At 43.8% G+C, this 72089-nt stretch overlaps 2 protein-coding genes across 3 annotated transcripts in view; one reads left to right on the top strand and one right to left on the bottom strand.

Moving 5' to 3' along the window:
- Positions 1-21774: 21774 nt before the first annotated feature.
- Positions 21775-48533, bottom strand: nyap2b (neuronal tyrosine-phosphorylated phosphoinositide-3-kinase adaptor 2b). The gene is made up of 7 exons (XM_014139280.3): positions 47619-48533; positions 43819-44022; positions 34970-35292; positions 30807-31880; positions 27561-28604; positions 26568-26665; positions 21775-24336 (listed from the first exon to the last, which is right to left on the bottom strand). Exons 2-7 carry the CDS (start codon positions 43995-43997, stop codon positions 24121-24123), a joined length of 2934 nt encoding a protein of 977 aa, XP_013994755.1. The 5' UTR covers positions 43998-44022; positions 47619-48533; the 3' UTR covers positions 21775-24120.
- An 18675-nt stretch (positions 48534-67208) lies between these two features.
- Positions 67209-72089, top strand: part of zgc:110269 (putative flap endonuclease 1 homolog) — an 8908-nt gene continuing 4027 nt past the window's right edge. The window contains exons 1-7 of one of the 2 annotated variants that reach the window (XM_014139278.3): positions 67209-67226; positions 67942-68122; positions 68444-68519; positions 68840-68942; positions 70238-70292; positions 70382-70443; positions 70583-70719. In XM_014139278.3, the coding sequence (XP_013994753.1) occupies positions 68041-68122; positions 68444-68519; positions 68840-68942; positions 70238-70292; positions 70382-70443; positions 70583-70719 (515 nt within the window). In that variant the 5' untranslated portion in view covers positions 67209-67226; positions 67942-68040. Of the gene's footprint in view, positions 67227-67941; positions 68123-68443; positions 68520-68635; positions 68715-68839; positions 68943-70237; positions 70293-70381; positions 70444-70582; positions 70720-72089 lie in introns of those variants that run through there. The other variant, XM_045693839.2, reaches the window with a different exon arrangement.

The following is a 72089-nucleotide window of genomic DNA, read 5'->3' as shown; positions in this document are numbered from 1 at the left end:
TCCATACAACAAATTACCAAGCACATCTCTCATTTAATTGGGCCTATTAGATAGGCTATTATAATTTCTAGTTGTTGGTCTATATGCATCCGAAGGGGAGCGCGGTTTATAGCATACTGTAGAATTTAACAGGTGAACAGACAGGTGATCTTTTGCATTGAAGTGTGTTGGCTACCACTTTAAGTAAGGAGACCTACTGTAGTTTTCATAATTGTCCTTCAATTCACAAGAGGCTGAATGCATCTCAACAGTGAAAGCATCCAAGCGAGTGAAACAGTGCCCCTCTGTCTCTGTATGTGTAGGCCATCTATCTGATACTGTCTGGTCAAAACGTGTATGACATTGTTGCCGCCTGTAGCATTGAATGCAAAGGAAGCCAGCGAGCACTTGGCCTCCCTTGATAAAAAAATAATAAAAGAATAGCCAGTCAGTGTTGAGCTAAACTGAGTGAGCTCATCTGTGAATGGTCCTAGTGCACAAAAAAAAGTATCAAGAGAAGCCAGTTTGGATTTGACTTCAGTCCTATCACATCATTGACAGGAATACATCATTGACAGAAACAACTTGAATTGTTGCATCTTGTTGTGTTGTTGTCCTCCGATGGCTAGCTAACTAGCTAAAATTGTCCCTTTCCTAAATTAGCCATGGATGGAGATAGGGATTTGGACTTGTGGTTTTTCGTAATTCTCCATACTGGCCAATGATTATAACAGCGATTCTGATCCAACCATGAACTCATACATTGTGCCCGTGGACTGAGAGGATGGAATTTCACTATGTAGCTAGATGTAGAAGGCTAATGTTAACTAGCTAACGTTGTCCATGAAAGGAAGTTAGGCTAGCGAGCAAGCATTTTAGCCAGGTAGCCTAGGACAACAAAAAAATAAAAGCATGTACTGTATCACAGAGTCATAAGCCGTTTCATCAACATGAAGGATGTCTACATGTTTCTCTACAAGTAGGGTGAGTTTTTTCTACTTCCACGAACGTGCACACACACACAAAAATCAGAACCAAAGACAGCCACATCATATTTAGCTGACGATGATTGAACTATATTGTTTTTATTGTATTTTAGTTGTCACTGTATTAGACTAAGCATAGGTGATTTGATGATGTTGAAATGGTGCTGGAATAGTGGAGGCAGCTCCTGTTTTCTTTGTGACTTTGTGACTTCTTTGTAACTCTCTGTGGATCTAAATCAATAGTTGTTTAGTAGTCCGAAAATCTCGAAAACATTAACTTGCTTGACCATGCTGTAGGTCATGTAACTGTTTGTTAAATGCAAAATGCTTTGTTGACTTCACCGGTCAGAGGTTGCGCTCCGCTTTTGTGATGAAACAAAGGTGTGGTTGAATTTATTCTGCCACTGTCTTTTTATTGTCTGGGCCTTAGGCCTATATATCACGGTTGCAAGGCATATGAACTAACACTTTAATCATTGCATGTATCATTTAATTTAGCTTTTTAATTGCATTTATCATTTTGCCATTCTGATTTAGCATGAACATTGCATTTATAATTCTAGCAATTCAATTTAGCATTCAAGCATTGCATTTTAGATATTGGCCTTTAACCCTCCATAATTCTGTGCCATGATCCACACACACAAAAATATTGCATCTGTACGTACAGAGACAGATCTAGTGTCAGCTTAACCTTGCTAAACTAACCTGGCCTTATTGGTTGAACATGCATCTCTCTCCTTCATACCTTCGCCTGTAAACATTGGCAGGAGCCTCTTTCTGGTGTGAGGAATAGTATTCCGGGAAATATTGCTGTATTTGCTGGTAATGTGTTTTGGCTTCACTGGTGAAATGTAGTTGTTTAGAGCTAGGATAAACTTAAATCCATCACCTGGGGAATTTCTGTGTTGACCTTAACTCCACCTGTTTCATTAAGAGTGATTATGCAGTGACATTAGGTTTGTCTGTCTGTGTCCATGTTTAGTGTTACACATTGTGAAACCCCATGGTACTGTCCAAGGTTTGTAGTGATCTAGAGCAATAGGATCCCAATGGAATTGCCCTCAGCACTTGCATTAATGCTTACATTAACTGTTTGGTACACATCTACAATAATAAAATCATTAAGGCATTAAGAAACTGTTAAATGTAAGTCTGGTTGAAGAGTTCACACAGGGATTGAAACTCAACTCATTTGGAAAGTGAAAGTAGGCCAGTTTTATTGCCAGATGTGTAGTGGGAGTTATCCTGTCTTACAAAATAAATCTCTCAAATATCCAAATATTTAGGAAACACAAGTAAATGTTGCTCCATGTTTGTGCAACTGACTTCCAACACAAGCTATGGAGAGGAGACAGATAGGGATAGTTGATTAAAAAAAAAGCACATGCTGTGAAATACATTTGTCACACACAAAACACACACATACACTTTCGTGGGGGTCTATGACGGATGGCCTAGTGTAATGACCACGGCTGTGTGTGACCCATACAACTTGAATTCTGTGGTTGACACTATGGCTGAAAGTATTAAAAGGAATCAAATAAATTCCGTATCATCTTTAGAATCTTCTGTCATAAAACATGCATGCAAAGTTTCACAGTTCACACTAGTGATTGGCACCAATTGTGTTGAATTTTTCCACTTGATATCGATATCATATTGGAATACTGTATATCACAAACACTTTTTACCCCAGTTGCAATGTTTTAAAACAACAATATTGAAACTGTGCCAATGTTAATTTTTCATTACAGTCCAGACAACTGGTTGCCCATTAGGCCAGGTGTGAATGTTCTAGGGGCCTTAAACTTACCCAACCAGTTTAAATGACTGCACGGCCAGGCACGACTCCAACACCATCATTAAGTTTGCTGATGACACAACAGTGGTAGGCCTGATCACCGTCAACGATGAGAGCCTACAGGGAGGAGGTCAGAGACCTGACCGTATGGTGCAAGGACAACAACCTCTCCCTCAACTTGATCAAGACAAAGGAGATGATTGTGGACTACAGGAAAAGGAGGACCGAGCACACCCCATTATCATCGATGGGGCTGTAGTAGAGCAGGTTGAGAGCTTCAAGTTCCTTGGTGTCCACATCACCAACGAACTAACATGGTCCAAGCACACCAAGACAGTCATGAAGAGGGCACAACAAAACCTATTCCCCCTCAGGAGACTGAAAAGATTTGGCATTGGTCCTCAGATCCCCAAAAGGTTTTACAGCTGCACCATCGAGAGCATCCTGACGGGTTGCATCACTGCTTGGTATGGCAACTGCTCGGCCTCCGACCTCAAGGCACTACAGTGTGTATCGGCCAGTACATCACCGGGTCCAAGCTTCCTGCCATCCAGGACATCTATACCAGGCGGTGTCAGGAAGGCCCTAAAAATCATCAAAGACTCCAGCCACCCTAGACTGTTCTCTCTGCTACCGCACGGCATGCACTACCAGAGCGCCAAGTCTAGGTCCAAGAGGCTTCTAAACAGCTTCTACCCCCAAGCCATTAGACTCCTGAACAGCTAATGAAATGGCTACCCAGACTATTTGCATTGCCCCCCCCTTCTACGCTGCTGCTAGTCTCTGTTATTATCTATGCATAGTCACTTTAATAACTCTACCTACATGTACATATTACCTCAATTACCTCGACACTTCTGCCCCCGCACATTGACTCAATTTTATTTTAGTATTTCTTTTTTTAGGTATTTTATTAAAATGATATTGTTGGTTAAGGGTTTGTAAGTAAGCATTTCACACCTGTTGTATTCGGCGCATGTGACAAATACAATTTGATTTGAAAGCCCATTTACCGTTAATGCCCCATCAGTAGGCAAGGTTGAGAGCCAATGAGAAGGGCTATGAGAGGGTTTTGTGCATGCAGGAATAGTCATGTATGCTTTTTTATCGATATCTTATTGATATTGATGCCCACCATTAGTTCACACAGTACAGTTTCTCCGACTAACTAATCTGTTCAGTGCATCATTGGTCAATTTTCATGTCTGTCAGCATCTCATTGGTCTGTGTGTGTGATATAGTATGTGCTTTTTTGTTGCACTAGCTCCACCATGAGCTAGCGCTCAAACATAAACAGTATCCTACACTCTTAGTAAAAAAGGTTCCAAAAGGGTGCTTTGGCTGTCCCAATAGGATAACCCTTTTTGGTTCAAGGTAGAACCATTTTTGGTTCCATGTAGAACCCTTTCTACAGAGGGTTCTACATGGAACCCAAAAAGGTTCTAACTGGAACCAAAAGGTTTCTTCTACCTGCAACCAAAAAAAGCAAATGGGTTTTCCTATGGGGACAGCCCAAGAACCCTTTAAGGTTCTAGACATAGCCTTTTTTTTTTTTAAAGAGTGTGTTATTTATCATGTATTGGGTATATACGTTTGATAAGAAACTTCATGAGAATGTGATGTCCGCACAACGTTCGGAAAAAAGACTGAGCTGAAGCTGCAGACTTATTGATAGATGTACATGGTGGAATGACAAAAGGGTAACAGTAGCAGCAATTCATCACATGCTTTCAGCTCATACATATCCATGTTTTCCAGACCTGAATACTCATGTTAGCTCCCATAGCTCATGCCTAGGCTTTAGCTTACTAGGTCAATATGTTCTCGAGGACCACTACACCTATATCAGACACATTTGATGAGTAAATCACATTGCTACTACTTTAGCTGTCTTTACCTCTCCAGGGGGAACCAGGGAGGTTGAAGCAGGGGCCACAGGGCCCAGATGGTCACAGGGGCCTTGCAGGGCCTCACGGTGAGAAGGGAAGGAGGGGCGACGAGGGACCACCTGTGCTGGAGGGGCATAAAGGGGATAGGGTGAGCGTGTGTGTGTGTGTGTGTGCTCGTTTGTATGTCTTGGCCAAGCCACCATAGCTTTAGTCCTACATGGTGCAATATTACTTTTACCCCCAATCAGAAATTGTGCTATTTGTGATGGAAACTTTGGGAACACTTTATCAAACAGACAACTGTTAAAATGCTTTATTACTTGTTATAACTGTTTATGAGCTCTTATAATATCATATTATATGGCTTGTAACATATAACAAATCAGAATCAATTGATTATAAGGATCAACAAATAGTTTGGAGAGGGAGAGACTAATTTTACAGTTCACAGAACCAGTATTGTGACCAGTACTGGAATATTAGGCCATCTAGTGGTTATACGCATCAGGTACATTACGTTAGAACCAAAAGGTTATCTCTGAAGCCAGCGAAACCGAGTAAAGAACTACACAACAATTCCACATTTTCCTTTTTTATAAATTTAAACAGACTTGTACAAAAATGTACTTGTTCCTCTTAAAAAAAACTGCCCTTGTCTGTCTTTTCTTACAAGCACGAATTCGCTAATGTCACAGTTGTCGTCGGGAAAGGAGGACCAAGGCGCAGCGGGTTGCATGTTCATCATGATCATTTATTCCAAACACGTGAACACGAAAAAAAAACAATAAACAATACTCACGACACGAACAGTGTGGCAGGCTAAACAAAGCAGTGCTCACAAACAACTTCCCACAACCTACTAACAAACACACACCCCTATATAGGACTCTCAATCAGAGGCAACTAGAAACACCTGCTTCCAAATGAGAGTCCAGCACCCAACCCTAAACATAGAAAACCTAACTAGACAAAAATGCAGCAATACAACCTAGAACATACATCCAAAAACCCAGGAACACATAAATCAAACACCCCTCACACCACACACAAAAACCACCACCATACAAAAACAAACATCCCTCTGTCACGTTCTAACCAAAATACTAAACCACTACTCCCTCTGCTGGTCAGGACGTGACAGTACCCCCCCCCCCCTAAAGGTGCAGACCCCGGAATGCACCTTAAAAAAGAAAACACAAAAATCCCCAATACCCCAACAAAACCAAAAAGCAATACCCCCTAAACAATTAGGGAGGGAAGGGAGGGTGGCTGCCGTCAACGACGGCACTGTGCTACACCCTCCCTCCCCAACCCACCTATCCTGGAGGTGGCTCTGGTTCCGGCCTCCTGCCCTCCAGGTTATAGGCAGACTCATTGGGGTCCGGGTCGTAGAGAGACTCCCTCGATTCCGGGTCGCAGGCGGACCCCCTCGGTTCCGGGTCGCAGGCGGACCCCCTCGGTTCCGGGTCACAGGCAGACCCCCTCAGTTCCGGGTAGGCGGGCCACTCTGGCAGATCCGGCGCGGCGGGCCACTCTGGCAGATCCGGCGCGGCGGGCCACTCTGGCAGATCCGGCGCGGCGGGCCACTCTGGCAGCTCCGGCGCGACGGGCCACTCTGGCTGATCCGGCGCGACGGGCCACTCTGGCTGATCCGGGCAGACGGGCCACTCTGGCTGATCCGGGCAGATGGGCCACTCTGGCTGATCCGGGCAGACGGGCCACTCTGGCTGATCCGGGCAGACGGGCCACTCTGGCTGATCTGGGCAGACGGGCCACTCTGGCTGATCCGGGCAGACGGGCCACTCTGGCTGATCCGGGCTGGCGGGCGACTCTGGCGGCTCCTGACTGGCGGGCGACTCTGGCGGCTCCTGACTGGCGGGCGGCTCTGGCGACTCCTGACTGGCGGGCGGCTCTGGCGACTCCTGACTGGCGGGCGGCTCTTGCGACTCCTGACTGGCGGGCGGCTCTGGCGACTCCTGACTGGCGGGCGGCTCTGGCGACTCCTGATTGGCGGGCGGCTCTGGCGACTCCTGACTGGCGGGCGGCTCTGGCGACTCCTGACTGGCGGGCGGCTCTGGCGACTCCTGATTGGCGGGCGGCTCTGGCGACTCCTGACTGGCGGGCGGCTCTGGCGACTCCACACGTGACATTATCTTCCTGAGTTAAAGAGAGGAGGGTTTGGGTGTCCCGAATGTCGAGTGGATATACAGTTGAAGTCAGAAGTTTATATACACTTAGGTTAGAGTCATTAAAACTAGTTTTTCAACCACCTCACAAATTTCTTGTCAACAAACTATAGTTTTGGCAAGTCGGTTAGGACATCTACTTTGTGCATGACACAAATAATTTTTCTAACAATTGTTTACAGACAGATTATTTCACTTATAATTCACTGTATCACAATACCAGTGGGTCAGAAGTTTACATACACTAAGTTGACTGTGCCTTTAAACAGCTTGGAAAATTCCAGAAAATGATGTCATGGCTTTAGAAGCTTCTGATAGGCTATTGACATCCTTTGAGTCAATACCTGTGGATGTATTTCAAGGCCTACCTTCAAACCCAGTGCCTCTTTGCTTGACATCAGGGGAAAGAAAATAAAAAAAAGAAATCAGCCAAGACTGTAGAAAAAAATTGTAGACCTCCACAAGTCTTGTTCTTCATTGGGAGCAATTTCCAAATGCCTGAAGGTACCATGTGCAGTGATGAGAGTTTTATTCAAGAGTCCAGACAGGCATGAAATACTCCAGGTTTTATCTAAAAAATCACTCAAGCATGACTGTAAACACAGTATATGTAAGATACTGTACTTTTAGCTCCCCTAACTTATATCCCTATAGGACTAGCATTATACCGTTTTTGTCTGGTACAATTATATGAGAAGCACAATATTTTAATAACAAGAAAAAAGTCTTACCTTCTAAAACTACAATACAGTATTGTTCTTTCCCCCCTCAAGGTGAAATGATAGGCAGAGTAAAAGCAAAACTTAAAATATTACTTTAAAATATTATCAATGAAGAGATCATAATGATTCCTTCTAAATATTATCTTTAAAAAACTCAAAAAGGATTAAAATAATAAAAGGCAAAAAAACGAATCACACTTCTATTGTTAAATAAATATAATACAGTAGATATACACTGAGTATACCAAACATTAGGAACAACTTCCTAATATAAAGTTGCTCCCCTTCCCTTTTGCCCTCAGAACAGCCTCAATTCATCAGGTCATGGACTCTACAAGGTGTCAAAAGCGTTCCACAGGGATGCTGGCCGATGTTGACTAAAATGCTTCGCACAGTTGTATCAAGTTGTCTGGATGTCCTTTAAGTGGTGGATCATTCTTGATACACACGGGAAACTGTTGAGCGTGAAAAACCCAGCAGTGTTGCAGTTATTGACACACTCAAACCTGTGCGCCTGGCACCTACTACCATACCCCGTTCAAAGGCACTTAAATCTTTTGTCTTTCCCATTCACCCTCTGAATGGCACAGATAGACAATCCATGTCTCAATTGGACCTGTCTCCTCCCCTTCGTCTACACTGATTGAAGGGGATTTAAACAAATGTGCACACGCGCGGCTCTGCACTCTGATCTGAATGGATCTGAAAAGCGCATTCACTCTGGGTGATTGAAAGACCCAACTGCTGGTGGGCTACCCCACCAATAGAATTCTACTCAGTCAACAAAATCACACACTCAATCTTGCAAAGTTTGATTTGTTTTGGTTTGTTGCATTGAAAATGGGCTGATGTTGATGTTGATTCGATCACAGAAAAAAACTTGATCTTTTTAGTGCAAATTAATGAGGCGAACTCAGTGAAGTTCAATCTCTTGCGTCTCTGCATGGCATTTCTCCTGAGTGGCAGTCCTGTAGGAGGTGCGCGGCTTAGAGGGAGTATTGGTCTGGTCTGAATGTTGTGCTGACAATGTCCTAGGGATTGATGAGGCGCCTTCCTAGGTCAGTTCCCAGTCCGTTACCAGTCAGCTGTGGTTCTCAGTCTCAGTCTGCTGCTGTTCCCAGTCAGTTGTTGTTCCCAGTCTCAGTCCGCTGCTGTTCCCAGTCTACTGCGGTTCCCAGTCAGCTGCTGTTCCCAGTTTGTTCCCAGTTTGCTGTTGTTCCCAGTCCTCTGCTCTTCCCAGAATGCTGCTGTTCCCAGTCCACTGCTGTTCTCAGCTCTTAACTCCCAGTCCGCTGTTGTTTACAGTCCGCTGCTGTTTCCAGCTCAGCTCTTAATTCCCAGTCCGCTACTGTTTCCAGTCCGCTGCTGTTTCCAGATCAGTTCCAGTCCGCTACCGTTCTCAGTCCGCTGCTGTTTCCAGTAAGCCACTCCTGACAAAGTGGGTGAAAACAAGTCCTCTCTGTTTTGACCTGGTCTTTCTGGCTGCCGCCTCCACCTGGGCTGTTATTGCTGTATAGTATCTAGATCCAAAATATATGTGTTCACTCCCAAATGTAAAGTTTGTGTTGACGGAGTGAGTCACACTTCTAGATGGTGTGAGCAGGTGTGATTGGGTCTAGGGTTGCACAAGTCTGGCAACTTTCCCAAAAGTCCTGGTTCAAGGATTCTGGATTTCCTTCTAATTTCCTCCTGATTCTTCGAACCTTCCAACTTTGAATTTCTGGAAAACCTGGGAATTTGGGGAAAGTTCATAGAAACATGCAACCTTAATTGGTCCTCTTCTCTCTATAGCCTCACTAGGGGACAAAGGAGATCCAGGTGACCCAGGACCCAGAAGACCACCAGGAACACTTGGACACCCTGGCGTCCACGGAGCTCCAGGCGCACTGTATTGGACTCCGACAGTCCCCGTCTGTGTGTTATACTGTATATCTTCTTAAGGCATGTAGATGTATTTTCAAAGAATCACTGGAGAAGTCCGAAGGCCTCTCCTTCTATTAAATGATGTTGCAACCTTGTGTGTGTGCAGGTTTCCCTGGTCCCTCAGGTCTGCCAGGTCGTCCAGGACCCCCAGAGCTTCCTGGAGGACCTCTCAGAGGTCAAGGCCTCAAGTGTAGTCATGGAGCGGCCCTTCCCACAGGTACTAAGACCCAACCTACGTGCCACCTCGTAACTTACATATTACATTGTAACCACTATCTCTTTTGTCTTCTGTACCAGTATACATTTGTGCAGTTGACCCTGGCATTGTCACGCCATGATCTGTTTCACCTGTCCTTGTGCTTGTCTCCACCCCCTTTAGGTGTCGTCCATCTTCCCCATTATCCCATGGGTACTTATACCTGTGTTCTCTGTTTGTCTGTTGCCAGTTTGTCTTGTTTGTCAAGTCAACCAGCGTTTTGTTTCTCAGCTCCTGCTTTTCTCCTGTCTCTCTTTTCTCGTCCTCCTGGTTTTGACCATTGCCTGTCCTGACTCTGAGCCCATTTGCCTGACCACTCTGCGTGCCCCTGACCCTGAGCCTGCCTGCCGTCCGGTATCTTTGCCCCTACTCTGGATTTCCGACCCATGCCTGCCTTGACCTGTTGTTTGCATGCCCCTGTCCTGTTGTTGTAATAAACATTGTTACTTCAACACAGTCTGTACTTGGGTCTACCTGAAACCGGATAGGCATGTTTTATATGGATTTTTCATAAACAATGCAAAACATACACATACAAACAACAACAACATCACACAGACCCTGGCATGGTTTTTATGTACACTGCTCAAAAAAATAAAGGGAACACTAAAATAACACATCCTAGATCTGAATGAATGAAATAATCTTATTAAATACTTTTTTCTTTACATAGTTGAATGTGCTGACAACAGAATTACACAAAAAATTATCAATGGAAATCCAATTTATCAACCCATGGAGGTCTGGATTTGGAGTCACACTCAAAATTAAAGTGGAGAACCACACTACAGGCTGATCCAACGTTGATGTAATGTCCTTAAAACAAGTCAAAATGAGGCTCAGTAGTGTGTGTGGCCTCCACGTGCCTGTATGACCTCCCTACAACGCCTGTAGACTCCGTCTCATGCTACCACTAGAGTGAAAGCACCGCCAGCATTCAAAAGTGACCAAAACATCAGCCAGGAAGCATAGGAACTGAGAAGTGGTCTGTGGTCCCCACCTGCAGAACCACTCCTTTATTGGGGGTGTCTTGCTAATTCCCTATAATTTCCACCTGTTGTCTATTCCATTTGCACAACAGCATGTGAAATTTATTGTCAATCAGTGTTGCTCCCTAAGTGGACAGTTTCATTTCACAGAAGTATGATTGACTTGGAGTTACATTGTGTTGTTTAAGTGTTCCCTTTATTTTTTTGAGCAGTGTATTGACTTGACTTGATTGACTTGACTACGAATTTCTCCACAGGGCCCTCGGGACCCCCAGGTCTGCATGGTCTGGATGGACTAAGAGGTCAGAATGGAGAGAAGGGAGCAAGAGGTGAGGGGAGATAAAATTGTCAATGAATAACTGTCTCTGAATAAAAATACTGTGGCTACACATACTGTATGTATCAGTACAGATGCACAGTAACAATTTATTTTAAATAAATTGTCATTGCATGATTGATATGCCATACCCTATGTAAGAGGTCACCATGCATTGGAATGTATTAAAATAGGTTTGTGTGTGATTTTCTTTAACTTTATACAGTAGATATATAAAACAGCTCTGTGTAGTTCCCTGGTGTGGTGGTGTACAAATGAGTATTGCTTGTGTAACCTGTGTGAAATGGCTAGCTAGTTAGCAGGGTGCGCACTAATAGCATTTCAATCGGTGGCGTCACTCGCTCTGAGACCTTGAAGTAGTTGTTTCCCTTGCTCTGCAAGGGCCACAGCTTTTGTGGAACGATAGGTAATGATGCTTCGAGGGTGTCAGTTGTTGATGTGTGCAGAGGGGCCCTGGTTCGAGCCCAGGTAAGGGCAAAGAGAGGGACGGAAGTAATACTGTTACATTGGTGCCGTGACCCTGTCACTGGTTACTGTGGAAAAGGAGGAGGTCAAAAGGGGGGTGAGTGTAACTGGTGTGAAATGGCTAGCAAGTTAGCAGGGTGCGCGCTAATAGCGTTTCAATCAGTGACGTCACTCGCTCGGAGACCTTGAAGTAGTTGTTTCCCTTGCATGGGCCACAGCTTTTGTGGAGTGATAAGTAATGTTGATTTGAGGGTGTCAGTTGTTGATGTGTGCAGAGGGTCCCTGGTTTGAGCCCAGGTAAGGGCGAGGAGAGGGACGGGAGCAATACTGCTGCACATGGAATTGCTTTTTAAAGTGGTTGGGTTGTTTTTTATTTTGAATTGAACCTTTATTTAACTTGGTAAGTCAGTTAAGAACAAATTCTTATTTACAATGATGGCCTACCAAAAGGCAAAAGACCTCTTGCGGGGACTGGGATTTAAAAATAATAATAAATAAATTAAAATTAAAATTAAATAATTAAAAAAAATAATAACATATAAATATAGGACAGAACACACATCACGACAAGAGAGACAACACGACACTACATAAAGAGAGACTTAAGACAACAACATAGCAAGGCAGCAACACATGACAACACAGCATGGTAACAATACAACATGACAACAACATTGTCGCAACACAACATGGTAGCAGCACAAAACATGGTACAAACATTATTGGGCACAGACAGCACAAAGAGCAAGAAGGCAGAGACAACAATACATCACGATGTTAGCTACTGTATAACTCCTGTATGGTTGATTTAATGTGAGATGTCACTCAGGACCCCCAGGAACGTCACCTGATTCTAATCAACTAGTCTTTAATCAAGACATAGGCTCAGGATACGAAGGCATTCATGGACCTCCAGGTGCGTGTGTGTGCGTCTGTCTCTGTCTGTTTGTCAGTGAATGAGTGCATAGCAGAATATGTGATCAGAGTTGAGTGGTCAGAAATCCCGCTCATGGCTCATGGAGCATGGCACTCCACATAGCTCCGCTAAAAACTGCTCAGCACTCACAGGAAGAAAAAAACTGCCGCTCCAAATTTGCTCCATTCATTAAAATCACAATTTAATCAACACCCATGTATTTTTGTGACTACCTGGACCCATAATTTGATTTTGAAGTATTGAAACCAAACCATATGATTTGAATGAAAAGTATTTTAATAAACATGAAAAGTTGAATGTAAGAAGCGCTCATCATTTCAAATACATGTCGTAGTAAACAGCATATAAACACTCTAAATAGGTTAGGAGCCAGACAGGGAGCCTTAGAAGGGAAGAAAATGAATTATTTAGGCTATATTATTTCAATTATTTCAAGGCTATAGCCTACAAAGAAATACATTGTGAAGCATTTGCGAGTGCGACACTAGGTTGGTAGGGACATAAAGTGCTCAGCATTTAAACAACATTTCGTTGTATTAAATCATTATAGAATAAATTGCGCATATAGTCTGTGACTTACTTATTAGGCACAGTCTACAATGCCTTTGAATTCATTTTTAGAAAGTTGAGTTTGGCCAGAGTCTGTGGCTTCAGGCTCACGCAATGGTGCCTGGAGAGCCGGCCAGCAGTGGAGAATATCCTCTCCTCACCTGCAGAGCCACTGGTGATGCTTAACACCCTTCGGGACACTCTTGCCAGGCTGAGCAGAGCTGCAGCGTTTAAAAAAAGTCAGAAGTTTACATACACCTTAGCCAAATACATTTAAACTCAGTTTTTCACAATTCCTGACATTTAATCCTAGTAAAAATTCCCTGTCTTAGGTCAGATAGGATCGCCACTTCATTTTAAGAATGTGAAATGTCAGAATAATAGTAGAGAGAATGATTTATTTCAGCTTTTATTTCTTTCATCACATTCCCAGTGGGTCAGAAAATGACATACACTCAATTAGTATTTGGTAGCACTGCCTTTACATTGTTTATCTTGGGTCAAGCGTTTCAGGTAGGCTTCCACAAGCTTCCCACAATAAGTTGGGTGAATTTTGGCCCATTCCTCCTGACACAGCAGGTGTAACTGAGTCAGGTTTGTAGGCCTCCTTGCTCACACACGCTTTTTCAGTTCTGCCCACAGATTTTCTATAGGATTGAGGTCAGGGCTTTGTGATGGCCACTCCAATAACTTGACTTTGTTGTCCTTAAGCCATTTTGCCACAACTCTGGAAGTATGCTTGGGGTCATTGTTCATTTGAAGACCCATTTGCGACCAAGCTTTAACTTCCTGACTGATGTCTTCAGATGTTGTTTCAATATATCCACATAATTTTCTTTCCTCATGATGCCATCTATTTTGTGAAGTGCACGAGCCCCTCCTGCAGCAAAGCACCCCCACAACATGATGCTGCCACCCCCGTGCTTCACGGTTGGGATGGTGTTCTTCGGCTTGCAAGCATCCCCCTTTTTCCTCCAAACATAACGATGGTCATTATGGCCAAACAGTTCCATTTTTGTTTCATCAGACCAGACCAGAGGACATTTCTCCAAAAAGTACGATCTTCGTCCCCATGTGCAGTTGTAAACCGTAGTCTGGCTTTTTTATGGTGGTTTTGGAGCAGTGGCTTCTTCCTTGCTGAGCGGCCTTTCAGGTTATGTCGATATAGGACTCGTTTTACTGTGGATATAGATACTTTTGTACCTGTTTCCTCCAGCATCTTCAGAAGGTCCTTTGCTGTTGTTCTGGGATTGATTTGCACTTTTCGCACCAATGTACGTTCATCTCTAGGAGACAGAACGCGTCTCCTTCCTGAGCGGTATGATGGCTGCCTGGTCCCATGGTGTTTATACTTGCGTACTATTGTTTGTACAGATGAACGTGGTACCTTCAGGCATTTGGAATTTGCTCCCAAGTATGAACCAGACTTGTGGAGGTCTACTATTGTTTTTCTGAGGTCTTGGCTGATTTATTTTGATATTCCCATGATGTCAAGCAAAGAGACACTGAGTTTGAAGGTAGGCCTTGAAATACATCCACAGGTACACCTCCAATTGACTCAAATGATATCAATTAGCCTATCAGAAGCTTCTAAAGCCATGACATAATTTTCTGGAATTTTCCAAGCTGTTTAAAGCCACAGTCAACTTAGCATATGTAAACTTCTGACCCACTGAAATTGTGATACAGTGAATTATAAGTGAAATAATCTGTCTGTAAACAATTGTTGGAAGAAATGACTTGTGTCATGCACAAAGTAGATGTCCTAACTGACTTGCCAACACTATAGTTTGTTAACAAGAAAATTGTGGAGTGGTTGAAAAACGAGTTTTAAAGACTCCAACCTAAGTGTGTGTAAACTTCCGACTTCAACTGTAGGTAGGTGTGAAGAATTTTTGGTAAAATAATCCAATCAAAATGGAAAGCTGCTTGAATATGGGAATATGCCAGGCCTATTGAGTCAAAATCTATTATGGCCAACTGTATAGATAATAGAGCAAAAATGAACAAAACTTTTTAACAGGTGTAATATTTTTTAATAAATACTTTGCTACAATGACACAATGTGTACTGAACAAAAATATAAACACAACATGTAAAGTCCCATGTTTAATGATCTGAAATAAAAGATTCCATACATTATCCGTACTCACAATTTGGTTACGTCCCTGTTAGTGAGTATTTCTACTTTGCCAAGATAATCCATCCACCTGACAGTTATGGCATATCAAGAAGCTGATTAAACAGCATGATCATTACACAGGTGCACCTTGTGCTGGGGGCAATAAAAGGCCACTCTAAAATGTGCAGTTTTGTCACAGAACACAATGCCACTCATGTCTCAAGTTTTGATGTAGTGTGCATTTGGCATGCTGACTGCAGGAATGTCCACCCGAGCGGTTGCCAGAGAATTAAAATTGTAATTTCTCTACCATAAGCCGCCTCCAACGTTGCTTTAGAGAGTTTGGCAGTATGTCCAACCGGCCTCACAACCGCAGACCACGTTATGGCGTTGTGTGTGCGAGCAGTTTGCTGATAACTTTGTCAACAGAGTGCCCCATGGTGGCGGTGGGGTTATGTTGTGGGCAGGCATAAGCGACCGACAACAAACACAATTGCATTTTATAGATGGCAATTTGAATGCATAGCGTTGTCACAGCGTTGTTGTGCCATTCATCCACCGCCATCACCTCATGTTTTAGCATGATAATACAGTATTGGCCAAAAGTTTTGAGAATGACACAAATATTAATTTCCACAAAGTTTGCTGCTTCAGTGTCTTTAGATATTTTTGTCAGATGTTACTATGGAATACTGAATTATAATTACAAGCATTTCATAAGTGTCAAAGGCTTTTATTGACAATTACATGAAGTTGATGCAAAGAGTCAATATTTACAGTGTTGACCCTTCTTTTTCAAGAACTCTGCAATCCGCCCTGGCATGCTGTCAATTAACTTCTGGGCCACATCCTGACTGAAGGCAGTCCATTCGTGCATAATCAATGCTTGGAGTTTGTCAGAATTTGTGGGTTTTTGTTTGTCCACCCGCCTCTTGAGGATTGACCACAAGTTCTCAATGGGATTAAGGTCTGGGGAGTTTCCTGGCCATGGACCCAAAATATCGATGTTTTGTTCCCCGAGCCACTTAGTTATCACTTTTGCCTTATGGCAAGGTGCTCCATAATGCTGGAAAAGGCATTGTTCGTCACCAAACTGTTCCTGGATGGTTGGGAGAAGTTGCTCTCAGAGGATGTGTTGGTACCATTCTTTATTCATGGCTGTGTTCTTAGGCAAAATTGTGAGTGAGCCCACTCCCTTGGCTGAGAAGCAACCCCACACATGAATGGTCTCAGGATGCTTTACTGGTGGCATGACACAGGACTGATGGTAGTGCTAACCTTGTCTTCTCCGGACAAGCTTTTTTCTGGATGCCCCAAACAATCGGAAAGGGGATTCATCAGAGAAAATGACTTTACCCCAGTCCTCAGCAGTCCAATCCCTGTACCTTTTGCAGAATATCAGTCTGTCCCTGATGTTTTCCTGGAGAGAAGTGGCTTCTTTGCTGCCCTTCTTGACACCAGGCCATCCTCCAAAAGTCTTCGCCTCACTGTGCGTGCAGATGCACTCACACCTGCCTGCTGCCATTCTTGAGCAAGCTCTGTACTGGTGGCCACGACTGTACATGGCCCCATGTCGCAATGATCTGTACACAATTATTGGAGGCTGAAAATGTCCCAGTTCTTCCATGGTCTGCATACTAACCAGACATGTCACCCATTGAGCATGTTTGGGATACTCTGGATCGACGTGTACAACAGCGTGTTCCAGTTCCCGCCAATATCCACCAACTTCGCACAGCCATTGAAGAAGAGTGGGACAGCATTCCACAGGCCACAATAAATAGCCTTGTCAACTCTATGTGAAGCAGATGTGTCGTGTTGCACAGACACTGACTGGTTTTCTGATCCAGGCCCCTACCTTTTTGTTGTAGGTATCTGTGACCAACAGATGCATATCTGTATTCCCAATCATGTGAAATCCATAGATTAGGGCATAATGAATTTTTTTCAATTGCCTGATTCCCTTATATGAACTTGTCGTGTCTGGACTATCATTACTTAAATGTGAAGACTTATTTATATCAAATCAATCACTCTAGGTTGAATTATTACGTGATTAAACTAATCATGTAAACATTAATTAGCTAGGAAGTCAGGGCACCACGGACTGAGATTACAAAGTTATCATTTTCCAAATATTAATTAGTCTATTAATGAATTATTCAGTTCAGTTCTCATTACTGAACGTTGCAAACCCTTGGATATCTGCACGAACCCTAGTTTCCATAATGAATCAGCAATACACAAATTGGCTTAATTTTTTATTTACTAGCTAAATAATCACACAGAATTACATAACATATAAACAGTAGATATTGGTTACTAACAATGATAGAAAAGTCCCTAGTGGACTAAGCCGATATGACGGCTTGGTAAACAAAGAAAGGGGTGGGGACTGAGAAAGAGCGGGAAAGACTAACTGGATTTACAATACACAGAGGATAATTATAATCATTGAAATGCTAATCCTTTGTACATGAACAGCCACTCATTCGAGACTAATTGCAATGTATATATTTACACCAGTATGTCGTTGCTGTCTTCTCTGTTGGAATCACTCAATCACTCAATAGAGTTCATCAGAGTCTCTGGTTAACTTTCCCAGAAGTCACAATGTCTTTTGTGGTTGTAGGTGGTTAGAATGTACACTTCAGAGTACCATTTGGAAATGTTCTCATAGATAGAGGCTTCGGTGGTTGTCGGTATTCTCATTCTAGACTTACGTAATTTCTAGCTGCAGACTAGTAATTATATGTCTAAGATTTGCTCTTATTCTGTAGTGATTGATAGTTTCAGAGTTTAACTATTTCCAGCCGTGTAGCCAAACTACAGCTGTATGGTCTCCGTGGCCGATTGTCGTTCTAAACCATTTCACATGAAGCGTCAGCTGCATGTTTTCTCGTCTAATGTGAATTTCGTTTGGTGTGTGTTATATACACTTCAGAGAAAAAGCTGGTCCATGATGCCGACGTAATGTCTATGCTCACGTGGGTGTGGTTACTGACTTGGTTGACTTTATATGAAAACCCATATTTTCTCATTTAGAAGGTTAACATCACATTACATCTTTTCACAAATAATTGCATGTTCAATCACATATGTTTCACAGTATTTAGACATAAACCTGACAGCTGGGAAATGTACACTTTAAGAGATACAGTTACGTGTGTTTCCTGTCCGTCATGAGATCACCAAATGAAACACTTGTCATAACTGTCCCTTAAGTGTCCATGGACCATTCCCACATTCTCAAAAGTAGAATATTGTTTAGTTCTCCCATTTTGGGGATTAGGAGTTTAGAACTAAGATAAGCTCTTTGTTCTGGTAGACTCTCTCCCTCAATACTACATGGCAGTTTCTACCAGGTATGTATGACCTTTCGTAAAGTCATAAAGCCTGTGGTTGGGAGAGTGAGAGAGACGGGGAGCTACGATATACACCCCCAAAGCGCCACATCATGACAAACTGTAACTCAGTAAAATATTTTTGTTGCATGTTGCGTTTATATTTTTGTTCAGTATAGTTAGCTACCCACCTCATTCCTTTCTTTTAGCATGTGCGCGTAGTAAGTACACCATCATGTTTTCGGGATATGTGTCTTTTCAGATTCCACAATGATTCTTTAGATGTGGACCCTACATCACCGCACTCCCTCTCTTGCTCTTGGTCCTCATCTTTGTAAGTCACCTTGATTTTGCACCTGTGTGTTCTATCAATTTAGCAAACTCCATGACAGTAGCTAAAGCAAGGGGCTATAGCAGCACACAAGTAGACAACAAATGCATGCTGGGCCAGGCATACCCTGTGCTCAAATGAGCTCTACTGGAGGCTACTGGAATGAAATTGGAGCAGGCTAGAAGGCCAACGCTCCAGACTTTAGGAATCTCGCTCCAGACTTTAGGAATCTCGCTCCACGCTCCAGTCAAATTGGGCATGCTCTGCTCCTCGCTCTTCTCCAGCTCCGCTCCCATACTCTGGTGCGTAGGAGGGGTTTACCATGTGTTTTTATTGTCTCAGTATTCAAGTGCTCTTTCAGGACCACTCAGTGAACCGGGTCGCACTGATACTGCAGTGCCTTCCCCAGGAGACGCAAGTCCCCCCGGGCCACTAGACTACTCAGGACCACAAAGACCGAAGGTAACCACACAACACACAACTCCGAAACAGAAAACGTTTTAAAACGTTTTGCAGCAAAAACAAAAATGACATTTTTTTATTTGGCAAGTCGAGGTAGTTCCTCCCTGATGCAGTCTGTTTTCTTCTGTTTGGTGCCTAATGTTATTTTCTGATAGGTGCCAGAGGCCCAGTGGGTCACATGGGCCCAAATGGACCAAGAGGTCGTCTAGGTGCCTATGGCCTCCTGGGGCCCAAAGGTGACAAAGGCAGACACAGGTGACCACTGAGATCAGCAGAGCTAACTGAGACAATTCTGGCTGTTTTAGCCTGTCCCTCTGATAATGCGGTTCCTCTGCAGGTCCCAAAGGCTGTCCCGGTCAATACCATTGAGGAACCCCCCTTTGGGCTCCCTGGACCCTCAGGATCATTAGGTGTACCTGAACCCCAACCCCAGGGGCAGCAGGTAGTCTAGTGGTTGGGCCAGTAAACAAAAGTTTGCTGGATTGAATCCCTGAGCTGATAAGGTAAAAATCTGTCATTCTGCCCCTGAACAAGGCAGTTAACCCACTGTTCCCTGGTAGGCCGTCATTGTAAATAATAATTTGTTCTTAACTGACTTGCCTTGTTAAATAAAGGGCACATTTTAATGCTGGGCCCCATGGAAACCCTGTGCCTCATGGTAGCTGACCAACAGAAACAGGAGAGTTGTGTGTGTGCGCGCACCCTTACCTTCACACTGACTGATTGTGGTGTTTGTGTCCTCTCCTGGGTCTTAAGGGTCCTGCTGGGTTGCGAGGGCCCCCAGGGAGACACAAGCCAGGCAGGCTTGTGTATGCAAGTCTTCAGCACCATGCCCTTCTGCTACACCTGTGACTACGCCAGACGCAACGGTAAGTCCTACTGGCTCTCCACCTCTGCGGCCGTGCCCATGATGCCCGTGTCGGGGGGCGAAATCCTCGGCCACATCAGCAGCTGTGCCGTGTGTGAGAGACGCCCTCGCAGCCAAGATCACAACGCCCCCAGCTGTCCCCCCGGATGGAGGAGTTTGTGGGCCAGCTACTCCTTCCTCATGGTGAGTGTGCTGGGGGTGGGGGATCTTTGTATGTGTGTATGACTTTATTGTGTGCAAAGTTGTTTGTTGATATTTGTGTGTGTGTGTGTGTGTGTTTGTACTATCCTCTCCTCTCTCCAGCACTCCGGAGCAGGTGGCAAGGGTCAGTCTCTGACCTCGTCGAGCAGCTGCCTGCGTGGAGTGGCACGTGCCAATACTTTGCCAATGTCTACAGCTTCTGGCTGACCCTTGTTACCCGAGCCGAGCAGTTTGGCACCGCCCCGTCCCTGGCGTGTGCCTCCAATCAACAGTGCCAGCAGGTCAGCCGCTGCCACGTGTGTACCAAGGGCTGAACACCTTATGTCTCCTATTTCTTTTCTTTATTCTTTATTGTATGTTTATTGGATTGAGAGAGATGGAGGTGACAGATAGGAGAGAGAGTTCTGAAAGAGCAGTGGGCCGGATTTGAACCCATGCTGTACATGTGCTCCAGAGGCAGTGGCATAGACCATTAAACCACTCCAGGCCACGTCACCTCCTATTTCACCCATAAGTCAAGTTACCTCATAATATGATTACCGAACTTCCCTGACCCCTCTAAATCACTGCTATTTTGGGTTTTCCACTGTATAGCCTTATACATTTGTCAACTCTTCAGGGCTACCACCATCATCTACCATTTGACCATGGAGGCTAATTTAACAAAACCATTTTGTGGATTGCTGTCTATCCCTGTCGATAGACTGCTTTCAAGGTAAGGATACAAATATATAAAGTGTGGAAGATTATGTAATTTCGCTGAATAATCCTTTAAACTAACTTCTTGATGGTGGTGGGCATTGGCCAGGCAATAGGCACAATGGTTAAGCACTGATCAACCAGCATTGAGCACCTCCCAGATCAGGAAGTGAAAGCCTTAATCAGATCTCATCTTAACATGTGTAGTTGAAATAACCAATAATATTATATTCTTGTATCAATACCCATGTCATAATGTTATAATTTATATAACTTACACTGCTGCTATTACAGCTTCAAATGCACTGGTCCCATTTCTTCGTACATCATACATACATGTTATATTCCTGTTTGTAGTTGTGCAAAATGAAATGACAAATGAAATAGTTTCCTTTTGTTGCCTGTGTTGGTGTAAATATTCATTTTGTTTATTGGTGCTGATAACAGTGGTGCTCTTATGGTTTTAAATTTGCTATCAAATTGTGCTATGCCATGTTTGTATTACAGATAAGCAGATGTTTTTATTCTTTAAAAGTTTCATCCACAAGAACAAAAATCCCTTTGAATCATGTTGTGATTTACAGGGACCTTTTCCATTAACTTTAACAAGTGCCCTTTGAGTACTACAATGTGGGTTACTATTGAAAAAACATATGTATCCAAGTAAATCAGAGTAAACTGTAAAGACCAAAAGTACAATCACATATTCCACCAGGAGTCCGAGCTCTTCCACAGTGGGTTGAAGTTCATATTTATTTATCTCGACAACAGAACCCATGTGACAATCAGCATACAGTACTTAATTTTCTCAAACATGTTTTTTTTTTCCTTCTTTTCCTTTTTAGAAATTAGACAGATGACTCCGACAGTGCTGTGCTCTCTCTACCTCTCACAGTGCTGTGCTCTCACTATCTTTCACAGTGCTGTGCTCTCTCTACCTTTCACAGTGCACATATTCTATACACACACAAAAGAGATTGTACATCGTTATACATTTCAGACCTGCGCCGACCAACCGTGCGGGGCAGAAAAGTTCATGTTTAAAAACAATCATTTCAGAGTTGACCTGCATACAGTGTAGCTTGGCACACACTAACACACACGCACACACACTAACACACACACACATACAGGTATAAAGGACTCGGTGGGACCTCCGTGTTGATTTCTCAATGGAAGGGGTACTGCACTGGCTTAACCAGTTAGGTTGTTGCTACTCCTAGGTTTCCTTTCCTCCATTCCTGTAGGACTGCTGCTCATGTCTGCCAATGAATGGACAGATTTGGGGATCTAGCCGTTTATTGGTCTCTCGCCCATGTTATTCCCCAACATCACTACAGTACACTGCACCCTAAACAACCTCAAAGGGATTCATCACTTGATGCAGGATCATCCCCCAACACAGATCTATAGTTAGATTACCCAAATCCTAACCTTAACCTAGGAGACCATTAAGAAATCTGGCCCTGGAACAACTGTTAGAGGCAACTCCTGAGTCACCCATGACTTCAGTCACACCCCTATTGCCCATGCAGGTGCATGCTGGTCTATGGAGGACAGGAATAGGAGGGGGGGGGGGGGGTACATCTAAAACAGTTTGGCAATGCAGACATTGCATTTCTTACGTGCAAAAGATAACCTCTTTAGATGATGTAGGAGGTAGAGGGGGAGTGGAGGGGTAGCTGGACATGGATCCAGTCTAATTGAGTGTGATGGAGGATGATGGGTAGTGCAGTTTTTCATTATTAATCTTTACTTTACAAAGCCTTGATCTGTAGGCCCTTGTGTAACCCATGTCCTTATACTTGGGCAGAGCTGTGGCCACCCTATAGGTCCTTATCATCTGATCCCTAAAATGGATGCTGCCAAGCAGCCAATCACGGGGGACAATGCGTCACAGACAGCCAGTCACGGATGACGGCATGTCACAGACAGCCAATCATCCTGCGATCATACCACCCAGCCAACAAGTGATAACGTATTACATGGCACAGCTCTACTACTCTACATTTTACCCAAAAATATATAAGCATATTTTTCCCAAGTTATTTCTCAAGCAAGTGCATAATATACACATATTCTGCCGTAAGATTAAGTCGTTGTCTAAAAGTACAGGCATGGATTGTTCTGGCTGGTTGTTGGTGTGGATTGAGTTCCGTATCTACTCTGTGGGAAGATGCCCTCAATGTGCCTGGCAGAGTAGGAGAGCTGACCTGTGCCAGCTATTACCACCAACCCATATTAGATAACCAACCCTTGCAAAGTGCAACCCCACCCACAATTTACCTCAGCAGGCTGGTTTGGGATAATAAGTTTGTCCTTAGGTTTATCTCCCTGACCCACCCTCGTTTCTATCTTAGTGTTGTGTACTATGTACATGCTAGCCAACCCATCTCATAACAAATAAATCCTTGTCAAAGGCTCTGACTGACTACACAGCTTGTAAACTTACAAACTGAAGCATAAGATTCCTGACCTGTTCTAGGACTAAGTATTGTACATACTAAAACACATTGGCCCAAGGGCTAATGGCAACCAGAGCCATGTATTTAGATCGAAATATATGGTTCTGATAGAAACCTATGTCAACATACAACAGTGGCATTGTGTTGACAGTCAGAATATCCTCCATTCAAAAGAGTGCTTTGAGTACTGGAAATTCATTGAGCATTTGGCATAAATAATTATCCGTGATAGATTATGCTTTAAAATGTAAAATACCAAAACAAAAACGTAAAAGAAACATTGGACTTCTCTACATCTACATAGTTTTTGCTGCTTTATCCCTTTTTGTTTAGAAAATATTTATTCGTACTAAGTATATTACATGGAGTCACTTGAAATAGAAAAATATCAAATATCACCAGTGATGATGAGAAAACATTACAACCTGAACAAGCGGAAATATTGCTATGGTAACCACCATTGTTCTTTGACATCAGCGATCCCCTCCCTGCTCTTATTGGCTGCCCCTGACCCCCGTGATGCGGAGTAGGCCAATCAGTAGGCACAAAGTCTAGATGGGGGTTGGGCGTGGGGCCAAGTGGGTTATAGTTAATCATTGGTTATAGTCAGATGGCTGTGTCCCAGAACACAGTGGTCTGTGTGGGGTACGGGGGCGGCTGGATCTTTTTGGCCCCATTGTTCTTCTGCTTGCACAGGTTCCTGTCCGGGTGGTTCCTGTCTGGGGGCCGCTGCCTGGAGCGGATCTCTATGCATAGGGTGCGCTTCCTCTCGATCTGCTCCAGCATGGTGCTGTCCCCACACATCCACGGCATCTGGGGTACCTGGGGAAAAGTGGAGAAGAGCAGTAGCCAACCAGGGAAAGAAAATCAAGCACTTCCCAAGAATGAAAGAAAACAAATAGATATTGATCCAGGTCTGCAGTAGGGGCCGATCTTTTTTTTCATTTTCTTTCCACCTTTTTTAACCAGGTAAGTCAGTTGAGAACAAGTTCTCATTTACAACTGCGACCTGGCCAAGATAAAGCAAAGCAGTGTGACACAAACAACAACACAGACTTACACATGGAATAAACAAACATACAGTCAATAACACTATAGAAAAGTTTATATACAGTGTGTGCAAATGAAGTAAGATTAGGAAGCTAAGGCAATAAATAGGCCATAGTGGCAAAATAATTACAATTTAGCAATTAAACACTGGAGTGATAGATGTGCAGAAGATGAATGTGTAAGTAGACATACTGGGAGTGCAAAGCAGCAAAACAAAATATATATATAAATAAAATAAATAAATAACAATATGGGGATGAGGTAGTTGGATGGGCTATTTACAGATGGCTATGTACAGGTGCAATGATCTGTAAGCTGCTCTGATAGCTGATGCTTAAAGTTAGTGAGGGAGATATGAGTCTCCAGCTTCAGTGATTTTTGCAATTTGTTCCAGTCATTGGCAGCAGAGAACTGGAAGGAAAGGCGGCCAAAGGAGGAATTGGCTTTGGCAGTGACCAGTGAAATATACCTGCTGGAGCGTGTGCTACGGGTGGGTGCTGCTATGGTGACCAGTGAGCTGAGATAAGGCGGGGCTTTACCTTGCAAGGACTTATAGATGACTTGGAGCCAGTGGGTTTGGCAACGAATATGAAGCGAGGGCCAGCCAACGAGAGCATACAGGTCACAGTGGTGGTAGTATATGGGGAATTTGGTGATGAAACGGATGGCACTGTGATAGACTGCATCCAATTTGCTGAGTAGAGTGTTGGAGGCTATTTTGTAAATGACATTGCCGAAGTCAAGGATCGGTAGGATAGTCAGTTTTACGTGGGTATGTTTGGCAGCATGAGTGAAGGATGCTTTGTTGCAAAATAGGAAGCCGATTCTGGATTTAATTTTGGATTGTAGATGCTTAATATGAGTCTGGAAGGAGAGTTTACAGTCTATCCAGACACCTAGGTATTTGTAGTTGTCCACATACTCTAAGTCAGTACCGTCCAGAGTAGTGATGCTAGGCGGGCGGGCATGTGCAGGCAGTGATTGGTTGAAAAGCATGCATTTAGTTTTAATTGCATTTAAGAGCAGTTGGATGCCATGGAAGGAGAGTTGTACAGCATTGAAGCTCGTCTGGAGGTTAGGTAACACAAAGAAGGGCCAGAAGAAGGGCCAGAAGTATACAGAATGGTGTCGTCTGCGTAGAGGTGGATCAGAGAATCACCAGCCGCAAGTGCGACATCATTGATGTATACAGAGAAAAGAGTCGGCCCGAGAATTGAACCCTGTGGCACCCCCATAGAGACTGTCAGAGGTCCGGACAACAGGCCCTCCGATTTGACACAGTGAACTCTGTCTGAGAAGTAGTTGGTGAACCAGGCGAGGCAGTCATTTGAGAAACCAAGGCTGTCGAGTCTGCCGACAAGAATGCGTTGATTGACAGAGTCGAAAGCCTTGGCGAGGTCGATGAATACGGCTGCACAGTATTGTCTTTTGTCGATGGCAATTAGGACCTTGAGCGTAGCTGAGGCGCACCCATGACCAGCTCGGAAACCAGATTGCATAGCAGAGAAGGTACGGTGGAATTCGAAATGGTCGGTGATCTGTTTGTTAACTTGGCTTTCAAAGACTTTAGAAAGGCAGAGTAGGATAGATATAGGTCTGTAACAGTTTGGGTCTAGAGTGTCTCCCCCTTTGAAGAGAGGGATGACTTTGGCAGTTTTCCAATTTTGGGGGATCTCAGACGAAACGAAAGAGAGGTTGAACAGGCTAGTAATAGGGGTTGCAACAATTTCGGCGGATCATTTTAGAAAGATGGGGTCCAGATTGTCTAGCCCGGCTGATTTGTAGGGGTTTAGATTTTGTAGCTCTTTCAGAACATCAGCTAACTGGATTTGGGTGAAGGAGAAATGGGGGAGGCTTGGGCAAGTTGCTGTGGGGGGTGCAGAGCTGTTGACCAGGGTAGGGGTGGCCAGGTGGAAAGCATGGCCAGCCGTAGAAAAATGTTTATTGAAATTCTCGATAATCGTAGATTTATTGGCAGCATATCTCATATCTCATCGAATTACCTGTGCCTCTGGTGCTTGCCTCTGTGGGGTCCCCAAGGGAGAGGGTGTAACTGGGGCAGAGGAGGAGCGTCCATACTTCGGAAGTGCTGGTTTCAGTTCTAGAAAGATGGACAATGCATTTAAATTAATACATTTAGCTCACTCTTTTTTTTATATGCAACAAAACAATCTCAAACCCTTACCAATCATCACCACATTACCAGAGTAAATAGTGTAGGCTACTTTGTAGTTCTCTCAGCATGTTTTATGTCTTGTCTATAAGATAACACTTGGAATCACATTTCATTTTATGTTATGTAGCTTCTAGCTATTTAGACTACAGTGTGTTTCAAAGGTCACCTGCACCTGGTCTCAGTATTCCTGCAAAAAACAGAGAAAATCACCTTTCTTGAGTTTGAAACTGCAACTTGATGAGAACAGTTGGACTAGGTAAGTTGCTTATTTGGTGTGAAAAGTGTAAAATTGTGTTTGTTCATTTAATTTTCGAACTTTACTGATTAGTATGAAATATCCTTATAATTAATTCAATGTCTTCAAATGACAATCAAATTGACGGACAATATGTTGACTAAATTAGCCTAGCAAGCTAGCTAACAAGCGCACTCAAAATATGTTTTATTGTCACACACCCCGGATAGGTGCAGTGAAATGTGTTGTTTTACAGCATGTGTCAAACTCATTCCACGGAGGGCCGAGTCACCCGAGTGTCTGCGGGTTTTTGCTCCACCCTTGTACTTGATTGAAGAACCTGACTACCTTTGTTGTATGTACATTTTAGTTACCCATGTAACCCAGTCAGAGAATGTTCAAATTGTTTGATTATGGATACTCTACTTGCATGTTATTGCAATCAACAGTATAGCATCTCTAAATTTTGCTGATTATTGTGCTTAATGAGGACATGTTTAGTGCGTGTAAATAATTTACCACAGTCACTTCCTGGTGTCTGGTTGTGTTGAGCTGTATTTGCAATTTCAATTAGGCTATCCTCACCTGTATTGCCAGTTCCCAACATCATTGGCGGACTGCCAGCAGGTCTTCCATGCCGAGTTGGTGTGGCCGTCGATGATTGTTGCCCTGATACACCGTTCCTCTCTTGGGGTTTTGATTGCTCAAAGTTGTAGGTCCCCCTATCTCTGCTATCACGCCTGGGCAAGACATCTGAGCTGTAACCCACCCGGTCTTTGTCGCGCCTAGGATCTACCCCATTGGCACTCTTGCCATAGCTATCCCGCCGGGGGGGCAGTTCTGAGCCATTGCAGCTTCTGTCCTTGCTGTCACGCCTGGCTTCAAGGCCATGTCTGGCTGACTCTTTGATGTCCTGTCGGGGTAAGAGCTCCATTCCATTGTAACTTCGTTCTTTGCCCTCTTGTCTAGACTCCAGGCCGTAGCTCGCCCTGTCTCGGTCTTTGCTATTACGTCTGCACTCAAGGCCATTTCTGGGTGAATCTTTGCAATTTTGTCTGGGTAGGAGCTCTGGTGGCTGATCAATTCGTTCTTTGCTGTCATGTCTCAAATCCATTTCGCTCCTGGTTCGGTCTTTGCTATCTTGCCTGGGTAGAAGTTCCGGTGGGTTCTGGTGGCTGAGCCTTTCTTTGCTGTCATGTCTGGACTCCACACCATTCCGGGGAGAGTCTTTACTGTCCTGCCGTAGTAAAGGCTCCACGCCGTGGACACTTCTGTCTTTGCTATTGCGTCTAGGCATCAATTCTATATTATTGCAGCCCCTGTCTTTGCTGTCCCGTCGGACAGGTGGAGGCTCAATACTAGTGCAACCCCTATCTTTACTGTCTCTTGTCATAGGCAAGGGCTCCACACTATTACAACCCCGGTCTCTGCTGTCCCGTTTCATAGGCAGGGGTTCAACGCTGCTACAGCCCCTGTCCTTGGTGTCGCGTCTGTGAGAAGAAGACTCTTTGCTACGTTCCTTACTCTCCCGTTTGGACTCCTTGCTCTCCCGTTTGGACTCCTTGCTGTGACTGTGCCGCTCCTTGCCGTCACGTTTGGACTCGCAGTTAGGCTTACACTTGGACTCGGCTGGAACAGAGGAGAAACACAGTCAGACACCATAAATACCAAGTTTCTTTAAGTCCCTAGTTATTAGTTAGGCCTAGTGGTATCTACTGTTATTTCCTAGGAGAAACGCAGTCAAATACCAAGTTCCTGCATGTCCTTGCCAATTAGTTAGTAGTATATTCTGTTACTTCAACACAAAATATCTAGTAAACATAACCTATATAAAAATAAACTATTTTATAAAAAGCACTGCACTAACGCTATACGGCCACTTGGTTTCACCCATGCGCTGTGGGTGCTATGAACCACTGGGATGAGACAAGGTCCTTTTGCCTGAATTACTGGGAAATGCTGTTGTTTCATTTGACAGATGTCGTGGAGACATCCAGGATGTGAATTGCATAGATACTATTATCAATGGGTAGGTAAAGGCTCAGTAACCACTTTCAATGCATTCTTATTTAAACACATTTATTTGCTGTTTTAATCTGTCATATTTGGATAAATATTTCTAAAACAATGCAGTAGGTATATATGACAATTGTAATGTTCTATCTCTCTCTGCTTGTCTCTCTCTATTAGGCTAAAGGACAACACAGAACACAGAACTGTGCATCAATAAGACATTACTGCATATGCATGAAGAGGACAGAGCCAACAAATGATCCCACAAGCCAATTAAAGCTAAAAAATACACCGAATTTGCATAAAAAGCTAGATGCAAACATTTGCCAGACCCACCAACCAAGATTTCCAACATTCAGAGAAGATTGTGGTGTTACAATTCCAGGAAGTCAGCAACTGTCATAGGTTGGGGCTTCTTTCTCTCTCCTGATTGGTGACAGTGAAGCTATTTCCCTGATTGGTTCAATCTTTACTTGCTGATTGGGCCAAGATAGGAATAGAACGCTCTGATCAGGTGTAAATGTCTTGGTTGTCTCTTAGGAAGCCTACTGCTGCTGCACATGATCAGTTGGAAGCTGGAGTGACCTGCGCTGCGATTGGCCCACTTCCCCACAGGGAGGGGATGCTGCAAATAAGAGAGGCTCCTTCTTCTGTTGCTATGACTGGGTTGGAGTTGGTGGTTGCTATGAAGCTCTCGGAGTTAAGAACAGATTGACACGTGCCCAGTCATTTTTTATGTATAGCCCTAGATGGGTTCAAATGCACTCAGCCAGTGGGAATTCCCTCATTGAGTTAGTTGCTATGTTAGATCTCTCTCCAAATCCTCAGCCAATCTGATAAAAACCCAATAACACACTTCACTGCTCTTGTGACCATAATTAAGTCCTGAATACCTACACACGATTTAATCTTTTACAATTTGTTATACAGTATTGTGTGCATATGCAATGCATAGCCTATGTGGTTTCAAACACAAATTAATATTTTATTCCTTTGCATTAGGCCCATTTAAATTTCAGGCCATGTGTCAACAGGGGTCGTTAATTAGGAGAAAATCAATGGCTGAATTATACATACAAATTAAATAAATAAATCCATGATTGAATATAAAGATTACAGGATGGTCGACGAAGCATGAATACGGAAAACCGGTTCTGAAGTTTTATAAAAATGTATTAATCTCCGGAGTTGGGTAACTATCTGGATTCACCATTTGTGCAATTTTGGCACCGTACTGCACTGGACGCATTGGCCTTCTGTGATTAAACATGTTTACATATTTAAGAGTAATGCTGTGCGGTGGCTTAATGCCACTGCAGGGTTTGAGAGGCATGCCGACCGCTTTACTCCCTAATCCGGGCCAGATTAAATCATATGATCTGTATCAATCTATGTTTGTTGGGCATAGATTAAACGGGCTCACGGTGGAAATGCTTGCAAAGAACCACAAACACCCACTGCAAACATCAGCAGCAGCATCTCCTAATTTAGCGGGATTGGAAGTTGTTTTACCAGATGAAAAGGGGTTTATATTAACGCGACACTGATGAGAACACTAATAAATAATTTCACAAAAAAACTTGAACCATTGCTGTAGTTTGCGCATCAATGTGTCAACAAATGTGTCAATGTTACACTGTGTGGGTTATAGCATAGCGGTCAGTTTGGATCAGACTGGATAGTGGATACCTGTAGAGGAACTATTTTGTTACTCTACCTCTATGTTGATATTGACTAATTCTGTAACTAGATTGACAAATAGATTATGTGATGCGTTGATTGACTGATTGATGGACTGACTGAATGATTGACACTCACTCTCCCCGGGCTCCTTCGACTTCCTTCCGCTGGTGTTCTTTTTCATCATGTTCCTACCGGCGGTGAATAGGTTGGTCAGCTCGTCCAGGGGGCTGGTCGGTGTGCGTGAGCGCCCCGTCGACACGTTCTGCATTGACCCATGCAGCCTGCCCCCGGCAACGCAGTCCTGGGGCGGTGAGCCCTTTCCGTGGGGCGTGGCAGAGGCGCTGCGCGGCAGCCCGCCTGGGAAGGGAATGGGGGTGTCGAAGGGTGGCGCACGCATCAGGCTGAGGGGAGTTAGGCAGCGGCCCATGCTGACGGGCGAGGGGCAGGCTGAGTGACTGCGCTGATAGCCGTGGGCCGAGGAGGCCGAGGACTTGTAGAGGGTGCAGGGCAGGGGCGGGGCCGACGAGCGACCTGACACGGTCAGGGTGGGCGTGGCGGTCAGCTCCCGGCGTAGGTGCGCCAACGGGGGCTCGGAAGAGGAGGTGGGTGACTTGCTGTAGGCACTGGGGTTGTCCATCATGGGCAGTTTGGTCAGTGCATCCAGAGGGGTGAGCGGGGACTCGTCTGAGTTTGGCGAGCACTGGGCTGGTGAAGGGGGGAACACCAGGAGAGGTGGCCGGTGGGTTAGCAGGTTGGGGAAGGGCGCGGGAATGTCGCAGAGGGGGATGTTGCGCGGAGTGGAGCAGCGGCTGAGGGGCTCAGGGTCCAGTGGTGCCGGGGTAGGGCAGGCGGAGCGGCATCCCGGGGGGTCCCAGCGGTAGTCCATGTCATCCAGGAGGGGGTACTTCATCTCCTCATACACCGACTCGTCCGGCTCCTCGTCCTCACTCTTGGGCGCCTCTGTTTGCCCCCCAACACTGGCGCCCATCTCGATGTAGACGGGCTCATCCGAGTCGGAGTGGTGGCTGGGGCTCTCGTCGCTTGGCGGCGAGGGGTTGCGCTCGCGCTCCGCAGAGGGGGAGTGACCCTTGCAGCCTCCGTGCTTCCTGATGTAGGAATCATCGAAGGAGGTGCTCAGCTGGGTGTTGGGGTTCCTCCTGGGTTTGGGGGGAGGGACCCTCTTGCAGTCTTCGCCGCAGCCTTGTGGCGCTGAAGGAGCAGAAAAACAAAACGTGTTAGCCATATCATAGTAAACCTTCACTGTATTGTTCCGTTTTACATGTCTTTGTTTTTAGGTCAGATATACGGTAGTGTTGTAGTTAAGTGTATCTGAGTCAAACTGTGTGGGTTTTTTCAGGTTGGTATGACGTAGCATTGCAGTGAATCCATTTGGGTCTTGTATATCACAGCCATATAGAGACAGGTGTTCCTTTAGGCTAGATATGTTCTGGTTACAGTATATTATAGCGCAGAGAGAGAGTGTATTTCTAGGTCAAATAGTGTAGTGTATTAGTGAGTCCCTTTTCCCGTTGGTCAGATGTAAGTGGAAGATAAAAGCTAGAACATGTCTCCTTCAAACTGCAGATTTTACACCTTTAATAATTCAGACGCCAGATGGTCCAGGCGCACGCTCCTCTCTATGACTCACCACCGCCATCACGACACACACACACACACCCACCCACACACACACCATTCATCCCTTTGAAATCTTTCATATACAGTACATCCATAACCTCAACCCAACCTCAACATATTCACATTCATAGTCTCTGAACTTAAATCTCTCCCTACTACACACACAGGCAAAGGGCAAATATGTTGTTTTCCTCCAACAAGTGCACATAAAAACACAGGTTGCACAAACACAGGTTGTAAATTCAACAGGGCTTTATATCCCAGCACCATTTTCTCAACCAGATAAGGAGACGATAATAGGATATATGTATATTTTATTTTGTCAGTTGTACAACTGAATGCATTCAACTGAAATGTCTCTTCCGCACTTCACCCAACCCCTCATTTGAGCACAGTCAGCTGTGGTTCAGTGTGTGTGTGTGTGTGTGTGTGTGTGTGTGTGTGTGTGTGTGTGTGTGTGTGTGTGTGTGTGTGTGTGTGTGTGTTTTTTCAATTGTTGATGTGGCTATGTGTCAGTGTAATTTGTGTCTCCGCACTCGGATGCATGGCCTGTTATTACTATCATTATGCTAACTGGGTTGCATGGTGGATCTTGAGATCTGTTTCACGCACAGATGATGAGTTCATCCTCCCCCGCCTCCCTTCCCCCGCTCTCTCGCCCCCTCCCCCGTAGCGGATGTGTTTACCCACACCCCCTCTCCTCCTAGGGGAAAAGGAATCTAGGTCAATCGCTCCTCCTGAATGAATTCTGCTTCCGACTGGCCCCTCCCCCCTGCTCGGCGCAAAGCCTGCTCTGGCTCACGCAACAACCCTTCTTTCTGTGATGGACACCCCCACACTCCGACGGCGATTGGCCGGGACGCCTTAGAGCTCAACCGTTGCCGCCGCTTCATTGGCCCTCGCTGCCTGCCGCTGTTCTGATTGGCCGGGCTATGGGGGGTCTTGTTTCTGTGGGATGGTTGCCGTGGTGCAGAGGAAGATCTGTGCGCACACAGTGATCCCCTCCAATCTGAGACAGCCAGGGCAACTCCCTAACCAACCATCACATTGGCACACACGTCAAACTGCAACGCAGTCAAATGCGGCCGTATATTCACCTTTAAGTCTCTCACAGCCCTTTAAGACTAAAATACTTTAATAGCCTGTTAATTTCTTCACCTGTTGTTTCCTTGCTTAGCAGGTTTTCTTTGTTTCTGTCAAAATATTTTTTTTGTTTTCATGCTATTTGATATAGGTCTACAGCTGAACAGTGATTGAATTTATATGGCTCTTATGCTCTATTGGTTTACATCCCAGTATCCACAAGGCCACACTACTGATTTTATAGTGAATAAAGAGAAAAAAAATCATATCTGATTAGAGATGGTTGAATGTTGATCCATTCATTACCTAGTCTCTACTCACATTTTCTATTACAGTAACCATCTTTTTCCCAATGTGTCCCGCTTCCGTCATTCGTTTCATGAATCTGTTTTCCTTTGAGATCTGCTGTTATTATTAAATTCAGGGGAATTGCCGATTGCATGCAACAACGACTTACAACGACCTCTGACACTTTTTCCTCACAACAGACGCAGAGCGGATCACTTTTGTCTACCTGGTGAGGATTCATGCTAGAGCCGATCACAAAGTGGATATAGGCTAAACGAGTCACACCAGGACATCAAATTCAGATCTCTCCAGATGTGACCCGTTCTCGGAGCACATTCTCTTGCAAAATGTAAACGGGATCTTTGTGGGCTTTAGGGAGAAAACGGATAAGCAGACACTGTAGAACACAGATACTGTAGGTTGCACATGCTGTGGGGAGGCATTTTCCAAACGGTTAGCTTTCGACAGCGCACCAAAAATGAGACCGGTCACTTTGCACGCACCCTTCGAACCTCCTCAGGCCTGAATGAGTTAGTAGAGTCAGGTTGTGTTGCTGTGAAATCCACAGGAGGTTGGTGGCACCTTAATTGGGGAGAACGTGCTCGTCTTAAGGACTGGAGCGGAATAGGTTGAATGGTATCAAATATATGAAACACGTGGTTTCCGTTACGGACATTATTACGAGTCGTTCACCCCTCAGCAGCCTCCTGTGGTGAAATCTCAAGCGGGGGGAATCTAACACTGCAACATGTCCATGTGGGGAGGAAAAAGTATGATGACAAGAAAGTCTGTACGCACATCCGCCATCCAATAATAGTGGAAAAAAATTGGCCGACTGGGCCTACATAAACACCATTCATGACCGTCAGGAGCAGTGGGATGGAATGACCGAGCAGAGCCTCACTCACTAGAAGCCAATGTTCATCCGCATTGCTACACTCAACCTCATGTACACTCACTGCACTCTGGCTTGTAAGGGTGGCGGCTCGGCTCATTCAATCCCACTGCAGCGGACGGTCATTTGTTTACTGAGTGTGGGCCAAATTGTGTTGTTGTTATGTAAAGTCAGACAGGAATGCTGTACAGTGCTGTCACACATAAACCACTCAGTGCATATTGTAGTGTAGTGTTTCTCAGAGTGTTTCTCAGGTCTTGTGTGTTTGTGTAGTTGTGCGTTGGGTAGTATTTATTTTCATAGTTGTGTACTAAGCCCATGTTGCCTTAGCTACGTTGAATTACAGGCTATAGCTAGCTAGTTTGCTTAGCTAGCCGTGCCATTCCATACTTACCATCACAACTTTCCGGATTGGCCCTGCAGCCCCTACAGACCAAGGTGGGGCTGTGGTCCACTGTCTCAGAGGAAATGCTCAACTTGGTAGCCGGGTCCCTCCTGGGTTTGGGTGGGGGCTGCTTGCGGGACGTGGGGCTGCCCACTTCCTCCTCCCCACCGCCATTACTGCCCCCGCCCACCGAGTGTAGGGACTGGGAGCGCACAGCGAAGCCCGGCCCGCAAGCAAGATAGGGGGGCACGGGCATGCGCTCCGGGGGGGGCGGCATTGTCATGGAGCCCATGCGCAGGAGCTTCCCCTCAGTCACCACCTCTTCGCCCGTCCTGAGAGACAGAGAGAGACATGTTTATGTTATGATACATGACGACTGATCTGGAATCTGATAGTATAGGTGCTCGTGTCATAACGCACGACGGTACGTACAACTATCTTCGCATTCGACATAGAAACAATTTGTTATGGATGGAAAAACAAGCAAACACAACCACACTGAACACTATAAAGATGAAATGTATTTCTTTCCAATCCAAATGATTGATCCAGAAATGATAAAACAATAAATAAATTGATCAATCTTTCATTCAAACAGTTGTAGTAAGTTACTGTGACAAAGATGAATCTATAAAGATAATTAGAAAACTTAAAACATCACCGATACATCAGTCCTTCCCTCACCTCTGGAACTCTGCCCTTTCACAAGAACTTGAACCAAAAATAGCACACAGAGGTCTAGGTCTACTTCGATGTTTGTTTGTGCACGTGTGTGAGTTTCCGCTTGCCCTACTCTCTTTGTGAGTGCTCCAATGATGCAAGCGTCAACAACGAGAGCCACATTAGTGCCACTCAGCCAAGAGAATCTCTCTGTGGGTAGCCATTGATTTGTGTTTAACCCTGGGCATGGTTAGCTCAGCGCTCCCAGCCGCAGAGACACAATGACACGATGGAAGTCTCCCCACTCCAGCCACCATCGATCCCTCTTTAAAAACACGGATGATTAGCCTGAATGGAGTGGTTCATGTGGCAGGATGGGGCTTTAACAATCACAGGACTGTAGAGTTGATTTTTGACTCTCTTACTGCCAGATGGTGGTGACTTTGGCTTCATTTCAAGTACTATTTTTATTTGTTTTTATTTAGAAGGTCACCAGCAAACAGAAGATATCATGGCGAAAGTTTAAATACAGTTTGGAAATGATGAGGTGGACAAAAATAGGAAGTAGTCTAGTTGGGCCTCTGAATAGCTTTTTTTGTCTTCATTTTTATAGCCCTATATCATCAGATATTGTCAGATACGAAAATGTGTTGATTGTGGTACAATATATTGTCAACACCTTGAATACTTAAAAAAAAAAAATCTGAGTAAATACCTGTAAGTCAATTGAACACTACAAAACCAAATAGCCTAACAATTATTCTCTCTCCAACCACAAAACTACAGAACTTTTTGCACATGCACACACCCACTCACATAGTGGCCATTCAAACTACTGTGCATCATGCGCTGTGTTGAATATGTCCTTCCTCCCTACTCATGCATCTTTCTCTGTTGGTGCTCAACTACAACTCAAACTCCTCATTGCACCGATGCAGAGTTTTCACGACGTCAGTGGATGAGAGTTGAACCACGTGTAATTCGACCGTGATGGAGACAGTACTCCAGTTGCAGAGTGCCTCTTTGAAAAGGTTCGGAAATTGGAATGACCAACTTTCCAAATTGTTTTGGACAATATAGAAAGAATGTCCCCTCAAGACCAATTGGACAGAAACAGTGATGTTGATATATTAGTATTCTAAACAGTTTTTGTCCAGTTACTGTCATTGAGGGGAATCAATTATCTGCACTGAATCAGTTAGTTATAGGAAAACCAACCTAAAGGCTGTTCTGTTTTTGGTATCTTTTGGTGGTTTAGCCCACATAGTGGAAATTAAGTCCAAGAGTTTATCCAAACATTAAGTCAATGCGTCAGTCAAAATACAAAGTTGGAAGATTATTGTGACATTAAGTGGCATTGTGTGCGTACAAATGCTTGAATGCGTGCATGGGCGGTGGTGGGTGGATGTTTGCGTTTTGTGTGTGTGTGACTTTGCTGACTCCCACTGACTCCAAGCCAGCTGCTGAGCAGCAGGAGCTTGCAGGGTTGGGTTCATTGGTCAGGGGCTTAATTTTGCCTAGCAACAGGGTACCCACGGAAACCAGACACAAAGCCTGCTGCTGTCCAGCTCCGCACAACAAACGAACACATGAGAGACTACAACTCCCAAGTCCTAAACTCCCATCTGTAGTTCTTAAAGGAAAAATCCACCCAAAACCATTCATTCCAAAAAACGTACAGTGTTAAATAACACTAATATGTGAGAAAAATATTTTTTGTGAACAAATGTTTAATTTTATTGTTATACTAAGATTGGTAGCAACATGTGAAAATCGTTGTGGAAAACTGTTGCAGACCAAGTTGACTACAACACGCACAATGCTCTCTCAATGGGCTGGCTGGCTAGCAAGCTAGGTAGCTAGCTAGCAAATGTAGCTACACACAATAATACCAAAGTCAATATCAGCATGTGAAGTAGCTACTTAGCTGTAAAATCGCCTAAACAAACGGCACTATAAATGTAGGAATCTACAATCTCACCATGTTCAATCTACAGATCGGTGTGCCTCACAGAGTCTGACATTCGCAACGGCCTTGCAATGGCACCATGCAATGCACCCTGGACTGAAGAGGCAGACAAATAGGAGACATGTGGAGGACCCACTGTTAAATTACACATTTCTCGAGGTAGGAATATTGGAAAAATATTATAAATGGCTCCCGCGTTATGACATCAGCCAGTATTGAAATCTGACATGTAATGGCAGACGTTTTTGCAATCTAAAAGTCGTATTCCTTATTAACTTCCAGTCTAGTGAGAGCAGATTTATCGCAAAGCTATGTCATTGCAAATTTCAGCATGCTTGAACGGCAATAGCTCAGATACACATGAAGTCATGAAACGACCCCAGGAATCGATAGAACCTCGCTCAGAGATGTAGCATTCAGAATGGGTGAATCTTTCCTTGAACCTGTAGACCTCCCTTGTGTACAGCTAGATGACACCTACCCTCCAGCTATCAAACCTATCACACACCACCTGAGGGTTCCAGGACCTCAGGTTATGAATCCCTGCGGTGGACCGTGCCAGTCACGCACATGAAGGATGTAGCATTGAGCTGGCATTTTCAAGACCTGGGAGGAAAAAAAATCACACAGCTCTCAGTGTGTATTCCTGGTCATGCCTTGTGCCCAGAGGAGCTTGGCACCAGCTGATGTTATGTAGCCTAGAAGACAGTGCCTGTTTCAAACACTCTTTTTGGTCCTTTCCTATTCTTTTTTTTGAACCATAAACACACTAACCATGGTATCTGAATGGCAGGAGTTATTATTTTCCCTATGTACACTGTTAAAAATAAAGGTTCAAGTTGAAACCAAATAAGGTTCTTCAGGGCGATGCCATAAGGCAGGGCTGCCCAACCCTCTTCCTGTAGATCTACTGTCCTGTAGGTTTTCAGTCCAACCCTAATTTATCATATCTGATTCAGCTAGTTAAGGTCTTGTTGAGCAGCTAATAAGTAGAATCAGGCGTGTTAAATTAGGGTTGGACTGAAAACTCACAGGACGGTAGATCTCCAGGAAGAGGGTTGGGCAGCCCTGCCATAAGGGAACCATTTTAGGCTCTCTGAAGAACCTTAAATGGGATGGTTCTTTGAAGACCCACACACACTTAACACCTTATTGTTGAGATGAATTTGCATATTTCGCAGGGTGCCTTTCAAGTACATTTTTGAGTTACCAGTACCACCAATAACTGTGTTTGCTTGTGACAGAGACATGGTTGTTGCGTTCATACATTTTCAGTCCTGTGGCCTTCACCATGTGAAATCCGAAGTGAATGTGTTATCATTAAACATTTATTTTTTAACACAGCATAATTCATAAGGCTTATTTTGAGACCCTAGTTTTACCCTAATACAGTGGCCTGAAACTCATGGTTTACAGGCCACATCAGGCCTGAAAGTCACATTATGCTGTCTTGCAAAGTGATGTGTAATTCCTATTGGAATCCAGGAAGAGCGGGGATAGCCAGCATTTGCTTTCAGAATGACTGCCAGGGTTAAGAAGACTAAGATATGAGATGATATAAAGTGGAACAATCATTTCAGTAATGGGTGCAATAGCCTCAGTCCATAGTAACAGATTGAATTAGTTTACAAAATGTATGTTATTAATATTTTAGTAGAATATGATTAATTAATCAATTGTGTACATGCAAAAACATAGATATTGAAACAAACAATTCTTAAAATCCACCTGCAGTAGAGCATACTGGGAAATATGATAACGATGGGCATGGTTTTGGTTCAACTTTGGTTATCGTCACCAACACTGGGGTTATTTTACACCACTGAGTGTTAATTTAACTCCTGAATCAACACAAAAAAAATGTTAACCAGAAAAATCAACACTAGTTAACACTGGCCAATTTGCTGTATGCTATGAAAGGGACACATCTGCACGCTTCCATATATTTCAAGAACCTTTAAGAATTCCGAAGAACTGTAGATGTCCCATCAAGAACACTCCACTTAACTCAAATGTTCTTTATCGGCCAAGAGTTCCCCAAGGAACCTTACCAGCTGAGGAAGAACCCTTTAAGAACCTTCATTGTTTTCAGTGTAGTAAATCAAGTAACGAGTTGTAGCTTTTGCTTTTAACTCATAAACGCTGCAGAAATGATCATAATAATGTCATAACATTAGCCTATTTCATAATCATTTGTTATTTCATTAGAGTTAGAAAACTTTATCCATGCAATGTGGAAATATGGCTTCACTATAACATGGTGGTACTTAATTCATATACTCTGCAGAAATGACAATAATAATGTAATCATAATCATACGTAATAATAATTAAGCTCTGCTCGCTCACACACAGGTGTCTGCAGGAAAGCACTCATGAACATAAGCACATACAGAACTGTGTATGTACCAGGTGTGTAACTGGTGGAGTGTATGTGTGTGTTATTTATAGGATCTTTGCCCGGTGATTGGCTGGAACTTAGACCACAGGTGCACATGGAACAGTTGGATGTAGGGTTGTCGTCAGGCAGTTCTGGCTCTGTGTCAGTAGGCTACTTGAGTCTGTCTATGTGACATTGAATGCACAATAAGACACAAAAAAAAATAACAGAACTAAGTTTGTCTGTGAGGTTTGCTGTGCATATCAATCTGTGTGTGTGTGTGTGTGTGTGTGCGTGCACGTGCACGTGCGTGCGTGACAACACACACTGAATGTTATGGACCGACTTTTCCCTTCCAATTAATCTCTCACATAAACCCAATTATTTTGTTTGTTGGTGACATATTGCACATTCCAAGTCACATAGAGACTCAAGTAGACACAGAACCAGAACTGCCCGACAACAGCCCTGTGTGTGTACATCCCTGTGTGTGTGTGAATAACTACTCCTTCAGATAAAATGGAAACACAAGTGGGATGGCATTGTAGGCAGGAAGACCTTCCTCACTCAAACCAACTTGGTGATCTGATTGGCCTGCGGCTGTTCCAGCTGTCACCAGGCAGAACACATCTCCTGCTAGCGAGCTCTTCACACTTAATCTCTTTCTAACAGGTTTCTTTTCTCTCCCCCTCCCTCTCCTCTGTCTCTCTCTCTCTCTCGCGCTCTCTCCCGTTCTCCCTCGTTCTCTCTCTCCCATTCTCTCTCGTATATCTCTCTTTCTCCCCCTTTCTATCTCTCTTTACTTTTGCTTCTCTCTCTCCCTCCATCAGTTATTGTAAAAATGGGTCGTCTCATTGACCTACTTATAGGCCTCGTCAAAAATCCAGCTATTTTTTTATACTCTTCCTCTAGCTACTGTGTATTAATATTTTACATTGACAACAGCTGAGAGACAGATAGAGAGATATCAGGACACTAGGTAGCACTTTCCTCAAGGCAGCACCTCCCTTGGAATGGGTACAAAGTTAGGATGACTTCAGACTCGCTGTCGGTGTGCTAGGTAACTTTTGCTGCAATGTGTTTAAGTGAGAAGTGATATGAGTTTCTTGTGCACCCCACAGAACGTTTCATCATACAACTGGAGGACCTAGGACTTTGCGCTTTGAAACATGCACTATTGGTTTCTCAAATAGAACTTGCTCTTAAACGCTACTCATGTAAACGGTGTTGTGCATAGAATCATTGCAAGTGCAGAGAACCAGTACAGTTAATGAATGGAAGAAAGTTACACTGCTGGCACCTACTATAATATTAGGAGTCAACTGTAGTTGATGTCAGATTTACTATCAGAAGAAGCCAGAAGAAGACACTAAATGGCCCAAGCTGCACCTACACTGCACATACTTGACACTCTCTGCAACATTTGCAGAGCTTAACAGGTGAAAGCAATCAATGCCGTACAAGGCCTAAAGAGTGATGACCGTTCAGGTTTGGAACACATTTCCTAGACCGAGAAAATGCTGCCAAGACTTGTAGAATGAGAATCTGTCGAGGAACTCTGCTACCACTGTTAGCATGTAGCATTAGAAAGCACACACGACCAGACGCCTCTCTACCCATCTGCTGTCATCTTTTATGGGCGAACCGCACACGTGCCTCCACAGCGCCTACTTGTTCACACACGACCAAAGCACGCCGTCTCCATGCTGCCCATGTCGTGCAGCCACTTCCTATTCGCTCAGCTTTCAGATGCCACGTGGTGCCGCTACATAGCCCCAAGTAAGGACAACCAGTCTCCTCTGCCTCACTTTCACCTGGACAGAGGGTGAAAGAGGACGCAAACATCTGCCAGACACTACTGACCATTCCAATGCTTTGTAGGAGTGTTTGTAACCACTGTATCAGACGACTGAAATTACAAACTCTCAGTTAGTAAATAATATTATGTACATTATATATGACTGGTTTTGAGTTTTGGCCCAATCTCGGGCCAAAACTCTTCCACCATTAGCCAGCTAACAAATATCGCCTATAGTTCTGTTGATAGACCCTACATTAAAAACAACCTTAAACCAATCACACACTCAATGCATTTATGTCTAATAGTGAACGTGGGCTCATCCATCAATTGTATGATCACAATCTCCCTAAATCTAGCCTGTTCCCAGATCTGTTTGTGCTCCTATGGTTGTTGTCATCCGTTTCTGCTGTCTTGCCAAGTCCTATTGTCGTTGCCATGCCAAACAATGGCCATAAGGGTTGGCTGTACGGCACAAACAGATCTGAGACCAGGCTACCTTAAAACTACTTTCCGTCAAGTGGAGCAGGCAGGGACGACCTCTAGCCAAGGACAAGTCCCAAATAAGTCAGTAAATGATAAATTAACTCTACTCCGTAGAGAGGCCCGCACCGACCCACTGGCACCCCAAAGTATAGCAATATGCCATGGCTTAAGGGACACACACACTGTGAGCTCTTAACAGAAGGGACTGAGGACATGTTACACACTCAAGACCCATACACACACACACACACACACACACACACACACACACACACACACACACACACACACACACACACACACACACACACACACACACACACACACACACACACACACACACACACACACACACACACAACCCACGCACACCCACTCAAGAACAACATACAGTACACACATCCTTTCCTCTCTGTTGGGTATGGAAACTCAACAGTGTTGACCAACGCAGAGGACAAGCCTTTGCTCCAAATCAGAATGGCACACCCTAACGCCGGGCGGGAACACTACACAATATTTTAAAATCCTAACATCTCTGAGCCTCTCACATTAAACGACCGTCATTCCAGTCGTGTTTTTGTATTGCCGACGTAGCGGTGTGCACTGTGCACACTCAACGATGTGGCGCAGACGTGGGTCATGCACGATCAGATTCTTCCCTTTGTGGTGAGGATTCTCGATACCACGCTGTCTCACTAAAACAAGGATGCGATGAGATAGCTAGAACGAGCTACGGCTCCAAGCAGCCTCATAAACGTTTTCAGTCAGACATTCACGCTTGCGATACAGAGTTGAAATGTCTAGCCGATACATTTTGAATTGAATAACGTTGTGTGTAAAGAGCTTGTCAGAGTCATTTCCCCTGCTCGAGTGTACACATTCTGGGTGATGCGATACAACGTCATCACCTCACTGGCTACTGCAGATCACAGTTCTCAAATCTTGTCGTTGCATGTCTCAAACATGTTTCCAAATATTGGGACGTCTGAGACTGCTCAAAGACGGGTCAAAGCCCTCAGATTGCGTCTCTGACTCGCTCACATTAAACGAGTGTCGGTGGCGGCCGCGCGCTCCAGGTAAGCAACGACATGGGGATTTTGTCTCCGATCTCAAAAACTTCGGGGCCCCAGCTTAAGGAAATGGAAATTCAAAGGCCTCCTTGAAAGATTGGACAAGGTGCCCTAAGGGCTTGTTTGGGCCAGTTTCATTGTCTTGGAGGCTTGGGTTAGCTGTAATTGTAAGAGGTCTGTGGCATCGGCAGCACAGTGCAACAACTTACGCCTGTGACTTTACAAGCATATCATGTATAAGTGAATCTATATATAACTGGACAAGCATGCGGTGTGTGTGTGTGTGTGTATGGTTTGAGGTGTATTATAAGATGCATGACTGTCTTTGATGCTTTGTTACATGTAATGTTAAGTCCTCGCACTAGTATGGTGTGACAGCTCACATCTATAGACAAGCGTGACGTGCCTGTATATGTGTATTGTTTCTCAAAGGTCTGCGGCCCAGGTTTTGGAAGGAGTGTCCTGTAGGTGTATGAACACATTTTAAGCATCCTACCTCTTTATGGCTTCTTCCTGTTTTCTCTTCTTGTCGTTTTTCTCCTGTAGGTAAATCCTGTTCCTCTCATTCCTGGCGTGATCCAGGTTCTGAGAGACCAGCCCGCTGTAGGCTCTTAGTCCGCTATCTTCAACATACTGGAGAAATCTCAGAGTTTCTTCCTCTTTGGAGCTCATCATTCTTCACAAGCGATCCGGCAGCCTTCTGCGAGAGGAACATAGAGTAGTGTTAAGGACAAATATGGCATAGTGGCTCAGTGACGTTTACGGTGGCTGGTGGCTGTGTATGGGCGGGGTTTTTTGCTTATAAAGGGTTGTTATTATTAGTGGTAACAGTTGCGTCATGGCTGAGACCACAAGTTTCATCATTATCCCCCCCGGAGCATGAGAAACGTATAGTACAAACACACAACTCTGAAGGGGCCCCACTATCTAGTCGCTCTGATAAATAGCTTCAATGGATCAAGAACTTACGGATGAAAGAAGGAAAAACAAATGACACAAAACCGAATGACAGTAGCCTTAGGCTTAGGATGAAGCAACATACAGTACTGAGAAGTCCTTCAACGTCATGTACTATGCACCCAGAATATCAGGCATTATGGTACTGATTGCATTTATGTGCATTCCTGGCGTTTGTGCTGGATTTACACATAGAACTGCTGCGATTCCTGATCAAATAATCTGGCTTGTGCTTTTGTCTGCTTCTCCACAAGATTATTCTTTATAAGATTCCTCCACAAACAGTCGTGCGTCACAGGCGAGCTGCGTGAAGGAGGATGCTCCATTGAAAAAAAGACTCTTCCTTGACATCAGTTCGACTGTTATCCCTTTGCTTTCACTCAAATGAGAAGAATGGATGGTGACTACAGCACTGTTTACAGCCACATCCAAACACACCATTGAGCATCTAATGATGTGGTGTGCGATTCAATGTGTGTGTAGATGCAGAGTGTTCACTGTGCATAGACGCTGTTTGAGAGGGAATGTGTGTGTACCGGTATGCGTGTGTGCAACAGCACAGTGCATCCCACAGGAGTCTGTAGCAGAAGAGAAGACAACGCACACTTTTATGTAGGTCAATGTTTTCAGATAAGCCTAAGAGACTCATGCTGTTTACGTGTGAGCGGCACTGAGTGGACTGTGTGTAGAGTGGGGGGAGGGGACCTGGGGGACAGTGTGTGTTTGTGTGTGACCGTGTATGTGTGTGTGTGTGTGTGTGTGTGTGTGTGTGTGTGTGTGTGTGTGTGTGTGTGTGTGTGTGTGTGTGTGTGTGTGTGTGTGTGTGTGTGTGTGTGTGTGTGTGTGTGTGTGTGTGTGTGCGTGGGTGTGTGTGTGTGTGAGACTGTGTGTCTGTCCGTGTGTGCATGTGAGACTGTGTGTGTGTGTGTGTGTGTGTGTGTGTGTGTGTGTGCGTGGGTGTGTGTGTGTGTGAGACTGTGTGTCTGTCCGTGTGTGCATGTGAGACTGTGTGTGTGTGTGTGTGTGTGTGTGTGTGTGTGTGTGTGTGCGTGGGTGTGTGTGTGTGTGAGACTGTGTGTCTGTCCGTGTGTGCATGTGAGACCATGTGTGTGTGTGTGTGTGTGTGTGTGTGTGTGTGTGTGTGTGTGTGTGTGTGTGTGTGTGTGTGTGTGTGTGTGTGTGTGTGTGTGTGTGTGTGTGTGTGTGTGTGTGTGTGTGTGTGTGTGTGTGTGTGTGTGTGTGTGTGAGTCAGAGAGATTGGAGAGCAGCCAAATGGATGGCATGGCTAACTTAGAAAGACCAGAAAATTGTCTGGCTCACTATACCTCTGCTGTCTGTCTGTTCTGTCTGTCCATGAATAACCTCGGCGTTGGGGTTAGTGAGTTTAACTGCATGTGGGGCAGTTTGTTCCGGTTTGCTCCAGAGACTACTCATTTTTAAAGGGCCCAGTTTTGAATCAGTGTCACAGAGAGACGAGAGACAGACCTAATTTACAGTACTGTATTTTAGCTCGTAGCTGGAGCGCTACAGTTAATGCTGCAGAATTGCATCTCATAGTTGAAGTTTATCATTGATGCACAGGCACAGAGTACTTTTGCATCTTCTTTTGAGTGCGGACCCTCTACACTGCATCTAGTGGTTGAATTTTGGTCCATGTACCACCGTTTCTAAGCACAGTGGTTTCATGAAGCTGCTGAGTGGTGAAGCACTTTTGAAGCCCATCGTGAAATCTCAGTGTTGAAGTGATGAGTGGATATGTTAAGTGCAGAGGTAAAATTCTGTCAGTGACAGGAGGGGGGGAGCAACGCAGGATTCAAACACTGCTGGAGCTGAATTAAGCCTGCCTCTGTAATCCCTGTAAGCCTGCAGCGCTATGCAGCGCTGGAATCAGCTTGTTTATCACACTGTTTTTCAGTAAAACCTTGCAGCCCTGTTTCTCCTCCTATGGTCCTGAACAGTTCATCTCTTCCCTTTCTTTCACCTCTTTCTCTTATCTTTTCTCTCTTTTAAATCAGCTATATCTGTTGGAGAAGCTCTCTCTCCCGTGCGTGCAATTATTTACTCAATCTTTTCTCTTAAAATGTTGTTTTGCAGCTCCGAACCTAACCCACATCCTCTCTTTCCCTCACTATACCTCACTTTCTCTTGCCCTCTCCATCCTCTCCTCTCCTTAGATGACATTGACTGCAACAGTTGGTCATCCGAGGCGGCTTTTTCTCAAAACGGAAACGAAAGTGGCACACTATGTCCATATCTAGGCAACGGTGGCACTGGGGGTATGGGGATATTCTCGAGCGGTGTCAAAACATTGCACAGCCAGCTCAGTGAAAACCATCACTCATCATACAGAGGATCAGGTAACAAAGGTGAACCCTATGAAATCAATGGCACTGTTTGCTGACGACACAACAGTGGTAGACCTGATCACCGACAACGATGAGACAGCCTATAGGGAGGAGGTCAGAGACCTAGCAGTGTGGTGCCAGGACAACAACCTCTCCCTCAATGTGAGCAAGACAAGGGAGCTGATCGTTGACTACAGGAAAAGGAGGGCCGAACTGGCCCCCCATTAACATCGACAGGGCTGAAGTGGAGTGGGTCGACAGTTTCAAGTTCCTCGGTGTCCACATCACTGATGAACTATCATGGTCCAAACACACCAAGGCAGTTGAGAAGAGGGCACGACAACACCTTTTCCCCCTCAGGAGACTGAAAAGATAAGCATGGGTCTCCAGATCCTCAAAAAGTTCTACAGCTGCACCATCGAGAGCATCCTGACCAGTTGCATCAGCGCCTGGTATGGCAACTGCTCGGCATCTCACCGTAAGGCGCAACAGAGGGTAGTGCGTACGGCCCAGTATATCACTGGGGCCAAGCTTCCTGACATCCAGGACCTATATACTAGGCGGTGTCAGACGAAGACCCCAAAAATTGTCAAAGACTCCAGTCACCCAAGTCATAGACTGTTCTCTCTGCTTATGCATGGCAACCGGAGCGCCAAGTTAGGACCAAAAAGGCTCCCTAACAGCTTCTACCCACAAGCCATAAGACTGCTGAACATTTAATCAATGGCCACCCAGACTATTTACATTGACACCCCCCCCCCCCCCCCTCTTGTTTTTACATTGCTGCTACTCTCTGTTTATTGTCTACTTTCGTTTATTTAGTAAATATTTTCTTAACTCTATTTCTTGAACTGCATTGTTGGTTAAAGGCTTGTAAGTAAGCACTTCACGGTAAGGTTGAATTCTGTTGTATTCGGCACATGTGACGAATACAATTTTATTTGATAGGTTAGGGGAAGGTGTGTGTGTGTGTGGTGGGGGGGGGGATACTTACAGTGGAGCTGTGTCCCTGCTGGCTTGAGGAGGGCCAAAGCGGTGTTCTCCAGGTGAGTCCAGTGCGAGCCGCTGAACAACTCGGACAGATCCTGGAGCATCTGTGCAGAATTCCACTTAAATCCACAGGGAAGTCCAGTAGCCATTGTACGCTCCCGACAGTAAGGCTGGCTCAGAGGAGTCCTCCAGGGCCGAGGCAGTGCCAGCAAGGCCGGTGGATGCCCAGACCAGTGCTCCCTCCCCTGGGTAGCCGGAGAGACCCAAGCCCCCTGTCCAAACGATGCTAGACTCCAACCCAGGGGCCAGCTTCACACTCATCTGCACATGCTACAGAGCATGGGAGGAGGCAGCAGCACTGGACCAGACCCTACCAGCATCACACACACATCCTCACTGACAAACAGACAGACACAAACAAGCCTCACACACACTCCTCTTGACTTGCTGCCACTTTCTGCAGAATGAATTCACACGCCGGAGGTGACTTGTTCTTCGTGGCTTTTTCTGTCTGATCCGATGAACTCTCGGCTTTCCAGGTGTGTGTGTGTCACAGGTGCAGTTTGTGTCCGTAGTTGAAAAGAAGAGCGGTGTGTGTATGTGTGTGTCAGGGGGTGTTCAGTCGGAGCATCCCTCCACTGCCTCTCTCCTCCACACAGAGCTCCTCTCTGCTAGCCTGAGCCACAGCAGATGAGTCCAGGCTTCAGAAGCGTGGATCACAACACAAAGAACACGCCTACTCTACCTTCCTCTCTCTCCCTCTCTCTCTCTCTCTCTCGCTCGCTCGCTCTCTCTCTCTCTCACTTTCTTTCTCTCGCTCGCTCTCTGTCTCTCTCTCATGGCCGTACTGCACTCACTGTGTGTCTGAATGTGTTTTTCTCTTTTCAGCACCACGGAGAGCTCTCTAATCAGCTGCCTGGCGTTGTGGGTCGGAGTAGAGGGGGGTTGGGGGTGGGAGGGGCATTGGTGCCTCCGCTGCTGCCAGGGTGTGTCCTCTTTAGACACAGCCCCCCCTGCCCCGGCAACCACACTACCGCTCCCTCCCTCTATCCCCCTCCCCCCTCTCTCTCGTTCAGCTTGTAAACAAGCCTGGGATACACACAAAAACACAGCACACAATGAATACACTGACTTACATTCACATGTATGCATTCATACATCCATACCAAACAAACCAACAACTCTGTATGCACAAATGGAACAAAAACAACAAATGCACATGGAGAAAATGTCAGAAAGCAGCCAAAAAACAAAACCCATCTTCAAAACACACCTTCACCCTCCCCCCATTAATTAAAACGCACTCTGCACAAACGCGCAAAGAGGAAATCTGTGTTAAGGCTGCACATCCCTGGCGCAACTCAGACGAATGGACACACAACAGGCACAGTTAGAGTTTGAGGTTGTGTTCTGGTGTGTTTGTTATGGGATGCTAGTGCTGCTAGTGCTGTGTTTACAGTATGACTATCCAGACATTGCTCTCCATAAGGACATAGGGTAGTTGTTTGTGTGATGGGAGCGCTCGGGTACAAGGCGCGGATGCAGCGGGCTTTTACGGCTGGATTAACACCGTATACACAAAAGGATTAGGGTAGCAGCGATCTGTTGTTTTCATCAACCCTACCCTCCACTCCCCTCGCCCCCTCCCCTCACTTTCCCCCTCCCTCCATCCCCCCTCGGTCGGTCTCGCACTCGACTGTAGAAATAAGGAGTCCTGCAGAAGGGGGGGGGGGGGGACTGTGTCAGAGGCGACCTACAAATTAGTTTACAGGAACAAATGGGAATTTAAGGTGTATTAACTGTTGTCCCTAATTCAAATGTATTGAATTAGGAACAGCAGAGAGCAGAGCAGATAGGGAGCAGGAGGCTCAGTTTTCCTGCAAAGGTTGGTGAAAATGTACGTATCTCCAAGCAAAGCTTAAACAGTGTGGACGCACAACTTCTAGTGGTTGATCAATTGTATTGCAAGCTAATGTTGTTGTTTTGGGGAACTTGGAGGTATTTGGTGGATGGGAATAATCATAAAAACATTCAAACGTAGGCCAAATGATTAAACAGATGCATTTGCCATTGGTAACGATATCGAATAGCAGCATGTAGCCTAATAGGTCTATGTTTGTTTTACTTTTCTTATGTAGGCTTAAATCATAATCATATTGCAGGACATATTACTGTCCCTACTTTTATGACATCAAAAGGTCAAATAGGTTTATTCCCGCTACACAACAAAAAATGAGTCTACCATTTATCCATTGTTCATTCGATAGCCAAGCATGCTTGAAAGTAAATAGAACGGTAGCCTATTTAAACTATTCAACTGTATGTGTAGGCTGCAGTATTGCTGTGCAAAAGGAGCGCAACATCATAGCCTATTTCATCTCAGAGCCTATACCAAGGCAGGAGAAGGAAAGATAATCATGTATTGATCAACAAAATATTGAACAATATACACTACAAAGTATGTGGACACCCCATTTAAACATGCTAACCCTCGCAAGGCTGCCGGCCCAGACGGCATCCCTAGCCACGTCCTCAGAGCATGCGCAGACCAGCTGGCTGGTGTGTTTACGGACATATTCAATCGCTCCCTATACCAGTCTGTTGTCCCCACATGCTTCAAGATGGTTACCATTGTTCCTGTACCCAAGAAGGCAAAGATAACTGAACTAAATGACTACCGCCTCGTAGCACTCACTTCTGTCATCATGAAGTGCTTTGAGAAACTATTCAAGGATCATATCACCACCTTACCGGCCACCCAAGACCCACTTCAGTTTGCACACCGCCCCAACAGGTCCACAGACAACGCAATCGCCATCACACTGCACACTGCCCTATTCCATATCTATGTAAGGAATACCTATGTAAGAATGCTGTTCATTGACTACAGCTCAGCATCTAACATCATAGTACCCTCCAAGCTCATTATCAAGCTATCAAGGAGAAGGTGGAAAGTTTTAAGTTCCTCGGTGTACACATCAACGACAAACTGAAATGGTCCACCCTCACAGACAGTGTTGTGAAGAAGGCGCAACAGCGCCTCTTCAACCTCAGGAGGCTGAAGAAATTTGGCTTGTCACCCAAAACCCTGTCAAAATTTTACAGATGCACAATCGAGAGCATCCTGTCGGGCTGTATTACAGCCTGGTACGGCAACCGCACTGCCCTCAACCGCAAGGCTCTCCAGAGGGTGGTGCGGTCTGCACAACGCGATCACTGGGGGAAAACTACCTACCCTCCATGACACCGACAGCACCCAATGTCACAGGAAGGCCAAAAAGATCATCAAGGACATCAACCACCCGAGCCACTGCCTGTTCACATCGCTACCATCCAGAAGGAGAGGTCAGTACAGGTGCATCAAAGCTGGGACCGAGAAACTGAAAAACAGCTTCTATCTCAAGGCCATCAGACTGTTAAATAGCAATCACTAACTCAGAGAGGCTGCTGCCTACATTGAGACCCAATCACTGACCACTTTAATAAATGGATCACTAGTCACTTTATACATGCCACTCTAAATAATGCAACTTGAATAATGTTTACATATCTTACATTACTCATATCACATGTACATACTGTATTTTATACCATCTATTGCACCTTGCCTACGCCGCTCAGCCATCGCTCATCCATATACTAACATGTACATATTTTCATTCACCCCTTTAGATTTGTGTGTATTAGGTAGTTGTTGGGGAATTGTTAGATTACTTGTTAGATATTACTGCACTGTCGGAACTAGAAGTGTAAGCATTTCGCTACACTCACATTAACATCTGCTAATCATGTGTATGTGACAAATAACATTTGATTTGAACTGAAATTTGTGGATTCGGGTATTTCAGCCACAGCCGTTGCTTTCAATTGTATAAAATCAAGCACCCAGCCATGCAATCTCCATAGACAAATGTTGGCAGTAGAATGGCCTGTACTGAAGAGCTCAGTGACTTTCAACGTGGCACCGTGGTGAATCACGCTTCAACAACTCATCTGGCAGTCCGACGGATAAATCTGGGTTTGGCGGATGCCAGGAGAACACTCGCTGCCCGAATGCATTGTGCAAACTTTACAGTTTGCACAATGCTGTGGCTCAGTTGGTAGAGCATGGTGTTTGCAACGCCAGCATGATGTGTGCAACGCCAGGGTTGTGGGTTCGATTCCCACGGGGGGCCAGTACAAAAAAAATAAATGAAATGTATGCATTCACTACTGTAAGTCGCTCTGGATAAGAGCATCTGCTAAATGACTTAAATGTAAAATGTAATAAAATGTAATGGTCTGGGGCTGTTTTTCATGGTTCGGGCTAGGGCCCTCAGTTTCAGTGTTTGGGAAATCTTAACGCTACAGCATACAATGACATTCTAGACGATTCTGTGCTTCCAACTTTGTGGCAACAGTTTGAGGAAGGCCCTTTCGGTGTGGAAGAACTTGACTGGCCTGCACAGAGCCCTGACCCCATCAAACACCTTTGGGATGAATTGGAACGCAGATTGCGAGCCAGGCCTAATCGCCCAACATCAGTGCCCGACCTTACTAATGCTCTTGTGGCTAAATGGAAGCAAGTCCCCGCAGCAGTGTTCCAACATCTAGAGGAAAGCCTTCCCAGAAGAGTGGAGGCTGTTATCGCAGCAATGGGGGGACCAAATCCATATTAATGACCATGATTTTGGAATGAGAGGTTCAACGAGCAGGGGTCCACATACTTTTGGCCGTGTAGTGTATCATATTGCAAAGAAGCATGGGCTGTAGCATTTACTTTTAAATTGTTTGAATAGACAATCAATCTTGCAGAATGCGTAGCCAGTGTTTGGCACTCGCAATAGGTGGCATGCATTTTTTTGTTTGAAGACGTCACAGCAAAAGATTAAAACATTCTACCCACACCGCTTCAGAAATGTGATTAAAATTAGACTTTGCGCTTTCTTTTAGAAACTGACATGGCCCAGTTCTAACATTTCCAAATCATACAGCAAATTAGGACATTTTTGTTACCATAAATGGTGAATGGAGGGCATTTTCCAGGTGGGGTTGTAGCACTCGTTCACGTATAGTATGGCTCTTATTTATCAATGAAAACAATGTTGACTCAATGTTGAAAATCAATGAAAGTCAATGTTGTCTGCGACAGTTTGATAAATGCCAATAATTTGTTGCGCACGCAAATCCTAGAATCTCAATTTTGTGAGAATAGGCCCCAGCAGAGGGGAAGAAAGAATCATTGTAAATGTCAGTGCACAGTAGTGGGTAAGAGATTAGCTAGTTTTAGGATTGAGTTAGTTACAAGTTATAGATCTAATATATCTATTAATAAGAACAACCGAAAGTAAGTCAGCAGTTGAGAGTTAGGTTTGTTGATCTTGTTAGCTCTAGAAAACGAGCAGAACTCTACTCGAAAGTAAATAGGAAAGCATTTTGTAAGTATGGTTCAGTACCCAAATGGAAAGTGCGTGTAAGTAACCTACTAAGAAAGCAGTACAATTCAAGGGCCAAGTCCCTTTCATGTTTTTTTTGTGCAGATGACATTGGTTACTCTTTCAACACAGGATTTGTCAATCACAAACTATAGCTCGAGACTGTTATTACTACCAGTGGATGTCATGTGCGTGTGCTTGTTATTTTAGATGGCTAATCCAGCACTGTAATTGCACTTCAATGGCACTACCATCATGAGAGCTAGTACTGAGTAAGAGTATCAATCAAGAACTTTTAATTGAATCACAAGTGCTCTCTGTCACAAGGTACAGTATGCCATAACCAGATATGAGTTAAATGACTCACTACCTGCTTGTTTTGACTGGTTTTTTGACTGGTCAAATGCACTGTAAAGGAAGTGTCAACCATGGAAATAATTAGAGTCATTTCCGTGGGCAATGTGGTTAACTGGACAGACACAAAGTCAGCCGACATCCGTCACTTCAGAGGACAAAAGAAAAGGCCCGTTCTGACCTCTTCCCCCCAGCCTGTGTGTTCAGCACTTCGAAGGAACAGTTTACTCCCTGACAGAGTCTGTTTGTGTAACTCATCAGGCTCTATTCGTGTAACTAAACTGACTCTGGGGGTTGAGGGGTTAAAAGAGAACTATTTCCAGTGAAGGGTTTTGGTCAATGTAACTGCAACTGCGATAGGCTATTCTAATTCTGTAGTAACCACTGGAATAGAGATGGAATAGTTCTCCTTTAAGGATGTGCATGTACTTACTGTAGTGTAGATTTAAGTGATAGGAGGTAAACATACATTATTGATTTGGGTCATTGATTTACAGTAGACCTCATTAGGGCAACTAATCAGGGATTTCCCAATATTGAATTTACTGTACTCTAGTGTTTTTACAGTTCAGCCAAGCACGTAACGATGTAAACGAATATTGATCCGCTACTGTAATTGGCAACTGATGTGGCTATAGGACAATTAGCCAATCAATCAAAAACAATTAAGAAAGCAAAATCGTTAGGAACAGTCATCAACTTGCATGTACATTTAGCGTACTATACACAAGATAATTCAATCATGAGTGGAAACCTATTTTTCGTAGCTAGCTGTTGATCTTCACAATGAAGCTCCATAAACAGTGTGAATAGTGTCTTTGTGTTTAGGAGACTGCAGAATGTCTGTCTGGTATTAAAGTAGGCTGTCTGTCTGGTTTTCACTCCACATATAGGGACTGTTGGATGAGGATGAGGGCAGTGAGACGGTCGTGTTGAAGATGTCAGACTCTCATTAAAGTTTCAGGGCAGCTTACTTCCACCCCTGTAGGCTCCCTTGTAAAGTGAAGCGTAAGCTTCCCACTCTGGCCAGCAGTGCACGGACACCTGGCATACCGGAACACACACACACTGAAGTGGAGCGTAAGCTTTGCGCTCTGGCCAGCAGCACACAGACACCTGACATACCACACACATGTATACCGGAACACACGCACGCATGCACAAATACCGGAACATGAGCACACACAAAACCACATACTGGTAAACACATGCACGCACACACAAAAACACACCCACACTTTTCCATTCATTCACATAGGCACAAAGTTGACCTCATTCTCACACACCCATATAGTCAAATCATTACCATACTGCTTGTATAGGCAGTTCTTGTAAACCATTAGAGCAGGGCAGTCCATTATGTAGTCAATATCGTCAATACATTAATACTGTTGTAGGCCTATGTCGTATCTTTGATGTCAATTTATGCTGTTGGATCAGACCCCCCTCAAAAAGATATGGTGCATTCCACTGGCTTCTATCACAACACTCTAAAGGTCCTCAGCATTCGTCTACAATACAGCATGTACCATGTCCCATTTACACAACCTTCTAACCTTTTGAACAATATGGCAAAATGTATCAGGAATCAAGGTAAGACCCAAGTGCAGACCATGTGAAGTAACAATGTTTATTGTAACACCAGGGGCAGGCAAACGACAGGTCAAGGCAGGCAAGGGTCAATAATCCAGAGGTGGGACAAAGGTACAGGACGGCAGGCAGGCTCAGGGCCCGGGACGGGCAGAGTGGTCTGGCAGGCAGGTACAAGGTTAGGACAGAGAAGGGTCAAAAACCAGGAGGATGAGAAAAAGAGAGGCAGGGAAAAAGACAGGCGCTGACAGGACAAACACTGGTAAGCTTGACAAACAAGACGAACTGGCAACAGACAAACAGAAAACACAGGTATAAGTACACAGGGCCTGTCGTCCTGTACCTTTGTCCCACCTCTGGGGAAGATGGGCGACACCTGGAGGGGGGTGGAGACAAGCACAAAGACAGGTGAAACAGATCAGGGTCTGACAAAAATGTACATTTCCACCCAAATAGACATGCCTAAAAGTACTAAATCTTCATGAGATGGCCATAAACAATAACTAGAAATGTTGCATAGTTCTACAAAGGTCTGAAACTCACCTTTCTGGTAAAAATATAAATTGCTGAGGTGTACAAATATTATGAAAATATGAAGAAAAAACATCCTATTCAACAAAAGTAAGGGAATAGGGTTTGAAATGAATGAAATGCTTTCTAAATGTAGTAACAATCAAAATATAAAATAAGGTTAAAGCTTCTAATTGTGATCATAATTAGTGACAGTGCAAATTAGGCCCCATTTCATACAACTGATGACATTAGCGGTGACCAAAAGAAAGTGGTCGTGTTTCAATTCTACTAAGTTATTTAGTATTTTTTTCATGTTGAGAGCTGAGAATCCGGCTGAGAATATCACAGCGAGATGAAACTGCGACTGCTGGATTCGCTAGACTACCCCCATGAATATGCCGCCTCCCAGGCTGGGCTCCGTTGCACAGAGGGAGAGCAAATTGATTATTTGTCTGGATAGGCCAGACAACGTGACACATCACTCCCTATGTGAATGTGGAGTGTGAAACCTGACACTTCAAACGGTAGCAGACAGACGGCACTATAAGTCACTAAAGCCTGCAACGTTCACAGAGCGATTTATACACCAAAAAGTCAGTCAAAACCGGTCCCCTAAATAGGGGACTTAATTAAAGACATGCTCGGGTACTTTGGAGACTAGTAAGTCTTTTTTTAACCTCCCGCTTTGAGCTGGATTTGTCAATGTGTACTTCATACATGCATAATCTATGAGCAGAATTACTGTCTTACCTCAATTAGCCACAAAATCCATAGTTTGAAAGCGACTGTTTTTTGGAAACTGTGTGGTGCCATTTTCCATACATTATGAGTTTCAGCCCCCTAGCAATTTGAGTTTCAGCCAATAAGCTTCAGCACCTTGCCATTTGAGTGACAGCTAGCAAACACACACAAAGTAGAGCAAGAGAGAGAGAGAGAGAGAGAGCAATGACGTAGTGACGTAGTGCACATATCTACACATTTGTGACGTAGAGATATAGGATCTTCATTTGATCACTATTTTGTTGATGATAATTTTCCTGCATAGCAGGAAAAGCTTATAATTTCCACTTGATACATTTTATGTTAGGGCAAATCAAGTCTGAAATTCTAAACCCCTACAATAAATTGTCATTAATTATAATACACACAATAATTTCGATTTCCTGTTGCTGCAGGATAATGTTTCTGCTGTATCAAACTGGCTCAAATTAAGATCCCACAACTGTAGTATGCAATTTTTGGGGACCACTTTTAGCTCATGGGCGCTACTTTCAGAACTACTGGCAAAAACATATATACAAACGTACCGGAGAATCTCTTTAACTTCTAAGAGCAGTTAGTCCACTCATTTAGAGATCCCTCGCCCCCAGAGATGTCAAGCAGAGACATGAACACAAAGACAACCCCCATTTCTCGTTAGCCAAGATGAAGAGGTGAAAATGGGGGTCTGAGGAGTGTAATCCCTCAAACAGGCGGCTGGGGGCTTGAATCCGGGGGTTTAACCCCCCATAAGTCCTTAAATCCCCAGTTTAGACGTCCAAAACTCATGGGCTGAAGCCCCATGCATGGCTGCAGACAGGCTGGACCCAGACAGAAGACCCTTCTCACCCCTGAGTGTTCAACGGATGGACACGCCGGAGGGGAACAGTGGTTACGGAGTTGACCAGGAGATACACTGTGGTTACGGAGATGACAACCACGTGTGAGAGGTGCACTGTGGCTACGTGTTGACCCTTTTGAAATGAACTGTGGTTATGGTGATGACTGTATAGGTTAAGCATAGGAGTCATTGGATATTTGTGTTAATGCACTGAGGTTACAGAGGTGGCTGTACTAGGTGGTGTGCATTTTATTAAAGATATCAATGGCTACCTTGGATTCCTATTTGCTCCTACTGTAGCCAGTTGTCTGGCTATAGTAGGATGTCACAGTTACAGGTGCTACAGGCATGACCTCATGAAGGGGTTGGCATGGAGAGAGAGCTTTGGGGACAGAAAGCCAGAACACAAGCTTAACAACTGCAGTTTGACTGACACAGAAGTCTTTGTTGGTAAGTTAGTTAGCAATCTTCATTTTAGTGGACCTATAGGGTCACAATTGTTTTGTGTTTGCTTTGTAAGAAACAGGATTTTAATGGGCTTTTTCTGACAGCGTAAGCACATTGAAAAACGACTGAGAAAAAAATGCATGATAACCACAAGGTTGTGGTCTGTGAATAGCTAGTTAACATGAGTTCTAGGGCAGTTGTGAGACAGTTGTCGTGTCTTTGGCTATGCCGGATTAAGTGATATGACATGCTATTCTATAAAATCCTTTCTCTGTAATTACTATTACCTGATTAAGCTAATCATGTAAATGTAATTAACTAGAAAGTCGGGGCACCACGAAAGAGTGTTTATAGAGCTGTTATCTTCCGAATAAACTCTTAAAGACCTAGCAATATTTTACATCAATAGCAGTCAATATTAATCGTCACCTTATTTCAGTCTCATCTGAAAGTTGTAAATTCTTGGTTATCTTCACGAACCCTGGCTAACAAGTTTAATCAGCAATTCAAACTTTGATTTAATTATTTATTTACTAAATACCTAAATAATCACACAGAATTACATATACACAGAATGCAAATTATGTCGTACAGAAAACGTCCCTGGAGGACGGAACCTGTATGACGGCTGGTTACACAAAGAGAGAGGGTTGGGCTTGAATGAAAGCGCGGGAGGACTGAAGAACAAAGGGAGAAGCTATGCTATCGTAAATACAGAATCTTATGCATTGTAAATAACCACCCATTTGGAAAAGGAAAATGCAATAAATATTTACTCTGAGCTGTGCTTCGGTAGGTTGGTCGTAGATGCTGGCCGTGTTGCCCAACAGAGATCTTCCTTGTCCTTTTAAGAGGGTCTCTGGTGGTAAACAGATTACTTGGCAGTGTCATGGTGTTTGGTAGAAGAGATCCTTTGTCTGTCCTTTCCTAGCCCACGTTTACAGCGGTCGCTGCTAACTCAACGGCTAGGAGGTATCACTTCTGTAGTGAATAAGTTCATACCATTCGCAACCAAAGCTCACGCTGAGGTTGGCTTAGTTCTGTAGTTGACATGTTAGTCATTTTAACGTGGAACCGTCGTCCTCACGTCCTCGGAACAGCTTATTATCTGAATCCTTCTGACACCGGACCGTCGCCCTACTGTACCCGGAACAGCTTATTATCTGAATCCTTCTGACACCGGACCGTCGCCCTAATGTACCCGGAACAGCTTATTATCTGAATCCTTCTGACATCGGACCGTCGCCCTAATGTACCCGGAACAGCAAGTTATTCGCCCTTTTAACGCAGAGGCTGCAGGCATCGCGTACTCGGAACAGGAAGTTAAATTTTCGTAAAGGGCTTTTTATAGGAAGGGAGAGAGGGAGTGTTTCATAGTTTATAACCAATGTCTCTTCACATGGGCGGAGCCACTGAGTTGGGCATAGTTCACTCATGAAAACCCAATTCTCTCATTTGGAAGCTAAAATGACATTTCATCTTTTCACAAATAGTTTCATATTTAAACATTTAAATTGCACAACAATTCCATGTGAATCTGATAACTATAATGTGTAGACTTTCCAGGATACAGTTTGTGTCATCCTATCATTAATAAGAATGTCTCAGATGACAACCGAACTGACATCATATTCATTAAGTACCAACGCATAACTGGTTGGATTACCGAAATATGGTTCCTTTCCCCCCACCTTTTGATGTTCACAGACTCTATATGTTTAACAAAGGCTTCTTCAAGAGTCCTTCTGTAGAGTCGAGAGAGAGGGAAGGGAGAAAGGTATTTATGGGGGTCATAAACCTACCCACAGTCCAACCTCATGACAGTGATATGGCTTATATATACAAACCAAGGCGACCCGTCATTCATTTTAAGCACCACCCTTTTAGGTAAAAAAAAAATCTCAATGAGTTAATAAAGCTGCATCCAAACATGGTCTCTTTTTTTGCTTTCTTGAGTAAGGCAGGTGTTTCAACCTAGCTCAGTGCTTTCTGTGGTGTTGGGGCGAGCCAGCAGAAAATATAGAGCGTTGAGCCTGATTGGCTCAGTTTTCTGTCATGATTGGCTCAGTTTTCTGTCACTCATGGGACAGTACGTAATCCCCAATTCTAAGGTTAGAGCTCGAAAATGTTAGCCCCTTCGGTTCTGCCATAGAGTTATATCAGAAGTTCCCATCCAAGAATGCTCAAGGTCATTGGCCACAGATAGAATGCCATCAAATCACATTATATCTACAGTAGCTTTTATTGGACTGATCAAGTCAACGTCTTACTTTCAAAGTCTAAGCTAGCAGTCATCATCAGTTTTCATCAAGTCGACAATCTACTGGCAAATCCTTTTTAATCCTTGTCATATAAAGAGAAATAATGAAGAGAAATTATAGATAAAACGTATCGGTGCTCATCGGCCATTGTACATTAAGATTACACAATAATCAGTTGGAAATCGCAAATTCAACAATGAGTCGTTTGGAAGGAATCAGTGGCTAACTGCAAGCGTTGCAAAGAAACCCCTACGTTAGCCTGCTATTCAATGGAGTGGCTGTGTTTTTTTCCCCCCGAGTTCCCACCATAAATCCAGAGAATGCCAGACTTTGATGACAAAATTTGCACACAAAGGACCGCTGCGCCACTTTCACAAGGTGAGTCCAAAGATGTCTTGTATGCTGCTGCATAAATTATGTAATATGCTAGGGAGAAATGTATAAGAAAGTAATACTAAGTGTATGTTGTGTAGTAAGCTGTTAGTAGCCCATGTGCATCACCCTAATAATTTGGTCTATTTTCACCAACGCGGTATAGTAAACACATACGTTAATAGTTGTGGTGCTTGGCTTGGCTTGCACAAATTCAGCACACACAACATTCTATAATAGAATTATGTTATTTGACGTGTATTTGTTTTGAAACGCAAAGACCCAAAGGCGTTCACTGTGCCTCACCCTAATAATTTGGTATATTTTCACCTCTTAATTTCACCCACTGTTCTAACTTGGTGGTGCACAAATAGCCTATAACCTGTTTTAGAAAAATGTAATCATTGAATATTGTAAGAGCTTTCATTGTCTGTTTATATGCCCCATTTATTTATCCTACAGTTCTGACTGGTACACTGTAAGAATGGCCCATGTTCTGAGTTCTGTCGCTGTACATTTCAAAAGTGCTGAACAAACAGTTATATTGACTATGTGCGTCGTCGCTTGCTCATTAATGTCTGAATCGAAATTACGGATTGCCTCTTATCCGCTTGCTGTCCCCTTATGCCATAATTTGTACATCTCAATTGTCAGTAGAAACCACATTTGTTTAAGCAAGTCTGCCATATCAGCTATGTTTTTTTAAAAGGCAGTAATTTAATGAACTGTTTCGCTGCCCGACAAGGCTCCGCTGAAAGTCAGTTTTTGCAGTGGTAAGGTGTTAGAACTCTGCTGTTGGGACAGCTTTATGTAGGTCCTCAACGTTTGTGTGAACCGTTTGTCACAGTTATAGTGAAATCAATGTATTGTTTAGTGTTGGGGGACCAGTACGGAAAAAAATATATATAAATGTATGAAATGTATGCATTCACTACTGAAAGTCACTCTGGATAAGAGCGTCTGCTAAATGACTTAAATGTAAATGACAAAAAATGTGTTGTGTAGTGGCCTTGCTGACATGCATCCCACATTTTTTTTATTTGCCCCACCAAGATTTACATGTTAAAATCGCCACTCTATGTATACATACGTACATACATACATACATACATACATACATACATACATACATACATACATACACACACACACACACACACACACACACACACACACACACACACACACACACACACACACACACACACACACACACACACACACACACACACACACACACACACACACACACACCAGTCAGAAAATAGTGAAGACATCAAAACTATGAAATAACACATATGGAGTCATGTAGTAACCAAAAAAGTGTTAATCAAATCCAAATATATTTTAGATTTTAGATTCTTCAAAGTAGCCACCCTTTGCCTTGATGACAGCTTTGCACACTCTTGGCATTCTCTCAACCAGCTTCATGAGGAATGCTTTTCCAATAGTCTTGAAGGAGTTCCCACATATGCTGAGCACTTGTTGGCTGCTTTTCCTTCACTCTGCGTTCCAACTCAACCAAAATCATCTCAATTGGGTTGAGGTTGTGTGATTGTGGAGGCCAGGTCATCTGATGCAGCACTCCATCACTCTCCTTGGTCCAATAGCCCTTACACAGCCTGGAGGTGTGTATTGCTGCAGAATGTTGTGGTAACCATGCTGGTTAAGTGTGCCTTGAATTCTAAATCAATCACAGACATTGTCACCAGCAAAGCACCCCCACACCATCGCACCTTCATGCTTCACGGTGAGAACCATACATGCAGAGATCATCTGTTCACCTACTCTGTGTCTCATAAAGACACGGCGGTTGGAACCAAACATCTCAAATTTTGACTCATCAGACCAACGGACAGAATTCCACCGGTCTAATGTCCATTGCTTGTTATATTGGAGGCGTGGCTTAGTGGAGGCGTTAATCAAAATGTTCAAGCTGATACAACTCAAATCTGGTTTTTCCAACTTAATTGAGGAGAATTAAGTTGTCGCAATGCTAACTAAAAAGCAGCATTCCCCAAGAGAGGATGGCTTTCACTTCAGCAGTGATAAATTCATGAACTTCTTTAAAGAAAAGATCACGATCATTAGAAAGCAAATTATGGACTCCTTTTTAAATCTGCATATTTCTCCAAAGCTCAGTTATCCTGAGTCTGCACAACATTGCCAGAACCTAGGGTCAAGGGAGACACTCAAATGTTTTAATACTATATCTCTTGACACATTGATGAAAAAAGTCTTGGCCTCTCAACCTTCAAGCTGCATACTGGACCCTATTCCAACTAAACTACTGAAAGAGCTGCTTCCTGTGCTTGGCCCTCCTATGTTGAACATAATAAATGGCTCCCTATCCACCGGATGTGTACCAAACTCACTAAAAGTGGCAGTAATAAAGCCTCTCTTGAAAACAAACAATGTATTCGAAACGCTTCAGTCTGGTTTTAGACCCCATCATAGCACTGAGACTGCACTCGTGAAGGTGGTAAATTACCTTTTAATGGCGTCAGACCAAGGCTCTGCATCAGTCCTCATGCTCCTAGACCTTAGTGCTGCTTTTGATACCATCGATCACCACATTCTTTTGGAGAGATTGGAAACACAAATTGGTCTATATATTTTACCTCTTGGTGATGTCATTCGGAAACATGATGTTAACTTTCACTGCTATGCGGATGATACACAGCTGTACATTTTTATGTAACATGGTGAAGCCCCAAAATTGCCCTCCCTGGAAGCCTGTGTTTCAGACATAAGGAAGTGGATGGCGGCAAATGTTTTACTTTTAAACTCGGACAAAACAGAGATGCTAGTTCTAGGTCCCAAGAAACAATGAGATCTTCTGTTGGATCTGACAATTAATCTTGATGGTTGTACAGTCATCTCAAATAAAACTGTGAAGGACCTCGGCGTTACTCTGGACACTGAGCTCTCTTTTGACGAACATATCAAGAATATTTCAAGGACAGCTTTTTTCCATCTTAGTAACATTGCAAAAATCAGAAACTTCCTGTCCAAAAATGATGCAGAAAGATGTATCCATGCTTTTGTCAATTCTAGATTAGACTACTGCAATGCTCTACTTTCCAGCAACCGGATAAAGCACTAAATAAACTGCTAGAATCTTGACTAGAACCCAAAAATGTGATCATATTACTCCAGTGCTAGCCTCTCTACACAGGCTTCCTGTTAAGGCTAGGGCTGATTTGAAGGTTTTACTGCTAACCTACAAAGCATTACATGGGCTTGCTCCTACCTATTTTTCCGATTTGATCCTGCCGTACATACCTACACATACGCTACAGTCACAAGACATAGGCCTCCTTACTGTCCCTAGAATTTCTAAGCAAACAGCTGGAGGCAGGGATTTCTCCTATAGAGCTCCATTTTTATGGAATGGTCTGCCTATCCATGTGAGAGACGCAGACGCAGACTCGGTCTCAACCTTTTAGTCTTTATTGAAGACTCATCTCTTCAATAGGTCCTATGATTGGGTGTAGTCTGGCCCAGGAGTGTGAAGGTGAATGGAAAGGCACTGGAGCAACGAACCACCCTTGCTGTCTCTGCCTGGCCGGTTCCCCTCTCTCCACTGGGATTCTCTGCCTCTAACCCTATTACGGGGGCTGAGTCACTGGCTTACTGGTGCTCTTCCATGTCATCCCTAGGAAGGATGCGTCACTTGAGTGTGTTGAGTCACTGATGTGATCTTCTTGTCCAGGTTGGCGCCCCCTCGGGTTTGGGCCGTGAGGGAGATCTCCGTGGGCTATACTCGGCCTTGTCTCAGGGTAGTAGGTTGGTGGTTGAAGATATCCCTCTAGGGGTGTGGGGGCTGTGCTTTTTCAAACTGGGTGTGGTTATATCCTGCCTGTTTGGCCCTGTCTGGGGGTATCGTCGGACAGGGCCACAGTGTCTCCCGACCCCTCCTGTCTCATTCTCCAGTATTTATGCTGCAATAGTTTATGTGTCGGGGGGGCTAGGGTCAGTCTGTTATATCTGGAGTATTTATGCTGTCTTATCCGGTGTCCTGTGTGAATTTAAGTATGCTCTCTCTCTTTCTCTCTCTTCTCTTTGAGGACCTGAGCCCTTGAACCATGCCTCAGGACTACCTGGCCTGATGACTCCTTGCAGTCCCCAGTCCACCTGGTCATGCTGCTGTTTCAACTGTTCTGCCTGCAGCTATGGAACCCTGACCTGTTCACTGGACATGCTACCTTGTCCCGAACCTGCTGTTTTGGGCTCTCTCTCTACCGCACCTGTCACGTCCTGACCAGTTTTGGCGGTTATTTGTTATTGTAGTTTGGTCAGGACGTGGCAGGGGGTATTTGGTTTATGTGGTTCGGGGTGTGTGTCTATGTAGAGGGGTGTTTGATTTATGTATTCCGGGGTTTTTGGGCACTGTTCTATGTTAGTGTATTTCTATGTTCTGTCTAGTCTAGTCTATTTCTATGTTTAGTTTATTGGGGTTGGACCTTCAATTGGAAGCAGCTGGTTATCGTTGCTTCTGATTGAAGGTCCTATAATTAGGAGTTTGTTTTCATGGGGTTTTTTTGTGGGAGATTGTGCTGTGTATAGCTTTGTGCCTTACCGGCCTGTTATTCGTCTTTGTGTTTGTTTTGGTTTACCTTCTTTGTCCATTTAATAAAAGAAGATGAGTGCATATATTCCTGCTGCGTTTTGGTCCACTCTACCCTATGACAACCGTGACAGCACCTGCTGTCTCTAACTCTGAATGATCGGCAATGAAAAGCCAACTGACATTTACTCCTGAGGTGCTGACCTGTGGCACCCTCTTCAACCACTGTGATTATTATTATCTAACCCTGCTGGTCATCTATGAACATTTGAACATCTTGGCCATGTTCTGTTATAATCTCCACCCGGCACAGCCAGAAGAGGACTGGCCACCCCTCAGAGCCTGGTTCCTCTCTAGGTTTCTTCCTAGGTTCCGGCCTTTCTAGCGAGTTTTTCCTAGCCACCGTGGTTCTACATCTGCATTGCTTGCTGTTTGGGATTTTAGGCTGGGTTTCTGTACAGTACTTTGTGACATCGGCTGATGTAAAAATTGCTTTAGAAATACATTTGATTGATGTCGGTTTGAGTAAAGTCTACAAAATAACTTTATGTAACTGTGCTCAGATATATCTAGTGCAACATGTTTCCTAAAAACGTTTGAGTAATGACAGCACATTGGGGTTTACAGTGAGGGGAGAGGGGATAGAGGGCCAGGGCACTGCTGTCTTGGGCCAATCTACAACGTAAACATGTCTCATGTCTTTGCTCTTTGCTCTCTCTGAGCTCTAGGCAAAGCCAACACAGAGGAAGACAGAACATTTCTGAACTTTTGCTTTTTGAGTGTAGTTAACTAACTGTTTTGTATTTACTGATTATATTTGAGTTAAGGCTCATTGATAACATTAATGTAATGTTTCCTAAAAATGTTTAAGTAAACTTAGTTACGTTTGAGTAATGGTCAATTATCGTTTTTAAATAAGGTGGACTTTGCTAAACTCAAACATTTTATGTATTGCAACTTGTACATACTAAGTGACTGACTTAATATGATTATTTCATGTTCACTTCACCATATTGATTTAATTTAACTTCGTTTTTTAATGTAGAGAGAAATCAAAATAACTAACTGGATTTACATGAAAGAATGTACTAACTCAGAAATCGCCATTTGTATTAATCATATGAAGGTAGTACTGCTCACTTCAGCTAATTAAGTTTCTTAAGGTAATCAGTTTCCTCAAAATGTTGGTGAAGCCAGAACTTATCTGGTTTTACAGTATACTCATTCTTCAGATTTGTTTCCTCCTGTTGTTAAAGTATTTGTCTTTCCAAACGTAGAGAAAGAGGAAAAGATTGAAGAGAGACAACCAGATAGTTGATATTTGAGGGAAATGACCAAGTGAGGTCCCTGAAAACTTTGGAGCAAGAGGTGGAGATCACTTTGGCGAATGAAGTAGAATGGAGAGAGGATAAAAAGAGACAGAGAGATTGAGGGAACGCTACTCCAGCAGTTTATAGAACAGCTGTGGAAGGATCTGCTGGACGAAATGGAGAACATCTGGAAAGAGAGCGCAAAAGATGGCGAGAAAGGAGGATGAAACAAGACATGGCACAATAGACAGAATGGGTGACACCAAAAGAGTTTCAGAAAATTCAGGCTATGCAGAGAGAGATTGAAAGAAATGAGGACAAACACGAGGGGAAAGAGCTTGATGAGCATGTGGAAGCCTATGAGATTCTGGCACTCTATGGGATGGGATATCGAAAAACAAACAGACATTGGGTAACAGTGACATTCTAATCTACATAGAACATATTCTCAGGGGATGGTTGTAGAATAGTTTTCATCTGGGGAAAAACTGATATTTAGAATTTTACAAATCATAATAGCCAACAAGTTGACAAATTGTTCCATATTTTTACATTCGTGAATTTGCCATACAAAATAAATAAACTATTGCGATTTGGAGGTGATCTTGTTTTCCTTTCAATTGCTCCTTAGATTGTTCTACAAATCTATTTTACTGTTGCTTACTAATATTTTCAGGGGCGTGTTCATTACGCCAATTCTGTTTTTCAACTGTTTAAGTAATGATTACACTGCAGTTTATTACATCCACCATATGATACATTTTATCCTTGAGATGAAAGATGTGTTATGTTAGCTAGTAGGCTACCTTCTGCACACCAGTATTTAGCGAAACATGGCAAGTCATGTGATACCATTAGTCTACGATACCATTAGTTTGCCATTACTAAATAAATAAAGACGCCTATGTAAATATTCCATAAAAAATCTGCTGTTTTTACAATAGTAATTTACAACATTAACAATGTCTACACTATATTTCTGATCAATTTGACATGATTCGAACATGCAACCTTGGCGTTTCTTGACATTCGCGTTATTTGGGTTGCTAGACGTCCATGTTATACACTCACCCATACCAAATCATTGTCTTATGTAACCATTGGGGCGGCAGGTAGTCTAGTGGTTAAATTGTTGGACTAGTAACAGAAAGGTTGCAAGATCGAATCCCCGAGCTAACAAGGTAAAAATCTGTCGTTCTGCCCCTGAACAAGGCAGTTAACCCATTGAAAATAAGAATGTATTATTAACAGCCTTGCTTAGTTTGACTGGGAACACAGATATGCATCCCTTGGTCACAGATACCTTTAAACAAAAAATGGGTCTCACAATGAGCCTCAGGATCTCGTCACGTTATTTCTGTCCATTCAAATTGCCATCGATAAAATGCAATTGTGTTCGTTTTTTTCGGACATGCTGCCAAATTCTCAACATTGGAGGTGGACATTTCTGCAGTCAGCATGCCAATTGCACGCTCCCTCAAAACTTGTGGCATTGTGTTGTGTAACAAAACTGCACATTTTAGAGTGGCCTTTTATTGTCCCCAAGACAATGTGCACCGGCGTAATATCGTGCTGTTTAATCAGCTTCTTGATATACCAGAACTGTCAGGTTGATGGATTCTTGTGGCAAAGGAGAAATGCTCACTAACAGGGATGGAAACAAATTTGGGCACAACATTTGAGAAGCTATTTGTACATATGGAACATTTCTGGGATCTTATATTTCAGCTCAGGAAACATGGGACCATACGTTACATGTTGCGTTTATATTTTTGTTCAGTGTATATCAGTGGATTGTTTGTAAATTGTTTACTGTAATAAATAATGGGTGGCTTTAAGGTATAGTCTCTTACTGTGCTCTCTTCCTTTGTTTGATCCCCCTGCCCCTATTGGTAGATTCGTGTAGCAACAACAACGCAGGTTTCCGGGTGCACAGCATCACCAAAACTGTGTATCTAAGTTGTTGGCTTTATAAGTAACTGTCAGACAAGCACAATGGGTATTACAAAACTGGCAGATTTGATTCGTAGCGATGCGCCTGGTGCTATTTCTTACAAAGAGATCTGCGACTACACAGGTACGTTTGCATGCTTAGCTACTTAAGGCTAACGTTAGCTAGCTAGCATGTAGTTTGCTACTAGTATCAACCTCCTTCATATGCTCTTTATCTCATCCTAGCATGTATAATGTTATGGAGCAGTGTGCCCCACCCAATTATTGACATGACTTATCCCCAACATTGAAGCTACCAGACAGGGCAGGCATTATTCACGTTATCAAACTAGCTTGGCCAAGTTTAATCCAGTACTAGATATGGGCACAATTGGATGTTTCCTACTCATTGAGTTCACTTAAAGATTTTACAAATGCAGTCATTTGTTTTGTTTCAAAATTTTAGGAAAGGTCATTGCGTTGGACACCTCCATTGTTCTGAACCAGTTCCGCACTGCAGTACCAAATCTTCAGTTACTGGGGTGAGCTGTCATTTCTAACTTCTAAATTGAGAAGCTTACCCAACCGTTGGCATTGTTGACAGCACCTCAAATGTGGCTTTTTCCTCTCCTTCATCTGCACTGAACTAAAATCACAGGATAGGGGAAAGCATATGGCGAATGTCTACCAGTTATTTACTGTCATCTGTCCAGTTCTTTCCAGCCAGTGCAGATGAAGTAAGTAGCTAGAGCAAGAGAGGGAGTCACTTTAGACTATTGGGATGTGTAGACCTGTGTAAACTATTTCTGAATTCAGGACCCTGTTTCTGTTTCTAACCCATGTTCCCATAATTTCGCTCTAGTCCCTTGACAGGTTTGTTCTTTCGAACGCTAACCTTCCTGGAGCATGACATCAAACCATTGTTTGTGTTCGATGGGAAGCCTCCCGGGGAGAAAAGGGCTGTGGTTAGTGGCGCTCTTAGAATTACAGCTGAGACCATAGCGACCTACGGTGCCTTCAGAAAGTATTCACACCCCTTGACTTTTTCCCCATTTTGTTGTTAGAGACTAAATTCAAAATTGATTAAATTGAGATTTGTTTGTCACTGGCCTACACACAATACCCCATAATGTCAAAGTGGAATTATGTTAAAAACTTTTTTTCCCCAAATTAATAAAAAATGAAAGCTGAAATGTCTTGAGTCAAGTATTAAACACCTTTGTTATGACAAGCCTAAATAAGTTCAGGAGTAAAAATGTGTTTTATAAGTCACATAATAAGTTACATGGACTCACTGTGTGCAGTAATAGTGTTTAACCAGATTGTTTAATGACTACCTCATCTCTGTACCCCACATGTACAATTATCTGTAAGGTCCCTGTTTACGACAAGGCACTAAAGTAATGCTGCAAAAAACGTGGCGAAGCAATTCACTTTTTGTCCTGAATACAAAGTGTTGTGTTTGGGGCAAATCCAATACAGCACATTACTGAGTACCACTCTCCAAATTTTCAAGCATTAATGATGGCTGCATCATGTTAAGGGTATGCTTGTAATCGTTAAGGACTGGGGAGTTTTTCAGGATAAAAAAACAAAAGGAATGGAGCTAAGCACAGGCAACATCCTAGAGGGAAACCTGGTTCAGTCTGCTTTCCACCAGACACTGGGAGATGAATTCACCTTTCAGCAGGACAATACCCTACAACACCAGGCCAAATCTACACTGGAACTGCTTACCAAGAAGACAGTTAATGTTACTGAGTGGCCGAGTTACAGTTTGAACTTAAATCTATGGCATGACCTGAAAATGATTGTCTAGCAATAATTAACAACCCATTTGACAGAGCTTGAAGAATTTTGAAAATAATAATGGCAAATGTTGCACATTTCAGGTGTGGAAAGTTCTGAGACTTACCCAGAAAGACTCACAGTTGTAATCGCTGGTAAAGGTGCTTCTACAGAGTATTCACTCAGGGGTGTCGTTTTCAATTTGCTGGCATTTTGAAAAACATGTTTTCTCTTTGTCATTATGGGGTATTGTGTTTAGATGGGTGACGAAAAAAATCTATTTAATCAATTTCAGGCTGTGACAACAAAATGTGGAATAAGTCAAGGGCTATGAATACTTTCTGAAGGCTCTGTACCTCACAAAATGATACCCTCACAAGTAGTGCACTACACTAAATAGGAAATAGGGTACAATTTGCTACAGTCCATGTCAATACGGTTTAATTTAATTGTATTCTCTGTTTTCTTTCAGTTGGAGAAGAGGGCACAGGCTGCAGGCTGGAGCTCCCCCAGTCGTTCAGGAGCAGGTAAGAGAAACATTGGAATTCAATCACAGTGCATATCAGTTTTCCATCTTCCTGTATTTTACTTTTGACCTCTCTGTGGGCACCTGTAGTGTCCCCTCAGACACGGGACTGTCTCCACCTTCTGAAGCTTATGGGTGTGCCCATCATCCAGGTCAGTGTGCGAGTGCTCTATGTAGCATGCTAACCCTGAACACATATCCTAATTATACCAAGTTGTCTTGAACAAACACCAACCACCAGAAACCATAACATATGAACCCTCTCCTTCCACTCTCTCGCTCTCTCTCCAGGCTCCAGGAGATGGCGAGGCACTATGTGCCCACCTGGTGAAACAGGGCATAGTAGACGCGGTAGCATCAGAAGACATGGACACTCTGCCATTTGGTGGAAACATCCTGATCCGCCAGCTCAACGCCAAGAAAAACAGGTGAGAGTGCACCTTTGAGTCCATAGCCATGTCTATACAGCCTGGTCTCATAGACTAGACGTAGTATAGTAAATGTACTTCAGGGACACTCAAATTAGTATGATATGTTACATTTGGTATTTATTTAGATTTTTTATTTTACCTTTATTTAACTAAGCAAGTCAGTTAATAACAAATTCTTATTTTCAATGATGGCCTAGGAACAGTGGGTTAACTGCCTTGTTCAGGGGCAGAACGACAGATTTTTACCTTGTCAGCTCAGGGATTCGATCTTGCAACCTTTCTGTTACTAGTCCAACAATTTAACCACTAGGCTACCTGCTGCCCCAATGGTTACATAAGACAATGATTTGGTATGGGTGAGTGTATAACATGGACGTCTAGCAACCCAAATAACGCGAATGTCAAGAAACACCAAGGTTGCATGTTCGAATCTCATCACATTTTAGCTAATTATCAACGTTGTAACTACTTACTACTTTTTAGCTACTTTGCAACTACTTAGCATGTTAGCTAACCCTTCCCCTAACCCTAACTTTAACCCTTTAACATCACTCCTAACCTTAACCCTAAGCTTAACCATAAAAGCTCAAGACACCAGCAGGATAGTGAAACGTTTGCCTGCTGACAGTACTTAGCACCTCTGAACAGGGTGTCTGCAGTCAATGTCTTTTTTATTCACACAGCAAAGACCTTGGAAGTCGTCAGGCACAAAAGCCTTGATAAAATACTCCAAACCAGAAGGTGGCAGTTGCGTTGTTTGGCTATGCATATCTGTGCGTATTGCTTATGGTCTAGATTCCAAGCTATCAAATCGAATTGGTCGCATACACATATTTAGAAGTTGTTATACGGGTGTAGCGAATTGTGTGTGTTCCTAGCTCCAACAGTGCAGTATTATCTAACAATTCACAACAATACACACAAATCTAAAAGTAAAAGGATGGAGACATGGACACTCTGGCAAATGTTGTGCTAATGTTGCTATTTTATAGAAAGCCCTTGTTGATACTAACCAGATGACCACAGATAGATCTAGCAAGATGACGAAGAAGCAATTTAATTCACTATCCAAAATCCCATACTGTCAGCGCCAGCCCATAGCCAAATACCGGGTCTGCAAGCAGCAAGTACCACTTTTGTTCTAGCAAGAGAAGGAACACTCTCCCACTGTGATAAATACCTATTGGCAGACTATCGGCACAGAGATTGTCGGTGTGTTTCATGCATAACATTGACCCTAACCTTAACCCCTAACGCCTAGGTTAGCTAACGTTAGCCACCTAGCTAATGTTAGCCACAATAAATTGGAATTCGTAACATATATCATACGTTTTTGAAAATTCGTAGCATAATGTACTAATTGTGAT

Source organism: Salmo salar, chromosome 14, assembly GCF_965601325.2.
Source record: "Salmo salar chromosome 14, fSalSal1, whole genome shotgun sequence".
Taxonomy (NCBI): domain Eukaryota; kingdom Metazoa; phylum Chordata; class Actinopteri; order Salmoniformes; family Salmonidae; genus Salmo; species Salmo salar.
This window is presented reverse-complemented; position numbering and strand designations above follow the sequence as displayed.

What these genes read in the sequence shown, in the direction of transcription:
- nyap2b (XM_014139280.3), bottom strand. Translation starts at nt 43,997, where the DNA reads ATGATGAGCTCCAAAGAGGAAGAAACTCTGAGATTTCTCCAGTATGTT. An exon ending in CAATCCGGAAAGTTGTGATG is followed by an intron (nt 31,881 to 34,969) that starts GTAAGTATGGAA and finishes CTGCTCCTTCAG; the next exon opens with CGCCACAAGGCTGCGGCGAA. An exon ending in GTTGGGAACTGGCAATACAG is followed by an intron (nt 26,666 to 27,560) that starts GTGAGGATAGCC and finishes CCATCTTTCTAG; the next exon opens with AACTGAAACCAGCACTTCCG.